This window comes from Melopsittacus undulatus, chromosome 13 (assembly GCF_012275295.1).
Source record: "Melopsittacus undulatus isolate bMelUnd1 chromosome 13, bMelUnd1.mat.Z, whole genome shotgun sequence".
Lineage (NCBI taxonomy): Eukaryota > Metazoa > Chordata > Aves > Psittaciformes > Psittaculidae > Melopsittacus > Melopsittacus undulatus.
Window position 1 is genome coordinate 10,581,331 of NC_047539.1, and position 65,038 is coordinate 10,646,368.

Below are 65,038 nucleotides of genomic sequence, written 5' to 3' on the forward strand. Positions count from 1 at the left end.
GGTGTGGGGCAGCTGGGCCCTTTCTCCAGCCCCACACCCTCCCTGCTGCTGCTGCCGGGAAAGGAAACCCTGGTGTTTCCTCTTGTGCAATGGGGCCGGGGCCGGAGGGAAGCGAGAGGAGAGGCCAGCGGGTCCATTACTGCAGCGAGCACCGGGAACACTGCACGCACTGGTGGCACTGCAAGCACCGGGAGCGTTCAGGACACCTTGAGTGGGGCAAGGAAAGGCTCAGGCCACCTGGGGAAGGGGCAGGCAGGCAATACAGACTGGGACTATCCTGCCCTGAGCAGCAGGACCTGCCCCAGCACCTGTGAAGCACCCCAGAACCCATGCAAGGTCACCATCACACCCGGGGGAACTGAGCACCCTTCCCACAGCTCTCCAGTGCTCCCACTGCAATGAGTGCTGCAGACCGTGTGCTGTGGGACCCCTGACACAGCCCTGCTCCTCTCCAAGGAGATGCCACATCACAGCAGAGCCATCAACAGCTCTGCACCAGGGCCTCTTGCTGAGACCATCACCGGAGAGGTTACCACAGGTACCAGACAGGGACCAAGGAGTCCAGAACTGCAGGGAGGGAGCTGGACAGAGCCCGGGGCTCTCTGAGCACTGAGGAACACTTCACTCTTTCACATGCACATCTTCACATCTTCATCTCCCCAAATTACACCTCAGCTTCCTCTGAATGGCACATCTCCTGCTGCTCTGAGAGCTCTCCTCAGGAGCTGCACAGAACCTTCCTGCTTCTCCTTTCAGTTCCAAAAGGAAATGAGTGTTGATTAAAGAATCCACAGCAAATTACTCGGAGAAAGTGAGTAAGTCGCAGTGTAAATCCTCTTAGTAACACTCCCTCATTTCTCCTTAATTCCTTTCTATAAATGGAGAGCTGGGATGGAGCATACCTCTGGAAAACGCCTGCAACCAAGCCCTGCAGATGCAGGGGCTCCAGGGGAAGTGAGCAGCAGAGACCTGACTGCAACCAGCGGGGAAAAACATCCATCAGCTTCATTAAAGTGCAAACCCCAGCACAGCCACACTGCACCCTGGCCCTGAAGGGGGCACAAGCCTTGAACATCCCTCACCAACAGAGGTTAAAAGCAAACCACAGCCCCACCGCCAGCGCCCATCGGCAGCAGCCACATGGGGCCACATGGATGTGTTTCTGTATAAAGAGTATGCTCAGCACAAACGAACCCCCCTGCTCAGTCTTAAATGCTTCCCTTGAGCAGGGAGTGAGAGATGCTACAAATACCCTCCCATGGTTTAATCTGGGTTATCCAGCTGCACCCACTGCTGGATCCGTGAGCTCAGAAGGAAAGCACTCCTGTCCTCACCGCTCCAGGGATGAAGTGCCTTGATCAGGGCTGTGTGAGCACCTTCCAGGTGCTGCTGCTCTCTTGCCTCCTGATCCCACTGGATGAGAAACATTCCACAAATGACATGTCTGGTATTTCCTTTTGCTTGGGCCATTAGAAGAACCCAAAGTAACTTCCCCAAAGTAACGCTGGTCTCCAGTGTTAGAGACCCCGAAGCATCCATTGGGTCTGCTCCCAGTGGGGATGGCTTGGGGTGTACCTGCCTCGGAGATGCTGACACCACCAGCTTGGATACCGGCAGGAGGAGGACCAAGGTGTACCAGAACATCCCTGAATCCCAAGGAGCACCAGCATGGGGGGTTTGGGGGGTGTCTGGAGACACCTTGCCCTATGGCACATGTGACACACCAAACCAGTCCCTGGGAGGACAGCCATGGGCTCCACAAGCCATGCTTGAAAAAGCATTGCCTTGAGGATCATCTTAGTAGAGACCTGGCCTGGTGTCAGTGACTCCAGTTCCGTGTTGGGAAGATGATGATTTCACATCCATGTCGTGCTTGCTCCATCCACCATCAGCACTCTTGGGCACACGGCATAGCCCAGTGTTGGTGTTATGGAGGAGTTCTTGTAGCAGAGGAATTCCTTCCAATGGAGAAATGACTTGGGCCAGGCCAGGGAGGGGTGATGTGATGTTCGGAGGCCTTCACACCACAAAGGTCTCCACACACACAAAACGATGACAGTCGCTGTCTGCCTCCCCCCAACACTATTACTCTGTGAGCTGTAGTACCATTATCATGGTAGGAAGATGACAATAGGTGAAGGATACACACTTTGAGTGTACCTGCACAGACCACCCCACCAGCTCCTCCTGAGGGCAGCAGGGTGACATTAACGCAGAGGCTGGGACCCAAGGGGTGATGCACATGTGAGGACTCCACCACTTCGCCTGGCCCTTCCAGAGCCTCCAGTGAAAATAAGGGGTGCAGAACCATCCTGAGAGCTGGGGCAGCAGAGACACCATGATCTGATCGCTCCTCCACCTCTGAGGCCAGCAAAGAACAAAGACAACCCCAGACAACTTGCGGTGGGTCCCAAGGACTCAAGTGAGATGTCTGATGCCAGCAGGGGAGGGCAGGATGGTCATCAGCAGCTGGAAGGGTTCCACCAACACCAGAGAGGAGAACCTGCTACATTGAACACAGCATTGGGAGCACCAGCACCCAAAGAGTTGATTGGGCCATTGGGTTTCTCCAGTGTCCTAAGCAATTTAGGCAGATTAATTACTTGCCATGTGTTTGTTCAATCCAGTTTAAGGAATATGCACTTTTCCAATACACCAATAACCCCTTGGGAAAGAGAATGGACAGGGTGAAAAGTGGTTTGAGGCAGAAGAGCTTGGTCACCGCTTTGGTCACTGCCACCGGGCACCTCCGACCCACCACAACCACAGGTCCCATGGCACGGGTGGCTGGATACGAGGAAAGGCAGAAAACCTTTCTGGAGGTGCCACAGGAACACTTGTTCCTGGTCTTGATGATGATCCATGTGGGCACTCCTGCCCTGTGCTGCGCAGCTGCTTGGCCATGGGGCAGAGCTGCCCCACAGGCAGACGTTCAATTGTAAGCAAGGATTTTATATGAAGTTGATCCCTTCTAGCACCAGTGATCTCCATAGGGGAAGGGAGGATACTCTGTTTTCCAGGAAGGATGTCCACCACCTTCAACTATTCCAGAAGCTGACCCAAAGGTCCTGATTGGAGTCTTCTGCATCCCAGCAAATGCAAGTATTTGGGGTTTTTTTTTGGAATGGGAGGAAATAAAGGAGTGAGGCTGGAGGATGCACGGGGCAGATGCCACAGCTCATCTCCAGACATGCACATTGGTGTCCAGCTGCCAGCCGAGGATTGACCTTCCTTGGGAAGCTTCACCCCCACAGAATACCCATGCTAGCCCTGGAGGGATGCTCCTGCATGGACCAAAGTCAGGATGCGCTGGGGATGCAGACCCAGCAGTGCCATGGCAGCCATGGTGGAAACCCTTCCCTGCAACAGCTCCTGCTGAGCCACTGCTTCCATTTCTCACCCAGTATCCCACCGGGATGTCTGGATCCTGCCATGGAGCCATGAACAGCTCCCACGTGGGCTCCATGCTGCACAGAGAGACCTTCCCTCGCCCTCACCGGGACCAGGAGCACAGGGAAAAGCCAAACCCCTCATCCCAGGTGAGCAGTGCAGATGATGCGGGCACGGACCCACAACCCCCACTTCTCCCCCCAAACCCGAGTCCATCCCGCATGCCTGGTGATGGGCAGTGCCAGCAGCGGGGACGCGGGTGTGCGGGGGGACACGCGCGTGCCCGCGCCACCGCCCGGACCGCGGCCCGGGGCATGCGGCTCGGACCGAACCCGGACCCGGGTGCATCATCCCGGGACCGGGGGGGGGGGAGGCTCAGCCCTACCGGTGACCGCGCGGCTCCCGCTGCCCCCCCCCCCCGCCCCTCCTCCGGGATCCGGGCGCTCCCCAACGCCCCGGGAGGGAGCTCCTCGGGATGCTCCCCACGGACGCGCGCACGGGGCCGCGCACTCACCACCTTGCCCAGCTCCATGGCGCTGCGGCCGGGCCGGGGCTCAGCGCGGCTCGGGGCTGCCCATGGCGGCGGAGCCGGCGGCGGCGGCGCTGGAAGCTTCTGCCGAGCGGCGGAGCCGAGCGGGGGAGGGGGGGGGGGAGGCGCGCTCCGGAGCCAGGCGCGCTCCCGAGAGGGGCGGCACGACCCGAGCCGGGGGGGGGGGGGGGGGGGGGATAACAAAGGAGCCCCGCGGGGGGCGCGGGGCTGAACCGCGGCTCCGGGAGCGGGGAGGGAGCGGGGGGGGGGGGGCGGGGGGCGATCCTTACAGAGCAGTGACACAAACCCTGTCCCATCACCTGCCCCATCCCCTGCCCATCCCCTGCCCAACCCCTGCCCCATCCCCTGCCCATCCCCTGCCCCAACCCCTGACCCATCCCCTGCCCCATCCCCTGCCCCATCCCCTGCCCAACCCCTGCCCCAACCCCTGCCCCATCCCCTGCCCCATCCCCTGCCCTATCCCCTGCCCCATCCCCTGCCCCATCCCCTGCCCATCCCCTGCCCCATCCCCTGCCCATCCCCTGCCCCATCCCCTGTCCCATCCCCTGCCCATCCCCTGCCTGACCCCCTGCCCAACCCCTGCCCCATCCCCTGCCCCATCCCCTGCCCAACCCCTGCCCAACCCCTGCCCCATCCCCTGCCCCATCCCCTGCCCATCCCCTGCCCCATCCCCTGCCCCATCCCCTGCCCCATCCCCTGCCCATCCCCTGCCCCATCCCCTGCCCCATCCCCTGCCCCATCCCCTTGCCAGGCTCCTGACCCCCTGCCCCATCCCCACTGCATCCTCTTGCCCCACCTGTGCCACCTCTGTCCCTGGGCAGGGGGAAGGTGCACCTGAGGAAGGTCTGCAGTGACCCCCGTACCCAGCACCCCTCTTGCTCTAGCAACAAAAGCAATTAAACTGGTGCAGTATCAAGCCCTCTGGCCTCAGTCTGTGGTTCCCAGGCTGGCACGGCCACTGCCTGCCTGCATTGCCTGCTGTGGGGCAGGCCAGCTCCCAGGACCCAGCAGCTTGAGTTTTAACCCAGGTTCTACCAGTGCTCAAGAAGCACTTTTGGCATCTCTGATGGAAGGCACAAAAGAAACACAAACGATTCTCCTGCTATTGTGCAAGCCCCTCAAAGCAACCCCACAGCATGGGGGAGAAGCCTCACCCCATTCATCCCAGCCTGGGAGGGATGGAGCAGCTTTCAGGGCTGAGACCTAGGTTGTGTTTTGTGTGGTTGTTACAGCCTGTGCTGCAGTTCCTGGGGCAGACGGGTGGATGTGGTGCTCGGCAGCACTGTGGGATGCAGCTCTTTGGGGTTTTGCTGGACCAGATGGTTTCTGTGAAACCCAGAGCCCAGCAGCCCAGCCATGGGGAGCAGCAGGGCTTGTGCTCTCCATGGCAAAGCCCCTTAGTAAGTGATTTCCAGCCATGCTCTTGGCATGGAAACTGGTAGTTTGGGTTCTCAGTAGGCAGCCCAGCCCCCACCGGGTTCCCCCTAACTTAACGGGATCCTGGAATTCACCAATTCACCGTTATCTGGGCTTAACATTGCCCCGGGCCCATCTCACAATCACTGCTGCCTTGCTGCCAGATGTTCTGTCCTGCCTGGCAAGGCTGCAGCCCTGCAAACAGCGCTTGGCCATCAGGTTTAGTGTCTCATTCACATGAAGAGACCTGCAGATGGGTCTGCAAAGAACAGCCAGGACCAAGGAGCATCCTCTGGAGAAAGCCCCAGCCCCAGGGCAGGATGGATGGGACTTTCTCTACAATGCCACCTGCATGGGAGTTGGGTGACTTGTGAAATAAGAGGCAGGACCCATCCTGTAGCTGTATTTACTTGTGACACTGCAACACCATCAAACAGCCATGCCAACCAAGCTGCTCTCCTGCCACATACAGGCTTTTCGTTCCCAACATCCCTCCTTCATCCCACAAATTAAGTCATCATTAACTTACATTTCAAAACCAAGATTTCACACACGCTCACCCCCAAACTAAGCACCCCAACTGATGCTAACGCCAGCTCAGAGAGACAACAGTTATTGACATATTACTGATTGTCTCCTATGTGGATGCTGCAGAGCTGGGACATTCAAGTGTCTCACTGCTGTGTAGGTCCCCATGCTCCAGCTGGCAAAGCCTGGATGTTGGAGGCCACCAGGAAGTCCACCAGTGTCCAAGTCCACCAGTGTCGAAGTGAAGGGGTCTTCAGCTGAAGGGCAAACCCAAGAGCCACAGCAGCTCTGGAATAAAACCTGACAATGAATCTGAAGGCAATTTAGAGGAGCAAAGAGAGCCCCATATTTCCTCAGTGGCAACGAAAGCTGCACTCTGAGCTGAAGGCACTGAGGGGGCAGTGGTGCACAGGACCCTGGTGGTGCAGAGGACCATGCCAGTGCTCCAGAGGGGCCACTGTTTGCCAGGAGAAGCAGGGGGGAGGCAGCTCCTCGCTTCCCCTTGTCCCCTGAGTGCCTTCATCCTCCCCCTGGATGGATTTAACCTCCTCCAGTGCTTGCATCTCGGACCTTCACACCACCCAGGAACCACTCTCCTGCAGCCCCTTTAAGTGCTGGGATGCTATGTGTAGTCCAGACCACGACGGTCCCTTCACCTCTCTCCCTCCCCACAGTGTTCATTTTACCAGGTCTAAAAATACTCCAAAGCCTTTTAAACCCTCTTCCCCTGCAGCTGCCTCCTTCCTGGATGACTAATAATACCTGTGCTCCCTTTTGTCTTCTCTGTGTTCCCCAAGTCTTCCCCAAGGGAAGGAACCAAACAGGAGCCCTGCTCTAAAACCATTGCTTGCATTCAATCTCTTCAATTCATTTTCCTTGGGGGATGGCATTTTTTTCCAGCTGCTGCTGTGTAGGAGCAGTTTAAACCCACGTCCCAAGAGCAGCTCTCTTAGCTCATAATAAATTAGTCCTGCCCTATGCCTTAACCATGCAGGATGCTGCTGGAGCATCCTTCTTATACGGGATCCCCAGGATCCTGGGGTTTTCAGAGCTCTAGGTATAAAGCAGAATAGCAGGTTCATTGGGAAAACCACCGAGCACTTAGAAAACTATTTTATATCCAATGACAGAATCACAGATTGGTTTGGGTTGGAAGGGACCTCAAAGCTCCTCCAGCCCCAACCCCTCCCATGGGCAGGGACCCCTTCCCCTGGAGCAGCTGCTCCAAGCCCCTGTGTCCAACCTGGCCTTGAGCACTGCCAGGGATGGGGCAGCCACAGCTCCTCTGGGCAAATTTAGAGAACAAACCCACCTCCCCATTGCTGTCTGTGGCAATGGCTTTTTCCTTCTGCTGCCCTGGGATGTTGAATCATCCTTTCCTAACCGATCCTCTGCACTGCTCCATGTCCTTCCAAAACAGAGCCCGCATCACCCCACAGGTTACTGCAGACACAGGGATGGAGCAGCTGCATAGGCAGAAGCTGAAGAAGGATGCTGAGTTTCTCCAGACTCATATGAAATGTAGCAAAACCCCTCTGGGCTGATCCCACACCACTGCATCCTTCAGAAGGGATCCAGCATTGAACAACCTTCGGAAACCCCTTACACTGACACTGGTGAGGGAAGAAAACATCCCCAAAATCATCAGTCTTGGTGAATCAGCTACTTTTCAGCACCAAATCTGCACTCATATGAGGCAGGTTTAATGGGTATTTGGGAGCTCTGCTACTTCTGGAAATCCCCCTGGCTGACTAATGCCCAAATACCTTTGCAAATCTTGATTTAGGAAAAATATCGGCTCTGGAGCAGTGCTTAAAAAGCTCAAGGCCACGTTCAAATCCTTGTAATGCCAGAGTTTCCTGAGCGTGTGAAAGAGAGAGGAAAAAGCAGATCAGAACGTGGGCATGGGTCCAGGGCTGGAGGCCACACTACAGCCTTGTGTCAGCATGGAGCTGGCAGTGCAGGCAGCAGCAGGCAGCAAGGGCTGGCAGTGAGGGGCTGTGACTTCCCCCAGCCTTCACTGCACTGGACCAGCATGGGGTGCTGGGAGGAGAGCAGCCCTCCCACATCACTGTGCTCCAGAACATAGAGGATGAGCTCCCAGGGCGCAGAACTGTGCTATCCCTGCGGGATGGAGGGAGGTGGACAGACAGACACAGATGAAGCTGGTGCTACTGGCAGCCCAAGGGCATGGGCAGGAGGTCTGGCTCTGTCATCTCTGCTGTCTGCACAGGAAGCTGCTTTGTTGTGTTGTCAATATATAGATTTTCTTTCAAACCCAACCAAGCTGGGTTCAAGCTGCCGTGATCAATCGTTAGTTATCTTTAGCTGTGTTCAGTCTCCAGTGTTGGTGTTACAGCAGCTGCACAAGCCTTGTGTAACGTGGCTCAGACAGTGCCTGTGGATGGGGCTGGTCCGAGGTTGGCAGGAGTTCTGTGAGCAGCTCTGCAAAGCCAATGAGATTAAAAATGCAAGAGGGAAAGAGAGAGGCAGGGAAAGCAGCATCCGCCCTGCTCACTCCTGTTACAGGGAGCCAAGCAGATCCTCCCATCCAAACCTGGTGCACAAGAAACTCTTGTTCCCCACCTGGCATGGAGGGCAAGGAAGCCATAGAAAGGATGCCAGGGAGCAGTGGTGCAGTCGATAGTCTGGAGGGAAGGGTGGCATCAGAGGGACCTGGGCAGGATGGAGGAGTGGGTCTGTGTGACCCTCATGAAGTTCAACCAGGCCAAGGGCAAGGTCCAGTGCTTGGATCAGGGCAATCCCCAGTACCAGCATTGACTGGGGATGGATGGATGGATGGATGGATGGATGGATGGATGGGTGGATGGATGGATGGATGGATTGGATGGATGGATGGATGGATGGATTGGATGGATGGATGGATGGATGGATTGGATGGATGGATGGATGGATGGAGAGCAGCCCTGTGGAGAAGGACTCAGGGATGCTGGTGGGTGACAAACAGGACATGGCCCAGCACTGTGTGTTTGCAGCCCAGAAAGCCAAGTGTCTCCTGGGCTGATCACCAGCAGTGGGACCGGCAGGGCCAGGCAGGGGATGCTGCTCCTCTGCTCTGCTCTCCTGACACCCCCTGGAGCTCTGCGTCCACCTCAGGGTCCCCAGCACAAGACATGCATGGACCTGCTGGGTCCAGAGGAGCTTTCAAAGCAGCCCAAGGGCTGGGACAGCTGCTGTGGAGAAAGGGGAGAGGGTTGGGGCTGTGCAGCCCAGAGAAGGGACAGCTCCAGGGAGACCTTCCTGTGGCTGCTCAGGACTTCAGGGGGCTCAGAGGAAAGATGGAGACTTTCAATCAGGGCCTGCAGGGAAAGGACAAGGGGCAATGGGTTTGAACTGGACATAGGGGAGAAACGTGGTACCATGAGGGTGCTGAGGCACTGGCACAGGGTGCCCAGAGAAGCTGTGGCTGCCCCATCCCTGCAGTGTTCAAGGGCAGGTTGGACACAGGGTCTTGGAGCAAGCTGCCCTAGTGGGAGGTGTCCCTGATGGTCCCTTCCAACCCAAAGCATCCTGTGAGTCCATGATCCTATGACAGATGGGGAAGGCACTACGCACAGCCCTCAAGTCAAAAGGACAGTCTTCAGCAGCCACATAAGTGAATCATAGCAGTGGGATGTAAACCTGCACGCTTAACCTCCGCTAGTAAGTACATGACCACATGCTCATCACTTGCAGATCTCTTCTGTGTCCCCTGTGGCCCCATTTGTCTTCCTTTACACATGCCCAGTGCACTGCTGTAGATGGTCATTTCCTGTTTGTAAGACTGATGCTGACACTATCAACCTAAGTAAAACACCCAGCAGAAGGACACAGGGTTAGCAAAGGTCACAACCTTGCTACCCAACTGTCAGCACTGTGCTCACCACTCCCACGTCTGCCACCTTGTGATCCCTGGGCTGCCAGAGCTCCTCCATCACCCACCTCCCTGCAAGCCCCAGAGGTCTATGGGCATAGATGCCCCAGCATCCTCCTGCATCAATGGGGCCATTTGCCTCCATCAGTGGCCCCCAATTTTGTCTACACTTCCACTTTGCAGCCTCTATCTGGATCAGTGCCATCAGCGGTTCAGAGGATGGTCAATAAAACACAGCTCCCACCCATTTCCTATTCAAGCCCCTAAATTCTGCCCTGGAAACTTCATGTGGAGCATGTCTGGTGCCCGTGGGGCTGGAGACAAAGGATGCCAAAATACCTTCAGTATCTGAAATTCCTGCCTCCCCCAGTGCACACGGAGCCCTTTGTGGGGGGTTTGGTCCCCAAAACTAACTTCAGGGATCTTCAAACTGCCCTATCAGAGGAGTAATTGTAATTACCTGCTTTTGTTTGCCACTTGAATTGAGACCCACAGACCTGGTGACAGTGTCATGTGTGTGATACTTCAACTCAATGCCCAGCCAGGGCTTGCACACCTACCTCCCAGGACCTTCTTACACCTTCTCTTAAGCTTTATTTCCACCCAAACCCAAAAGACAGAGAAGAAGGGAGATGAGGGGATGCTCCTGGCAGGCTTGCCATGCAGACACACACCTCAGCACCTACAGCAAGCCCCACATACCGATGGCTTTGGCACATCTGCATAATGAATAGAGAACAAGCTCAGCTGAAACGAAACCACCTGATGCAATAGGTTGGGAAATGCCACAACAAACGTTCTCCCTGCGGCTGGAACCCACCCTGTGGGTCCAGGCGCTGCCCAAGCCCTGCCAGACCCTACCTGCAGCCTGCAGGGCGATGCTGGAGGGATGCAGAGGGCTGCAGGCTCCCACTGATGGGCAGCAGCACAAGTATTTATGGAATTAGGCAATGGATTTACAGCCCCGGGCACGTTTCCAGCTCGGGGCATGCTCATACTCACAGATTGCAGAAGGCTGCCCCACGTTCTTCCGCTTTCTTTGGCATCCCAGGTCCCTTCCCAGCTCTCTCACCCCCAGCCCAGCTGCTGAGACCTCTTCCACCTCCCATCTTCTGGAGAGCCTCTTCCCAGCACCACTGGTGGGCTGCGGGCTCTGGTTTGCAGCCCATGGTCTTGTGAAGGGCACCAGGCTCATCCCCTCCCACAGACCCAACAAAGTGCCCATTTCAGACCGGGGGGGAACTGGTGGAGGAAAAGAGCTGATGTCCAAGTGACATTGTTCATTCAGTGGTCAGCATCTCCTCACAGGTGAGCAGTGCCAGGATGATACCCCAGGGCTGAGCCTGCTCCCCTCTCCCCCAGCAAGGAAACAGCTCACCCCCAGCCTCCAGATCTCTGCTGCTGGGAAGGTTTAACCTTCATAATTAATAAATACTGGCTTAAGAAATACACAGGACCTAAGCCTATGTATACTTAATACATAGGACCTAACCCTGACGCAACAGAGGGTTGTCTGTGCTGGAGAAGAATGGAGCTCTACATCCATCCCCTGGGGATCTCTGGCTCTGTAGCTGGAGCTCAGGTGTCCATTCCTTATGCAGAGGAGCAGAATGGGACAGAGGAGGAACGAGGGATGTTCTCTGATGGATGTATAACTGAAAAATCATAGAAACAGAATCTTGGGATGGTTTGTGTTGGAAGAGACCTTGAAAGCTCATCCAGTTCCAACCTCCTGCCACAGGAAGGGACACCTGCCAGGGTTCTATGACTGGTCTGATATTGACTGACATTACCAGAAACATGCCAGAGCCCTGAACACAGCCCAGCTGCCGTGACCGTTCCCCTGTGCCATACCCACCAGTGAACACTGAGAAAGCCACACGGTGAGAACTAGTGAGAGCTTGCACGATGCTGTGACCTGCAAGAAGAGCATAGTGCAACTGAACACCTGGTCCAGGAAACACTGCAGTGAAAAGCATGTGCAGGAGCACCCAGGCTGCTGGGAGCATCCAGCCACCACAACCTCCAGTACTGTAGTCATAAGGAAGGAGCTGAGCACAAGTCCTTCCTACCCTCCAGGGCTGGAAAAGATGCAAATAGCTAGGGCAAGAATAAGCTCTCGCCATGGTGCTCACAGGTGTTCCTACCCTGGCTTTGTATGACAGCCAAAATCCCAGCTAATGTTAAGGGTCTGAAAGCCACAGGCTTTGTCAAACAAATTGTCCTCTTCTGTCCCTGTCTATTGGCATCTGTGCAGCAGACGAAGCTTCGCCTCCCTCCCAGTGGGCAGACATCACTGAACATCTTGTGTGAGCTCTTTGCTCACCACCCAGCAGCTTCAGCAAACACCAAGCACTGCTCCACCTCCCAGACATGATTAATGGTGCAGCTCTGGCCAGTGCTGAGTTTCCATGGGGTGCCAGACCTCATTCCTTGGGAAAGCCATCCTATGGAGGTACAACGGCTGCTGTGAGGGTGCTGGGAATAAGGCAAAGGAGAAAGGAGACCTGAACTGAGTGGAAGAAATGCAGGCCATGGTTCCCAGCTCCTCGCTTGCAGCAATGGGACTCGTCAAACTTGGACATCCCAGCTAAAAAATAATAAAGCTGGAATGCAGCAGCCCTATTTCTAGCTGTGCCTCCTCCCTGTGTGCTTGGCCTCCCAGACGACTCAGAAACTCAAGGCACTTGTTTCCGACCTATAAAAAGAGCTGGAGTTGGACTGCAGTAGCCAGGAAGACAAACAAGAGAGGAGAGTGTTCTCCTCCTGAGGCCAAGAGCATCTCACCAAGAGATGAGAGAAGCCTGGAGATGGGTCTTGCTCAACCCAGTCCTCAGCTAACATCACCTTCTGAGGTGCCCACACAAGCAGGGAGTGCTGTGGGCCATGGAAAGAACTCCAGGCTGGATCCCACCCACTGCAATGTTGGCTGTGCCACCTTCCAAGTCATCCCACCATCCCTCACCCCTCCTGCACAAGGAGGTGAAGGTCCAGCTTCCTGCCATGCTCTGCGTGACCCTCCCTACCTGCTACTCCAACACGAGCCCAACATAAGCAACAAGATGCTCTGTGCTTGGGAGAGGCATGAGTACATCCGTGGTGGGTACCAGAGTGAGCAGAGACAGAGCACAAAGTGAGCCCTGGGACCAAAGCCACACCAAAATGCAGCTTCCTGCTGTTCAGGCTGGCTGCTGAAGGGGCTGACTCACCCAATCCAACATCTTAGGAGGACAGCCTGGATCATGGAAGTTCCAGGTAACAGAATGAGGCCATAAAATTCAGCCAACTCAGAAATCCCTACCCTAGCCCTCTCCAGATAAGGGCAGAAGCAGCCAAACCTTGCTGACAGTCAGAACATTACATTCCCATTTGTGAAGTGCACAGTCTTTCTGGCTGGGAAAACCAGCCAAACAAGGTCTCCAACAGGTAACAGTCTGTGAATGCCTCTGCTAGAAAAGATCACTTCTGGAATGGCTTCATTGACTTAGTGCAGAAGTCATCATCTCTTCTGGGGGAGCCATTCCTCATCACACTGAACAGGAGGCAATCCCCGTCTCTGTTTCACCAGTGCCTTAAGACCATTCACTCATAGTGTGAGATTTGCTGTGAGCAGCTCTGAGCACTGCAGGTCTGGAAGGGTGGCCCACAAGGAGCAACCTGAAGACAGCACACTTGGTGCATGCAGTAACCATGGACTCGGGAGGGAAGAACCAACCGTGATGCCCACAGACCAGCAAGGGTGGACTGCAGAGATGCAGTTAGCCGATGCCTGGATGAGCAGTGACCGTCACCAGCAGATGATGGGGCACCTGAGAGACACATCTCTCTTTGTGAAGAAATGGCAAATGGCTCTTTGTAATCATAGCCAGAACCTTCTCCCGCCTGGATGCCTGATCCTGAAGGAATGCTGCCTGGTGAGGGCTCTGTCTCAGGACACACATCACTACATCAGTGAGGTTACTGGTGAGGTCTCAGCACTACCTCTTTTCTGGGCTCTCCAGAGGAGGAGGGTCAATTCCTGGCTGTCCCTGATGCTCTGGCACAAGCACCTTGCAACACTATTTGTGCTTAAGAAACCCTGTGTCCTTGTTTACTTCCATGTGAACACAATGATTGGAAAACACCATTTTCCAGGCAGCATCTGCTAATTAAAATAAAACACGATGCCATGAACTGCTCACATGGAACAAAAGAGACAAATGGGAACGATAACCAGCAAGTCTCCAGCCTGGCCCTGGCACAAGAAGCCCATTCTCCCCAAGGCTTCCTTTGTTCACTGCAACTTGCCTCTTTCTGCACAGTCAGTATTTAACCTGCCCCCCTCAGCAGCAGCAAAGCAGCACAGCTCACACAGGAACTGGCTGCTGGGTAAAGGGTGAACATGCTACAAAGCTGGGTGGTGAACGTGGGACTGCAGCAGATACCCAAGGAAGCAGAAACCCAGCTGCCAGCAGCCTTTGGGGCAGCGCTTGGGGCAGCAGGACCTGGGAAGGGCACAGGATGCTATCAAATTGGGATTTATTGTAAACACACTAGGTAAAAGCAGCGTATAAGATGATGAAAACCCTGGAATAAAGTAACCACAGCTTCAGCAAACTGATCTGTATCATGCTCAGCAGAGTTTTGTTAGATCAATCAACAGCCAAGTAACAAAGAACCTCCTTCACCCCAAGACTCACGTATGGCACATCTGGGCAGCTCTGGTCACCTCACAACCTGAGTTTCATGAGCAAGCCATAGAAAATACTGGTAACTTCATTCTGAGCTGCATAAACCTGAATGAGCTCTAGAGCCACCTGATTTCTCAGTTACACAGCTTTTTGCATCCACCACATTGATGCTCTTTACATTGGCAGGAACAGAGATGCAATGGCACCTGCTTGTCTGAGCATCAAACCAGCACAGCTGGCCAGGGCAGGGCAAGAAGGGATCAGCAAGGGAGCACCAAGCCCTGTGAAATGACACAGTGAAGGATGTATCCACCTCAGACCCTGCTATGGGGATGGGGATCACCCAGGAGCACTTCTGTGCTGGTCTAAAGATGTAGCAAGCCATGGCCAGGGTTATAACCTGCAGCAGCCACAAAGCTAAGCCCATGCTTGTGGTAAAGCACCAACCATGACCACAACCAACCCACATGATGCGCTCTCCATCAGCATGATGTCAAGCTGCGAAGATATCCCACCAAAGAAGGAACTGAAATTCTGTGGTTAGAAAAGGAACCCCCGTGTACTAAAAACAGTTTTAAATGGAACATGGGTGTGAAACTGGACATAGGCAAGAAACATTTTACAGTGAGGGTGGTGAGACACTGGCACAGGTTGCCCAAAGAAGTGCTGAATGCTCCATCCCTGGCAGTGTTCAAGGCCAGGTTGGACAGAGCCTTGGGTGATATGGTTTAGTGAGAGGTGTCCCTGCCCATGGCAGGAGGTTGGAACTGGATGGTCTTAAGGTACTTTCCAACCCAAACCATCCTATGATTGTATGATTACTTCCAACGAAACCACCGTGAGCCCATCATACAATATTAAACGTCTGTGTATCCCTTTGAGTAAGTAACTTCACCTTTCGCATGTGGACCAGGATCACTTTCCCTCCGCTGTGATTAGCCTGGAACAACACGCAATGTGTAATTAGTCCAGGCAGGGGCTGGGACTTGCATCCAGGCTCGCACTGCCTGCGGTGCTGGTGCTGTCACCGGGAACAGCCTGTCCCCAGGAAGTTTGGTGACGGCATCAAATGAATCAGCCAAGCTGGTGGCAGAGATTGGGGCCAGGATCCAGCCCTTCCTCCAGCCCCCATGCTGCTCTGTGGCTCTCTGGATGCTGCTTTCCGGTCCCAAATGCCTCAGCATGGGTCACCCCAGGGGAAAGCAGAGGGATTGAATCTCTTCAAGACAGAGGGGATTTAAGTCAGTTCTCTGCACCCCCATGCCAGCACCAGTCCAAGGCTGAGCCATGGCACTGCCTGCAAAGCTGCTGCCTGCACCGGGATGTCCCTGAGCCATCCTCACCAGCCCTCCCAGCAGAGCATGTGTCAGTTCTGTGCAAGAACAAGCCTCAAAGATGCAGCATTGTCTGCCTTTACCCACTGCTCTTGGTCTTTCCTGCTTCGAGTTACAAATACATTCAGTTTTCTGGCTCTCTGAGGAGCTGGGTGCCTGTCGAGCTCAGCACCTGTGCATGGGCTGGGGCAGCGGTTCCAGTCCTGCAGCCACAACAGCACTGGGGTGATGCAGGCGATGGGGTATTGATGCGCAGGCACTGGGGTACCTGCGTGCTGGATGGTGCCGCAGCAGATGATGCTCAGCCTGGCCCCATGTCACACCCATGTGCTGTGAGCTGCAACAGGCACCTTCTCCACATCCTTGGTTCTCAATCTTCAGCCAAAATTTCAGACCCTTGTCCCAAGCCCCTCTGCAGGTTTCCTGCAGCCCCTTTAGGCACTGGAGCTGCTCTCAGGTCTCTCCTCAAGGAACCTTCTCTTCTCCAGGCTGAAGCAGCCCAGCTCTCTCAGCTGCATCTATTTAAAAAGCCCCCAAACCCTTCCACCCCACACTGCACTGAAAAGAAAAGCAGCCCCTAATCTGGTAAAAGAAGAACTATTTTCTTTCCCTGGAGATGGAAATAGGTTCCTAAAAGGGACCTGCAGAAAAGAGATGAGGTGACTCATTTCTTTGCTGCTGAAGCTGCTTTCAATCCCAGGCACCTCTAATTCCAATTAAAAGACAGGAGACTGAAAGCACGGGGGTTCACACAGCACAGGGCACAGGAGCTCATGAAAGAGCTGTGAATTAATCCACTATTATCACCCACTCCCCCAGGGTGGGCTCAGCTGCCTGCAGCCCTCACTCCCCACAGCCAGGAGCTATTTTTTCCTGTTCTTGCTAGTGTCAATATGTTGCTTTAAATATCTTTTCAGAGAAGCTCTCTCTATATATATAGCCCCACTCTGGTGCTTTCAAAGGAGCCTCATTTCCTGTGTAAGAACTGAAGTTCTTGGCAAAGCTGCTGGTGGCTGCAGGATCTGAACCACAAAAATTGTTGTTTTCAGTAGGAAAATGGTATTTCCTCTGTGACTGCCAGCTGGAGCCGGAGCGGGTCTGAACCCAACGGGGCTGCTGTGCAGGGCAGACCGCCTGCCATATTCCCCATTAGGATTAACTGCATTGATGGTGGCAATCAGGTTGCAACTGTGCCTTGAAGGGGGCCCAGCCCATTGCAGGGACCAGGATGGGCTCAAAGCTGCTTTCAACCTGTATTTAGTTGTGAAAAATGCTGGTTCCCACATCAAAAGGATTCACTAACCACACTGGGGAAGACAGAAAACCCAACAGCCCATTTCATTTGACATCACTTTGTGCCAGATACATTCTTTTTCTTCTGCATGGTGTCTGCATGCTTGGGTTTTGTGAGGGCACCTCCAGCAGCAGAACAAGAAGGAAAACAGCTTTCCAGCCCATGCAATATAGTGGTGAGAGGGCTCAAGGAGGAGTACCTTAAAAACCTTCTGCTACAAATATGTCTTTCAGGGTACTTTGTGAGTCATAAATTGCCTTTATTACTCGTCCAGCAATAACACGAAGTTTAAGAACCCAGTGTGCAAACATGCAAGAGAAGGTGGTGGCCATGGACAGGGGTTGGGACTGGAGGAGCTTGAAGGTCCCTTCCAAGACAAAGTCTGTGGCTCTGTGAACACCTCCTGAGCATAGTCTCACATTCACCCTTAAATCCTGATGGTTTTGGTTCTGCAAAGGAGGCCTCAGATTGGTCTCATTTATGTTCATTACCAAGCCATCACGCATGTGCCATTCTCACTCTGGTCTCATCTGGGTCTTGCCCCCTTACTGTGCTGCTCCCAGAGCATCTGATCCTGCTGGCCACCACCTCTGCCCCTCTCCTGCCTCAGTTTCTGTTCCCTTCCTGCAGTTCAGGCCAGCACCACTTCACCTTGGACACAAAACAGGGCTGAGCTGTCCCCAGCTTCTTCTGCTGCCATCCATCCCTCCTCACCCTCGCTGGGGCTTGCCCAGCTTCCCAGCTGCTTCCAAGCACATTCATTCCCTAAATCTCTAGGTATTACCCTAAAACTCCCCTGCTGCTCCCCCAGCTCTGCCACCTCGAGCCACCACTGAAAACACAAGTGAAAGGCAGAAGGGCCCCATGCAGACACTCCGGATGCTGCTAAGGAGCAAACTGGACGTGCTTTCCCACACCTCGGTACCACTGCCCCATAGCCATGGGCAGGGCACGCACAGAACCGCCCCACGAAGCCAGCGGAGGCAGAGGCTGTCCGGGTGGCTCTGAGAAGACGCAAAATGGATCCCAGGCCTGAGCTCCATGTTCCATGGCTCCAGGCCGAGCCCCAGCACCAACCCCCGCCCGTTGCCGTGCTCGCCACCGTCCGGCCAGCGATAGCCCTCCCTGGGAGCCATGGCAGAGGCCCCGGGACCGCGAGGGGGCGGAGCCAAGCAGCCCCGCCCCCAGCACCTCCCTTACCTGGCCAGCCCCGCCCACTGCAGCGAACCCCGCGCACCTGAGCGGCCCCGCCCACCAGCTAAGCCCCGCCCACCGGTGACAACACCTTCCCGGCGGCCGGTTCTCGCTAAGCCCCGCCCCTTGCGGCGCACCGAACCGCGCCCGGTTGAACCGGCCCCGGTCACCTGCCGCGCTCGGCCCCGCCCCGTACCTGCGCACGCTCGAAGCCGTCCCGCTCCGCCTCCATGCCGCCCGCCCGCCGGCCCAGCACCTTGGGCAGCGGGTTGGACACCTGCCTCATGGAGCTGCTCACGCGGTCCATGGCCCCGGCCGCGCCCTCACCGCCGGCCCCCGGCTCCGCTGCGCTCGGCGCCGCCGCCGGCCGGGCCCCGCGCCATTGGCCCGCCCACCTGTCACTCACGTGCGGGCGCGCCCTGCCGACACCGCCTCCGCCCCGTGGCTCCGCCCCCTGTCCCGCCCTCTCGCTGTCATTGGTCAAGGGCGCCGCCACTCGGGGGTGAGCCCCCGGGAGAGCCAGCCCGCAGACAGATCACGTGACCTCTACCGAGCTCACTGCCGCGGTCAGGCGCCGCTCAAGGCCAGATCCTGCCCGTTAAGGGCAGTCCCGGCCTGGGGCCCCGCCCGGGGCTCGGCTCCGTCCGGTCCGGTCCATCCCATCCCCACCCCATCCCATCCCCCCCCATCCCATCCCCCCCATCCCATCCCCCCCCATCCCATCGCCCCCATCCCATCCCGGTCCGGTCCATCCCATCCCATCCCCACCCCATCCCATCCCATCCCCCCCCATCCCATCCCCCCCATCCCATCCCGGTCCGGTCCATCCCACCCCATCCCATCCCACCCCACCCCATCCCATCCCCACCCCACCCCATCCCATCCCATTCCCCCCCATCCCATCCCGGTCCGGTCCATCCCACCCCACCCCACCCCATCTCACCCCATCCCATCCCATCCCGCCCTGTCCCATCCCACCCCACCCCACTCCACCCCACCCCATCCCACCCCACCCATCCCATCCCCCCCCCATCCCACCCCACCCCATCCCACCCATGCCCAGGGCAGCCCATCCGGGCTCAGGAGCCCGGGTGCACCGTGTGGGCTGAGCTGTGCTCCTGGCATCCTGTGTGGCATTATTTGCCCAGGCTCCGCTTCACATATGGGTGGATTCATGGAACCATGGCACCATGACCGGTTCGGGTTGGAAAGGACCTTAAAGCTTATCTGGTTCCAGCCCCTTGTCACGGGCAGGGCACCTTCCACTACAGCAGGTTTCTGCAAGCTGCGTCCAACCTGGGGCTTTGCCTGGGCCAGGCAGTAGGTGAGCAGGAGGTCTTCCTGGCCTCTTGGCGTGGATGATGTGGAGAGGCACGTGGGCCTTCCTCTTTCATGTCATCCTGGCTGCGGATGAGATGCTCTGGTGTGGTGTGCGCTCGGGCAGACGCAGCAAGGAGTATGGGGCATTTCTCTGGTGCCACTAGCAGAGGTGAAAATTGGTTCCACATGTTTGAAAAACAAGGGAAGAGAAGCAGGAGAAGGTTTTTGCTTCCCCTGAGCAGCTGGCAGATCAATGCTAAGCTGTGCTTTTGCATAAGCTGATTCTCTGGTTCCTTCACTCAGCAGAGCTCTGGGCTGGGACCTGATCTCTGCCTTCTTTCGACTCAGTGAATTGCTATCTGTGCCAGCTCCTGTAGTTGTGACCAGGAATCCCATCCAGCTCTGGGGGTTGATTTCTCACTGGGACCTTTGCCAGAACTTGGAATATTTCTGCAATATTCAGACAAATCAGTGTCTTTGCAAAGAGACAGAAAACTCTGGGTCTGCTCCTGGTGAGTGATGGCAGAAGGGCTGTGCCGTGCTCCCGCATCCTTAAAGCAGGTCATACAAACCCAGTGGCCTTGCCAACACCGGTGGGGAACATCTGTGCAGAACCAGCCTCCCTGCTGCTGCTGATGGGGCAACCTGGGAATGGTTGCTGAGGATGTGGGCTGTCAGGAGCTCTTGTGCAAGCCATTAAACCATTCTCTGTACATAACTCACTTCTGTGGCTTATTTTTCAGTCAGAACATTTGCCACGCCAGCCTCGCTTATTGCTGTGCTGGGGTTATCAGGTGCATGGCTGATGGAAAACAGGCTCCACTGTGCAGTGAGGCCGCCTCCAGCTTGTCTTGTCTCCCTGTCTGCCTTCTCTCTAATGTACTTTCTGGAAACCTGCCTCCCCCATTGGGGCTGGTCCCAGAGGAGGTTTAATGGATTTAATCCAGCCACTATTGCAGCAAGGTGATTAATAATTGAAAAAGAAAAATGAAGTCATTGCCAAATGGAGATGGAGGTGAGAAAGAACAGAGGAGGGCATTTGATGCAGGACAGGAAGGTCCTTGTCATCTGCCTCCCACACCTCTACCTGGCTCAAAGCCTCCTGCTCCTGCAGAGGGATGGAGCAGGGATGCTCAAAGCCTCCCTCATCAGGGCACAGGCCTGGATCCAGGAGGGCTGGACCTCTGCCCCAGGGCAAGGGACCACTGGGCTGTGACTTGTGTTGGCTTTCTCCCCCTTCCTGAAGAGCAGAGGCACATCCTCTGCCTCCACAGCCAGGGCATTTTGAGCCTCCTCTTGCCTGGGCAGGAGTGGAGGAAGGCAGCTGGTTGTGGAGCAGCTGTTTCTACACAGGGTCTGTGACAGGATGGAGCTGGGATGCAGCCCACAAGTCACAGCACCCTGGGCTGGCCCAAGCCCTGCAGTGGCTCTGTGGGGCTGTGCCTTGGGGCTCTGGCCCAGGCTCAGCTGCTCTGCAGGGATTTGGGGGGCTGCTTTCCCATGGAAGAGGTGGTCTTGTTTTGAGGCAGGTTGAGATATGCTCTGGGAGAGGAGAAGGTACCAGGCTGCCCCTCTACATCAGGTCCCATGCGGAGATAATGGGGAAGGGCTGGCAGCGAGCAGGGTGAAGGCAAAGCAGGTTGGGCACAGCTCCTCTCACTCTGCAGGTCCTTTCTGGAAGCCATGGCTGGCTTTGCCCCCACAAAAAGGGCCAACTTTTGGCATTCAGCTGCACTATGGGAGCAGGTGTTGCCTTCCCTTCCACTGCTGCAGCCTCACCCCCGAGGGAGGCAGGGCCTCCCAGGAAGGATGCACCTTCAGACCTGCTCATTGTGCCAAGGGGTCTTGTTTAAGAAGGATCAAAATCACCAACAGATCCAAGTCCGTTTCTGTCTATTGGCAGCAGTATGTGTAACTTTCCTCTGCTCAGGTGCTCTGTCCTTGCTCCTGTCGAGGAGGCTGGACTGCAAGCTGGAAGCAAAGGGTGAGGGGAGAGCCTGTCATGGGGATGTCACTGTCCTTCCCAGTGCCACCCACCTGGTGCAGATGCTGTCCCATTCTGGGGGCAGGAGTCCTTGGCTTGGGCCATGGAGCATGGTCACCTTCCTTGCTTTCAGTAGCAACCTGGGTGTCTGCACCTGAGTTATCTTCTGCAGGACGGAGACCACAGGTGTGGTGTCTGCTGGGACATGGAGAGGGTGCTGTGACCCCTCTCTCCTTCCCTTTGGGATACCAAGTGATACCCATCAGGCACTGTCTCCGGCTGGGCTGGGCTGTCCCCAGCTCTGCAGGGCAGCCTTCCCCTGCTGCTCACTCCCATCCTCCCTCTCTGCCAGGAGGTTGTGTCTCAGCTCAAAGGAGCTGCCAGCAGAGGGGAAGAGGTGGGAGGGCTGAATGGGCAGCAGGGCCTGTGGGTCACAGTGGAGGGATGCTCTGTTCCCGGGATGGGGGCTGGAGACCCCCTCTGCAACCCCTATCCCCAAGCAGAGCTGGGAGAGTCCCAGGGTGCTGCTGCAGCCCTCCTTACCCTGCCATTGCCTGGCTCGGGCTCAGGGCGAGCACAGATCCCCCTTGTTTCAGCAAGAAAATAGAGGCACAGAGAGTGCCACAGTCTTCCTCTGTTACCCAGCTGGCTGCTCCGAGCAGGCGGGCACAGGGCTCTGTGCAAAGGTCTTGCTCCCTTTTACCACTGGGAGGTGAGCTCCCAAGTGGATCCCCCCCAGTCACCCTTTAGGGCACCCCAGGGCATAATCATCTGAGCCCATTCAAGCAGATGAGGTGCCCATGGAGGACAGGTCTCCTGGAGAGCCACAGAGGTGGAGGGCAGGGTGAAGCCCTCCTCAGCTGCAGTCCTGCAGCCACTAATACAACCCTGTGCTGGTGACAGGGCCGTTTGCCCAGACCCTGAAACAATGAATGAACCACAATGCCCCCCTGGTGCTGGGGGCAGGCAGGGCCTGGGGTACATGGGGTGGCCCGGACCCTCTGGCAAAGCAAAGAGCAGCTGGGGCAGCAGGTTGCACTGGGAGTAGTGTGCATGGGGTGGGGTGTGTGTGTGTGGGGGGTTGTTCATCGTTGGATCCCAGTTTTTTGAGTGTTCTGACAAACCAGATGCTGTTGCTGAGTCCTTGTCTGCTTCTGCTGCTGAAGAGCCCCAGGGCTGCTCCATGGAGCAAAGGGAAGGGGCAGGAGCACCAGCTTCCATGCAGGAGAGCTTTGGAGGCAAAGCAGCTGCTTGACAAGGGGCTGGGAGTGGGTCCTGGAGGGGACTGCTTAGTGAAGGAGCATGAGGGTCCATGGGGCCCTTGTCTCTGCCCTGGGAGAGGTCTCCTGCTTGCAGGGTTTACAAGGAGGGATGTAACTACAACATCACCACTAAAGCCTCAGCAACTGCCTCTGCTTGTCCAAGAATTCAAACGCCAAGCTGAGCACGGCTTGGTGCCAGTTCTACAGGAGAAGAGCTGAGCCCAACGGGACCTTGGGCTGTGCAGGGCAGAAGCTCGCTCCCGAGCGCTGTTTGGAGGTGGGAAGTGTTTGCCATCTGCTGGAGAGGTTCCCCATGCGCTGGCAGCAGGTCCAGCCCAAGCACTGCCCCATCGCTGCTCACAGCTGCCTGCACCAGGAGCACCTTTCCAGGTGGGAAAGCTGCTCTCTCCCCAGCTTGCTGTGCTTTGTGGTATGAGGCAGCCTTGGGCTGCCAGGATGTGATGGTCACTGAGGAAAGGTGTTCTGTGTATGACTTGGGGTGTGGGATGCCTGTGCTTGCTGTGGAAGAGCGTGGGCAGGGAATGAGCAGGGGCTGCAGGAAGGGCTGTGGATCATAGAATAGTTGGAAAGGACCTTAGGATCATCCAGTTCTAACCCCCTGCCATGGGCAGACACACCTCCCATTAGACCTTATCACCCAAGGCTCTGTCCAACCCGGCCTTGAACACTGCCAGGGATGGAGCATTCACAACTCCCTTGGGCAATCTGTTCCAGTGCCTCAGCACCCTCACAGGAAAGAACTTATTCCTTATACCTAACCTGAACTTCCTCTGTTTAAGTTTGAACCCATCACCCCTTGTCCTATTGCTACAGTCCCTGATGAAGAGTCCTTCTCCAGCATCCTTGTAGGCCCCCTTCAGACATTAAAAGGATCTGGATGGCCAGTCTACCCCTGTCCAGCCTTTACACTGTGGGCATCGCACAACACTGACCAGTGCTCTGTGAACCGTTTTCTTTGCTTTCTTGATTCCTAACATCCCATGGCCTGACCTGCCGGCACCATGTGTCCCTCCAGCAGAAGCCAAGAGGAGGCAGACTTCTCAAGTGCAATGTACCACACAGCACCAAGCACTCAGCAGTGTCTGGCCCTGGGCATCTCCAAGCCAACACCCATGTTCCCTTTGTTCCTCTGAACCAGTCACACAGTGCACAGCTGCTGGGAAGTGCTGCTCAGCTCCAGGCAGGTTGGTGCTCAGGACTAAGGGCACCTTCAGGGAAGCCTGTGTCTGACCCTGGGGGTACTAACCACGTCCCTGTGAGGGCCACATCCTGACATGGCAGCTGGCCACTTCTGCAGGCTCTTGTCCAAAAGTGAGGCTTTTCTAGGCACCCGAGATTAGTCTTGGGAATGGCACAAACTGCAGCAGTGTATTTCTGCCTTGCTGTGTGCTTAGAAACTGTTGGTGTCTTTCTGCTGACATTTACTAAAAATATCCATCTGGAGGCAAATTATGGTACATAAGTTTCAGTCCAGGGATTTCAATGCGATTTCACAAACTGCTCTATAGACCTCACAGTTCTGTAGGACCAGTCGTTCTGGGGAGTCAAACACGAACAGTCCCAGAGGATGCAGACCCAGAGGGTCCTTTTTGCCCAGACTTAGTACCTCCAGATGTGGCTACATACAACAGACCCCTTGAAGAAAGAGCAAGTATTTGTGCTGCCCCCCTCAAGTGCTCTCCCAGCCTCCAACCATTCTCATTTCACACATCTTGAGCTTATCACTATGAAATCCAAGCCTCGGGTCAGACACATGGAGATTTCCTTGCGATCACCACATCCCTTGGCAAGGAGCTCCTCGCATGAAGAGCTGTTGTCTTCTGTTCATTTTGGACCAGGCCCTTGCCAGCTTCATTTGGTGGTGCATGGTTCTCTGTGAGAAACAGTGTGTAATCAATCATTATGTGCCACTCTTTCCATTTTGCAGACTTCAGTTCCCTTCCTGAGAAGTCTTGATCCCTCTGGAAAACACCTCTTTTCATCTGAGATCTTGCTTGTCTTTCTTGGAGCCTCAGCACGCTATGATTGCTGACTTCCCCCAGTCATTCTCTTTCTATTTCCAGCTGATTCGGGCCCAGTTAAAACCAGCGTTTCCCCATCAGTGATCTGGCAGCTCCCAGGGCACTGTGACAATGTGATCCCCCAGCCATGACTCAGGGCTGGTTGGTGGAGCTGGCTGCCTTCAGGGCTAAAAAAAGATGTCCTCCTGCATCCCAAATGTGTTCTGGTGATGGATTTAAAGATACCATGTGTGGTTTCTATCAAAAGCTGAAACACACCATAAGGCAGAGGTTTGAGAGACTCCATAAATAGCTCCTGTTTAGGGTGTAGGATATGGAGGAGGTTTCAGAAATCAAAATATTTAGAGATTTGAATTATTTGTCTTAGCTAAGACTGAAATAAAAAATCTTCCTTCAAGGAAAACAGTGAACAGGGGGAATAACAGAGGTGTCAAAACCTCCAAGAATTCCTTTTGCAATGAATGGAAGCAGAAAACACAGCCCAGTATATCTCAAAGGAGAAAGAATTCATTGAAAATGTTTAGGCACATTCATATTCCTGATAGGAAATATTGATTTTTCAGAATGAATCTTGACATTTCCATCAAACCCATATTTGAATATTGCAAGAACATCCAGAACATTCAGCTAAAAGCAGCTCCGAGCTGGGTTGTGTTGGTGTGAGCTGCATCAGTGAGGGTGTCCCAAGCCTGTTCTCCTCCTCGCAGTTTTATTCTGGTCTCTGTGTGGAGATGTGTAACAGGGATGCTAAGATTGGTCTGAGCAGGGGATGTGTGCAAATATTGGGTCTGAAGGCACTGGGAGGAATGGCAGGAGCAGAGGAATGACAGTGGTGGACATTGGTGGTGCCTCAGGTAGCAGGTTACCAAGTACACTGCGATTATCTTGATCTCAAGCTCATCTCTTTCCATGTGGTTTCCCAGTCTGGCAATGGGATCTGTCTCAAAGCCTGTTTCTAGCACCCCAAGCCTTAGTCTGCCTTTTGTTGCCTCAGGCAGGGTGTTGATCTGTTACCTTGGCCATCAAGCTGCCATGTGCCTTGTCTCAGGCAGCACAGCGGTGGCTGGGACAGCCCATGGGGACAGGGGTGTGCATGGATGCAGGGAGAGGGGAACTGCTTGTGGTGCATGGCTGAACTGGGCATGGGGTTGGAATGGAGTGGCTGCATCTGCCCCCTCACATCCTGGAAGCACAAATGCACACATGTTGCAGGAAGAGCTGGAGCAAGGAGGCAGAGCGCAGAGGTGCCGTGGATTTGGGATCATGGCCCAGGGGGCTGGAACTGGGTGAGCTTTAAGATCCCTTCCAACACAAACCAGTCTGGGGTTCTATGATTATAGAGCAATCAGGATCCCAGATAAGTCTGAAGAGCCCCAGCTGTTCAGAGTGGGGTGCCATAAGTTATCTCTGTCACAGACAAGTAAAGCCTCAGCCTTGATTCAGTCTGAGTTTAACCCCTATGTACGATCTGGGATAGCAGCAATCCCATCAGCAGGGAAGGAGAGATGCCGAAAAGCTATGCTAAATCCTTCCCCAGTGCAATGGCAAAGCTGGGGACTGTGCAACGATGGCTGCAGAGGATGTGGGAGGCTGCCTGCTTGCTCTGTGATAGGAGGTGCCTGTTCCTGCTAAAGAAGCATCTTTTCCAAAGCCCTGCAGGCTCATCCAGGCTCCCAGTTCCGTGGCAGCAAGGCACCCACATGTGTGTGGTCTCAGCCTGGCTCAGTTTTGCTTATGCATAGTAACAGTGTTATAGTGAAACAAAAGGCTCTGTGTAGAACAGATCCTGCCGTGCCACCTGGGCCACACTTCATGTCAAGTCTGGCTCACTTTGTCCATCAGTCTGCTGAGCCATGGTGATGGTATGTCCTGGAATCAGCTCTCCTTCAGCTGCTCCAGGGAATCTCTCCATTCCTCTTCTACCTCCTCTGGGTTCCTACAAGGCCACCACTTTTGGCAGTGGTTTCTCTTTTGTAATCATGCTCCTCCATAGAGGAGCTAGATCCCTTTCTTCATTGGACCATCATGAAAGGCAGCCGGCTTGTGTGGCTTTCTGTGGTTGCCCAGGCCTGGACACGTTCACTAGCACCATGAAGATCTTGCTCTGAGGCTTCATCCACCAGCCCTTGCCCAGAAGCCAGCAGAGCCCTTCTTTAGGGATGCAGCATTTGATAAGAGTTTCTTCTGCCAGTGCAGTGACACCATTCCCATCCCAAACATGAGCTAAACAAGCAAATCTCTTCTCTGTGTGTCTGTGGCTGCTGGGGAAATGACAAAGTAGAGTCAGGAGAGCATCAATTCTACACTGCTGGAACCAAATAATCATCTAAGCCAACTCTGCTGTGCCAGCATGGTCATGGGCTTCTAGAGCTCTTTATAAACACTAATGGCTGATTCTCATGTCCATGGGTAACAAAGTGCTGTTTTAGCTGTGACTGATGTTTGTGAAGCTGCAATGTAGCAACAGAACCAGTTTCCTAATGACTCACTGCAACTGATAGTCAAGGACCGAAGATGAGCCCAGACCTGGGATGGCACCATGCTGTACCCTCTGCTCTGCATGGTTACATACTGATGGCCTTCCGAATCCCATGGAGAAAGCCCACATCTCCTTGGGGCAGACCCATGCACTCTCCCAGCTCCAGTTGCTGTGGGAGAAGTGAATTACCCTAAGTTTCTCTGTGATGCAGATATTCTAGGAAACACAGTGTGTAGCAGCCGCAGCCATCCTCCACCCATTGTCACCATGTCACTTCTGGTCATCTACTGATCTTCTGAATCGTTCCTTCTAGGTTCTCGACAGAGTCCTTTGGTCAGGAGTAACAGGAAAAGAAGAGAGGTCATAAGCTGTTCTCTGCCGTTTCGTGGTATCATATCATTATATGATATGACACATCAGGGCGCTGCTCTTATTGGGGCTCTGGGTATTTCGCAAGAACCTCTAACACAGCACTGTTTCCATTGTGTCATGTCTTTCAGGAGGGTTTCTCGTGTGCTTCCGTCCTTTCTTACTGTGTCTCCCTATAAATGAGCTGAACCCAGGAATCCCCCATCAGGCACAGCAAGACCTGCAGCAGTCTGGCCTGACTCCTATAATTTATCTACTCCTACAGTTCATCTGCACCCAACAGGAGCATGAAGACCTCCACAGCTGCCCTTGCTATACTCCTTGTGGCTGTCCTCTGCTATCAGGCCTCCTCTTCCCCATGTGAGTCCAAGTTCTCTTCTCCAAGGAGCTCTCTTTTCTACTCTTTCTGTGCTGTATAAAGCTTAGTAATGCTTGGCAGCTTTCTCTTCCAAGCATGTGCTGCAGGCAAGGACAGGTCTGTCTCGCTATTCCTTGTCTTCCTGAGGGAAGGGTGGCTGTGATGGGAACAGCACTGCCTGCAGCAGGGACCCTCTGGTCTTCTGCCCCTGCTTCTCCCCACCGGCACTTTTCCCTGTCTGGTTTCATCACAAAGCTTAACTTCTCTTCCAGGGGGTGTCAGGTTTGGTTCCTGCTGCTACAAGTATGCAACCAAAGAAGTTCCCTTGCACCGCATAGTGAAGTATGAATACACAGGCAGCCACTGCCACCAGCCAGCCGTGATGTGAGTAGTTCTCCTGCCCAAATACGGCCCATCCTGCTCCACTGAAGGGTGTCAGTGCCAGGAACCCGCTCAAGTCCTAGCAAGGGCAAACACCAGGCTGGGCTCTCCCATGTTAGAACAGCCTGGAGATACCTCAGAGACCAGTCCCACATCCCAGGCAGCCAGTTTCTGGACCTCCCAATTGGATTTGAGTCGAAAGAGCTTTTGCTGACCACCCCTGTCATGCCCAGATAGCAGGACCCAGCCAGGTTGGTGTCCTGACTGGAGTAGGCAGGCGAGGACAAACTGGCTTAAGCAGCAGGGAGCTGATTCCCTGTAATGACATGAAGCCAACCCTCTATCCCATATTTCCCTGGGATTCTGCAGCTATAGAAGTGTCTGGTTTGCTGGAGTTCATGGGTGGCAAGGAGCAGGCGGTTCCCTCTTCACCTTCTCCCCTGCCCTATCCTTTCCTCTCACTGGATTTCCTTCTGCAGATTTACCACAGTCCAAAGAAAGAGGGTCTGTGGCAGACCTGGTGATAAGTGGGTCCAGGACATCCTGAATCACCACAACAACGCAGGCAGTGGATAAGCAACACCGTGCTTCCTCCAAGCATCACCTCTGCAAGGACCTACTTGCATGGGCACCTCTGAAACACATCACTGGTTTCTTATTACTCATGAAATTTGCAGACTATTTAATACAGTGATCAGCTCTTTTATTTAACTTTATGCAAAGGCAATTTTAATTTATTTGGCATTTCTGTGGAACTTTTCGTTCTAATGTATTGACTGTGTTGAAGCTATTTTTGTATAATAAAAAGGAACAAACCCTCCAGCTTCTCCCAGTGGCTCTCAGGATGCTTCACAGTGCCTGTGGTGGGCAGTGGAGGCTGGGAGCAGGTACAGGCTGACACTAGGTGGGTCTGTGGGGCGGTGGGATGGCTCCTGCCCTATGTCCAAACCGGGAGTGGGTGGGTGTTGTGAGAGATGCTTTGGTGTTGTGCACTGAGCTCAGCTGGTGCCTTTAGACAGCTTGTGAGTATGCAGTGAGCAGGCAGCAGTGAGAGCAGTGAGCAGGCAGCAGTAAGGGCAGCGTGCAGGCAGCAGTGAGAGCAGTGAGCAGGCAGCAGTAAGGGCAGTGAGCAGGCAGCAGTAAGGGCAGCGGGCAGGCAGCAGTGAGAGCAGTGAGCAGGCAGCAGTGAGGGCAGTGAGCAGGCAGCAGTAAGGGCAGTGAGCAGGCAGCAGTGAGGGCAGCGGGCAGGCAGCAGTAAGGGCAGCGTGCAGGCAGCAGTAAGGGCAGTGAGCAGACAGCAGTAAGGGCAGTGAGCTGGCAGCAGTAAGGGCAGCGTGCAGGCAGCAGTAAGGGCAGTGAGCAGGCAGCAGTGAGGGCAGCGGGCAGGCAGCAGTAAGGGCAGCGGGCAGGCAGCAGTGAGGGCAGTGAGCAGGCAGCAGTGAGGGCAGTGAGCAGGCAGCAGTAAGGGCAGTGAGCAGGCAGCAGTGAGGGCAGTGAGCAGGCAGCAGTAAGGGCAGCGGGCAGGCAGCAGTAAGGGCAGCGGGCAGGCAGCAGTGAGGGCAGTGAGCAGGCAGCAGTGAGGGCAGTGAGCAGGCAGCAGTAAGGGCAGTGAGCAGGCAGCAGTGAGGGCAGTGAGCAGGCAGCAGTAAGGGCAGCGTGCAGGCAGCAGTAAGGGCAGCGTGCAGGCAGCAGTGAGGGCAGTGAGCAGGCAGCAGTAAGGGCAGCGGGCAGGCAGCAGTAAGGGCAGTGAGCAGGCAGCAGGCAGGTGACAACGGGGCTCTCATTTGGCACCATGGGTGCTTGGCTCAGCACCCAGTGAACACTGTCCCCTCTGCCGCCCAGTGCCTGCGCACGGGTTATTTCTGGCGTCCTCTCCCGCTTGGTTTCCCTTCCCCTCGGCCGGAGGAGCCCCAGCGCTCCGGGCCGGCTGCAGCTGTCGCTGCCATGCTCCTCCCCCAGCCACGGCCACTGCTCCTCGGCTCTGCCGACGCTGCCGGTGCTGCCTCACCCACCGACCGTGGCAAGGAGGAAGCGCCTGGCAAGGCCACGATGGCCCTGGCCGGTGCCCTGGAGCGGCTGCAGGAGGAGGCCATCTGCCCCATCTGCCTGGAGTACATGAGCGAGCCCGTCAGCATTGACTGCGGGCACAACTTCTGCCGGGGCTGCATCGCCAAGCACTGCCAGGAGAAGGGGCTCTGGGCTGACGGGCCCTTCTCCTGCCCTCAGTGCCGGGCCTCCTGCCACCGCAGCGGCTTCCGACCCAACAGGCAGCTGGCCAACATCGTGGAGAGCATCCGGCAGCTGGGGCTGCGGGGAGGGCAGGGGACGGAGCGGGCAGCGGGGACCCCGCTCTGCCCCCAGCACGACGAGCGCCTCAAGTTGTTCTGCGAGGAGGATGAGGAGCCCATCTGCGTGGTGTGCCGGGAGTCCCTGCACCACCGCCCGCACACCGTCTACCCCATTGAGGAGGCTGCGCAGGTCTACAAGGTAGGGGAGGTTGGGGATCCCCATCGTGCTCCGATGCAAGCTGGGCACAGGGGGATCAGCCACCAGGACCACACTGCCCCATTCCCAACAGCCCTGGCAGCACTGCCAGGACAGCAGAGGAGGGGTGGCAGAGATGGACACCTCGGTGGAGTGGTGCAGAGCTACCAGCACCCCAGTAACACCCCAGTAACACTCCAGCACCGTGTCCGAGCATCCCAGTAACACTCCTTGCACTGAGGGGGCAGTCACTTTGCTCTCCAAAACCTAAACAGTATGGGGCAAACCCGAGGAGTGCAGAGGTTAATGCTGGGAACGGAGTGAGGAGCACAGCTGCTGGGTTTGGGTGCCAGGGCCCGGCTGGCACCAGGACAGGAGCCAGCCTGTGGGTGCTGCTGGGGCTGAGCCCATCTCTTCGCTTTCCAGGTCAAACTCCAGCAATCCTTGGAGCATCTTTCAAAGGAAGTGGAGGACGTTAGGAAGCGTGAATTGGCAGAAAGGATGAAGACTCAGGAGTGCAAGGCACGTGTTTGGCTTAATTCTTAGAGCAGTGAGCGTGGGCAAGTGTAATAAAATCAAGAGGAAAGAAGTGCTGTGTGAAGGGCAGCTCCCCCCAAACCACAGGCTTAAACAAACAGACACTGGCTATTTGGTATTTGCCCTTTGTTTTGCAATGTGTGCATGAGTTAGAAGCCAGTCAGGAGCCACAAAGTGAGCTTTGCTCCACAGCAATAGGAACTATTTGCGTTAAGCTGAATTACTGCACCTCTGCCTGACTCCAAAGCAGCCCAGGGAGAGCAGACACCAGCAAAACAGCTGCATTCCACATCCCTCCCGAAGCAGGGAAGTGAAAGTAAGTGCAGAGAAGGACGCACGGGACCAAGTTACCCAGCTCTGAGCTGGAACTGATGATGAATCAGCTTTGGCAGAGGAAACTGGTTTCTCCAGTTATCTGCTCAGCTCCGCTGCCTGCCCACAGCCCAGCCAAGCCCTGCAGTGTCCCCCTTGGGTCTGACATGGGGACAAGGATGGAGGCGGTGGATGAGCCATGGCACTGTCCCCTGTTCACCTGAGCCGGGGAGTCCCTTGTGAGCGGTGGGGGAAGTGGCTGTGACCATCCTTGCTTAGCAAACTTCCGTGACTCAGGTCCAAGGAATCATGTGCTTGGACAGAAAAATAGATGCAGTTCAGTTTCCTTCCACTTATCCCCTGCAGTCTGAGCTTCCATGACCCTATCTGCAGCATGTTTTCCTGGTGCTCTGGGTTTTGAGCCAATTTATAGGGCTGAGAAGAATATCCCTAACGCACCAGCAGACCATGCCTGTTGCTGTCTCCTCATCCTGGGCTGTACTGAGACACTCTGGCTCCCCCTTTTCATCCCTCCCCAGCCCTGGGGCTTCTTCCACCTCTTTCCCTTTGGAAAGCAGTTAACAACCCTTGGTTACCTTGTTTCCCTTGGTTAGCAACCAGGTCTTTTTCCAGCCTTTCTTCTGGGCTGCCCAAGCAGTGACTGAATCTGGATCTATGTAGAGGCACAGGTTGTACCACATCTAATACAAACCAGCCCTGATAGCATCCCCTTGCAGCCCAATAGACGCCAGTGCTGCACCAAGTCATCATTACACATCTGATGTCCAGCTGAGCAGAAATGCCCTGAGCAGTCCCACTGCTGATAAACTGAGTCTGTGGAGTGTGAGCTTAGCACTTGGCCTCTGGCTGGCTTTTTAACTAAAAGCCCTTAACAGAAAAATGTGGTGGTTTCCCAGGGCCTGATGCTGGCTGATGGAGCATCCGGCCCCATCCTGTCTGCTGGCTAATACTGCCTGTCTTCATTCCATGTTTCTTCCTATCACAAGGAGACAGTGAAGAAGAAGCGAGAGAGGATTGTGAGTGAGTTCGGGAAGCTGCATCGGCTGCTGGTGGATGAGGAGAAGCTGCTGCTCCAGAAGCTGGAGGAGGAGGAGAAGAGGATTCTGCTGTTGATCAATAAAAACCTGGCCATGCTGGTGGAGCAGAAGTACTTGCTGGAGGACCTGATCCTGGATATAAAGGAGAAGATCCATCAGCCAGATGATGGGCTGCTCAAGGTCAGGCTATGCCACCAGCCCCATTAACTCAACCCCAGTGCCTTTGCTGTCTGGGTGGGTGGCCAGGGCCAGACTGACCGGGGGGGACAAGGCTCTGGAGTCACACACCCAGAATGGTTTTCTCTTCTTCTAGGACATTAAGAACATCCTGTGCAGGTTGGTACCCATGCTCCTACTGTCCTGGCTGCCTCCAGCCTCTGAGATGCTTGTGTCTGGTCCACGTCAGCCTCTCCCCAGAGCCAAAGGTCTCTGACCTTGTGTTGTGTGAGATGTGTCCCCTCCTAAGGGATGTACTGCCCAGCTGGCCTTGCTCCTTCCTTCCCAGAGCCTGGCACAGCCACTCACGGTATTTATAACTCTGGTCCCATCATGGAATCCCAGTCTGGTTTGTGTTGGAAGGAACCTTCAAAGATGACCAACTCCAACCCCTGCCACTGGAGCAGCTGCTCTAAGCCCCTGTGTCCAACCTGGCCTTGAGCACTGCCAGGGATGGGGCAGCCACAGCTTCTCTGGGCACCCTGTGCCAGCGCCTCAGCACCCTCACAGGGAACAGCTTCTGCCTCAGAGCTCAGCTCAGTCTCCCCTCGGGCAGGTTCAAGCCATTCCCTTTGTCCTGTCCCTACATCCCTTGTCCCAAGCCCCTCTCCAGGTTTCCTGCAGCCCCTTTAGGCACTGGAAGCTGCTCAACCTGCTGGTCACACTCATCAGCCTTGCTGATTAACAAGCAGTTACCCTTAGTGCTCACAGTCAAATAGCTCAAGGGAAAGATGCGTCTGTGCAACAGAAAGGCATTAATCCCCCAGCAGGAGACAGGCAGTGATGTGGGCTCTGGATACAGCCCATGGGCTTCACTCTCCTTTCAGGTGTGAGGGGGTACCATTCCCATCCCCCAAGGCTGTGTCTGTGACCCTGAAGGAGGACTACAGCATCCCAGAGCACTGCCTGGGCATGAGGGACATGCTGAAGAAGTTCAAAGGTAAAGTGGCTGCTTTTGTGCCCACTCCGGGCACACCTGGGTCCTGGTTCACCCCCTTTCCCACCCACACCCTGGGGCTGGGGGAGTTTTTGTCAACAAGCTTTGTCCGGCTGGTCCCTGTTTATTTACTGGGGAGTTCCAGCTGGTGTCATGGAGGGGAGACCTTCATCCTTCTGCTCTTGGATGGGTTGTGAGGTCCCTCAAGTCTAGGAGGTCACTCGGGAGTTTCAGGCTCTGCATTGCCCACAAGCTCCTGCTGTCAGTGTCGGTTGTTTCTGAAGCTGTGCTGGGGGCAGTGGAACCATCCTCATTCTATTCCTGCTCTGCAGCTAGATGCCAAATGCTTTGATGTGCTTCATGCTTAGCATGATCTTGTGTGTTGCACTTCTCTGCTGCTGGGCAGCACTAGGAGCTGTGCAAAACCATGGGCACAGACAAATAAATGTGGGAGGTGGGAAGATCTGGAAGAGCCCCTCATGTCCAAGTGTCAGGTGCATGCCTCCAGACCTCTGAAGCCACATTTCCCTTCCACCCTTCTCTCGCTCCAGTGGATGTGATTCTGGACCCCGAGACAGCGCACCCTGACCTCACCCTGTCTGAGGACTGCAAGAGTGTGAGGCAAGGGAGCAAGAAGCTTCTCCTGTCCCTCTTTGACAACCCCAAGAGGTTCAGCACGGCTCCAGTGGTGCTGGGGTGTCAGGTCTTCCTCTCAGGCCGCAGCTACTGGGAGGTACAGGTGGGAGACAAGCCAGAGTGGGGCTTGGGGCTGTGCAGGGAGTCTGCCAGCCGGAAGGGCAACATCCTTTTCTCCCCTAACAATGGCTACTGGGTGCTGCGGCTGCGAAATGGGGGCAACTACGAGGCCCTCACCTCGCCTGTCTCCCCTCTGACGCTGGCTGTGAGACCCCGGCGCATCGGGATCTTCCTGGACTACGAGGCAGGAGAACTCTCCTTTTACAACGTGAACGACCGCTCCCACATTTACACCTTCACTGACAGGTTTTCGGGACACCTCCGGCCTCTCTTCTTCCTGGGTGCCTTTTTGGGGGGCATGAATGCAGAGCCCTTGGTGATCTCTTGGGTCAGGGACACACAGGGGACCGGGTGCATCCTCCTGTGACAGCAGCTGCTCTGGTTTCTCACTTTGGGGCAGGGAGCTGGGAGCTCAACCAGCTCCTGTGAGAGGGGCAGCACCAGGGGAATACCTTTGTGCCTTGGTGTGTGTCCGGCAGAGCCCTGTGTGCTCCTGGCTGCTGGGGGTGACCTGACAAGTGTGACACCTGCCATGTGCCTTGCCTGTGCTGGGGCCATGCCACAGTCCTTGGTGATGCCGATGGGGACAGGGGAACCCCCTGACACCCTGCTGCTCGTGCCATGGGCTGCTGGGAAAGGTATGCAAGCAGCCTAATGTGTAGTGCTGATCTTTAGTGTGAATTATTCTGGAGCAAGGCAATAAAGGGTTGATGTGGAGAGCCTCCGCAATGAGCAGTGTGGTTTTGTGGCACTTCCATCCCTGGTTGTTACCCCCAGTTAATCTGCAACATCTTGGAGGGCAAAGGGTGCTGCTGGATCTGGTCCTGCCCAGCCTAAAGAGGGTCCTTGGGAGATCCTGCTGTGGCATCAGTGAGACACTGCACTAAGCCGGGCACCCACGCAGCAAGAGTTTGGTAGGAGCAGCTGCCTGTGCAGGTGGCTGTGCCTCAGCATCAAAGAGTCATAGAACCATGGAATGATTTGTGTTGGAAGGGACCCTAAAGCTCACCCAGTTCCACCATCCTGCCACAGGCAGGGGCACCTTCCACCAGAGTAGGTTGCTTCAAGCCCTGTCCAGCCTGGCCTTGAACACTACCAGGGATGGGCTGAAGCCCTTGGTGAAGGTGAGGGGACATCTGTGTGGGTGCGGGTGGTTGCTGGGCTGCTCTCTTGTCCCACAGTGGGGTGATAACCTCCAGGTCTGGTAAGTCCAACTCACAAGCCACAAGGGTGGCAAATCTCTCGGTGTGGGAAGTGGTGTGTTATGACCCCAGGACAGGGACACTACAGGGGCTGCAAAACTGGGAAAGGAAAGTAACCCAGTCCCTGCTGATGTCTCCAAATTCACCTTTGATCTCTCCTTCTCCTCAGACACCCCCTGGACCATCCTTTCTGCTCCAGGCTGAACATCCTCCTGCTGCTGTTGCCCCAGCCTCTTGCCTCAGTCTGACACTGTATTGCTGGAGGAAAAGCTCTCAGGTTCTCAAGCTCCACTGTTGTAGTCACCTGAACCAAAGTGTTGTGGTGCACAGGGCCAGGAGACAGGAGGCACTGCCTGGAGGCAGGGGGGATGCAGGCAATGCCAGCAGCTGTGTGCTGCCAGCTGGAGCTCACCCTTCAGACAGAAGTAATGAATCTGCTTAATGTAAAGATGGATTCAATTCAAAGGAAATGAGACCTGATAAAGCATGGTCTTAAATGCTCAGCAGGATTTCTCTGGGGATGTCCTGGATGGTGCTTTATGAGTCACCCAGTGAGAAATGATGCTGGACATGAGAAAGCAGCTCCTCTCACCTTGAGTTCCATTGCATTTTGCAGTCTCACCCTCCACCTTTAGCTGCAGGCTCTATTTTGGAGGCTGTGTGGCAGGGAGAAGAGACCTGCTAGAATCCCAGGTTTGCCATGTCCTGGGAAGGAGAAAGGCAATGGGTCTTGGTGGGCTCTGCAGCTCATTGATCTCCATGGAGATCTTACTGAGAGAGTTTATGGAGCCTGGGGAGGTGAGAAAGGGCATGAACCTGGAGATCTTGTCAGAGGGCTGGAATCAGAGACAGGGGAGGGGGGGGAGTGTGAGGACAGCCAGAGAACCTGTTGTGCAGGGTGACAGTTGGGAAGGGACAGCCTAAATGTCACCAGGAGCAGGAGGAAGTGGTAGGATGGAAACTTTCCAGAAAGCATGAGCAATCTGACTGTGGTAAGCTGACAGATGAGTGACTTCTGCTGGGCCACCAGAGGGATGAAGAATGTTTCCAGAGGTGTGAGGAAGTGCAATATTTCAGTGCTCTTACAAATAGGGGGAAGAAATGAAAGAGCAGGAAGGATATGAAATCACCCAGTGCAGCATCCAAGGCGTTCCTAGAAATCATGAATCTGCCTCTCTCAGGGAGAGTAAAGGCTGAAAGCTGAATAGGCTATGAAAGTATCTGTCTTGCTCTTCACATCATCTGCAACTGAGACACTGCTCAGGGCTGGTACCAGTCTGCTCTGAGATACCCAGTCTGAGTGGTAATGGGCATCTAGAGAAAAGCCAGCAGCTGGCTTTTAGAGCTCCCTGGTGACTTAAAGGCAAGTTGCTCCTAAAGCTGTTTGCAAACTGGTGTTCTGTTTAAGTCAGGACAAGTTGAGCTGAACCCTGTCCTTGGTGGAAGTGCATTGATTGCCTGGCTCTGGCTTCTATGCAGATCCTACCCAGGAAGGACCAGGTCCTGCTTGGACCACTCATCTCTGCCATGAGGGAGATCTGCATGGCACAGCATGGTCTGACCCAAGCATGTGGATCTGCAAGTGCTCCTGCTCCCCACATACCCCGCAAGCTGGTGACGCTCACACAGCCTCATAAGATTATTTATTGCCAAATGGGCTGACCTGTATGTGCCAGGATAATCCCAGTCGCACCATGTCCATTTGGTTTCTATATGCTGAAAGGAGATGGACACATATAGATGCATATACATATATTTGACAGCAGCATTTTTTGTTGATAGTCTCTTGCTCTGATGAATCCCAAACTGATCTGCTCAAGATGTCTTACTGAAGGCAACAGTCCCTTGGGATACCACATCTGGCAGAACAGCCATGGACAGGGTGATCAGGGGACTGCTTTTCTGAGCCATCAGTAGATTGATGTCACGTTTTTGGGCTGGGGCAGTTTGGTCACCCAGAGGCATGGACAGTGTCCCCTGCAGCAGAAGTCACAGACCTAAGGCTTTAGAAATGCACTTTCTCAACAAATATTAGCTTCTTTCTTTCTCTTTTAGTGCAGTGAAAAATGCTTCGTCATCCTGGGGGGATGTGAGTAGTCATCTCTGTCTTTCTAAGAACTGAGCAGAAGTGTTCTCGGTTGCCATTTCTTCCTTCTGCTTGCTGTTATGTGGAAGGTGACTCACTTGTGAGCTGGGCTGATGCCAACCTCATGAAGTTTAACCATGCCAAGTGCAAGGTCCTACACCTGGGTGGGAGCAATCCCAGGCACAGTTACAGGTTGGGCAGAGAAGAGATTCAGAGCAGCCCTGTGGAGAAGGACTTGGGGGTGTTGGTCAATGAGAAAATGAACATGAGCAGCTTCAGTGTGCACTTACAGCCCAGAAACCAACCGTATCCTGGGCTGCATCAAGAGCAGTGTGACCAGCAGGTCAAAGGAGGTGATCCTGCCCCTCTGCTCTGCTCTCGTGAGACCTCACTTGGAGCATTGTGTGCAGTTCTGGTGTCCTCAACATAAACAGGACATGGAACTGTTGGAACAAGTCCAGAGGAGGCCACGAGGATGCTCAGGGACTGGAGCACCTCCTGTATGGAGACAGGCTGAGAAAGTTGGGGCTGTTCAGCCTGGAGAAGAGAAGCTGCGTGGAGACCTCAGAGCAGCTTCCAGTGTCTGAAGGGGCCTACAGGGATGCTGGGGAGGGACTGTTCATTAGGGACTGTAGTGACAGGACAAGGGGTAATGGGTTCAAATTTAAACAGCAGAGGTTTAGATTGGATATAAGGAATAAAATCTTTACTGTGAGGGTGCTGAGGCACTGGAATGGGTTGCCCAGGGAGGTTGTGAATGCTCCATCCCTGGCAGTGCTCAAGGCCAGGTTGGATGAAGCCTTGGGTGATATGGTTTAGTGTGAGGTGTCCCTGCCCATGGCAGGGGGGTTGGATCTGGATGATCTTGAGGTCCTTTCCAATCCTAACTATTCTATGATTCTATGAACACAGGCACTATTTCTAACAATACTTCGGTGTCTTCCCCATCCCTGGAAGTCTGGAACATATCACTGTTTTGGAAAATACTACTTTTGTATGCAGCATGCAAACCCATCCCCTTTTACATGCCTTTTTTTTGGGTGCTGGCCTCCCAAAAGAGTATTCCTCATCTCGGTGTCACTGGGAAGAGCTGGTTTGTGTGGAGGACTGAGCCTCACTCCCTATAGCAAGCCAGGGCCCTGGTCCCTGAGATGGTGGGGAAGGCACAGAGCTGGAACTGCTGAGTGTGCTGGCATTCAGAGGAGCTGAAAAAGCCATCAGCCCATGATCTTTGATTGCCACTGATCCCCACCTCACTGAGGCCAGCCCAGCTCCTCCTTCTATGCAAAGCCAGACTCACCTCCAACCCTCCTGGCTGTCGGTATACCTCAAAAAGCCTACAGACACACCAGGGTGATACAGACAACAAATACATAGAAATATGCATGTCTATGATAATAATGGTGTTGTTCTTATCATAGTAATGATTTATTTTTGCTCACTGCTTTGCTTTCTCAGGGTTTCATTAAAATTACTTTTATTTAGTAAATGCCACACTCTAGTTTCAGGATGACATTCAGTAGTTTACAAATTCTGAAACCCTTGATACCATCATTCTTATCTTGGTCTGAATCAAGAGGAAACTTCCTGTGCACCTCCCTCCTCTTGGGTCCCAGTATCCCCAGTATGTGCAGAGCAATCGCTGGGTGCCGATTTGAGCTCATGGTGACATGGGTACTGCAGGCTCTGCCTGCCTGTCCATACTCCTCACCCTTTCCTGCATTCCTTCTCCTTTGCAGAACGTGGTGGCTCTGAAGCTCTCTAGGGATGCTTTCCCCATGCACCCACTGCTTGCTGGCTGGCCTCGGAGGCAGCTGTTAGCTTGCTCAAGGCTGCTCTCTGCCTTTGCCTTGCTCGTGCAGGCTTCATTCACACCTCGGTGCTGGGGGTGTGGGTTAACAAGAGCACTGTGTTCCTCACATGCACTTCTCTGAGCTGTCACATGTAGGCGGGTGTAAGATCAAGAAAGACATGAGCAATTCAGGACTCCCTGCAGGCTCCCTGAATAGCAGTGAGGAGTTAGCTGAGGTACCCAGGGTGGGTGTCTGCTGTGGGTGGCTTGAATGTGACCTGGGTTCTTAAGGACGTTGGTTCATGGGGTTGTTTGCTGCAGGCTCCAACAGTGCATGGGCTGGATTGTGATCCTTGGATGACTGCACTGTGTATCCTTCAACAAGAACCAAGGCTGCTCCCACAGGGACAGATAGAGCTTGTACCCAGGAAGGGCTGTAGAGGCTCAAGCTGTTTTGGGATGACCGTGTTGCAGGTCTTCCACATCCTCTCCTCTGCTCCAGCTGTCCCTGGAGTGAGGACAGCCCTGAGCACTCAGCTTTGTGCCAATCCCAGTCTCTCCAGGGTGAAGCTACATGGCTCTGGCACTCAGATATGGGGCAGGCTGGTACCCAAAACCCAAGGTGTCCTTGGTCTCCCGCATGGCCATGATTAGCCTGGCATCCAGGGCAGGCCATGGGGCACGCGGTGCCTGGGGAGTCAGGGCTGTGACCAAACCTACTGCCCTCCTGCAGAAGCAGCTCCTTGTCACCAAGGCACAGCTGCCTTCATGGCGATGTCCACCTGAACCTCCTGGCCATCAGCATCTCAGGGAAGGGAGCTCTGGCCCTGCTCACTGGCACAGTTCTCCTTCTAACCTCCTCCTCCCCAGGTGCTATTTTAGGCTGGGTGCAGTCAGTGCTGCATTGGGATGACTGATGGAGTGCTCATCACCCTGTGGGCTGAGGAGCTGGAGGCTGCAGTTCCTGACTTGACAAGGTGCCCGACATAACCAATATGCTCCTTGCTCCCTCATCTGCCTGGTCCCTTCCAGCCACACCTGAGGCTCTGCTCTCTGGATGGCTCCCACCCAGCCTCTACCCTGTGCCTGCTCATCTTCATCCCCTCCCAGGAGCCTCCTTCCTTCAGCTCTGTACCCCTAACATATGAAAGATGTGGAGCTGCTGGAGTGAGGCCAGAGGAGGCCATGGAGCTGCTGCGAGGGCTGGAGCAGCTCTGCTCTGGAGCCAGGGGACAGAGCTGGGCTGGGGCAGCCTGGACAAGAGAAGAGGAGACCTGAGAGCAGCTCCAGTGCCTGAAGGGGCTGCAGGAAACCTGGAGAGGGGCTTGGGACAAGGGCCTGTAGGGACAGGCCAAGGGGAATGGCTTGAACCTGCCCGAGGGGAGACTGAGCTGAGCTCTGAGGCAGAAGCTGTTCCCTGTGAGGGTGCTGAGGCGCTGGCACAGGGTGCCCAGAGAAGCTGTGGCTGCCCCATCCCTGGCAGTGCTCAAGGCCAGGTTGGACACAGGGGCTTGGAGCAGCTGCTCCAGTGGAAGGGGTCCCTGCCCATGGCAGAGGGTTGGAACTGGATGAGCTTTAAGGTCCCTTACAGCTCCAGTCATTCTATCCTTCTATGATTCCTGCTCCATTCCCATGTGTTTCACTGATGTTCATGTCTGTCATCCCAAACTCAGTGTGTGAACACTGGAGGGTGAGCTGAGGGCAGGCAGGTCTCTGATTTGAGTCTTCCATTGGGCTGCCCTAAAGGTACCAGAAGTCCAGGCAGAGGGAACTCAAACCCTTGTTCACTCAATAGCATTTGTCCAGAGCTGGTCAGAGGAACTCAAATGCCATCAGTGGTGTGCTCCATCCCCTTTGGCTCTGGTGGGAGACCAGCCTCAGGGCTGTGGTGGAGATGTCTCCTTGAAGGGGCAGCTGGGGTCTGGCAGGGTGATTGCAGAGGGATGCTGCACCTGTGGACAGGCAATGCCAGGGGTGGGCAGGTTCCTGAGGCACTGAGACAAAGCACCTGTCCTCACATCTGCTATAAGTGAGACTTTAATGGAACACAATTACATCTTGTAGTGAAACTTACGTTTTCCATCCTCGGCTGATCCATTTTAGCTGAAGGTCTCAGAAAACTTCTGAAACAGCCGGTACATTAATCTCATCCCCTAAAGGTAAATTATAATTAGCTATAATGGGGCCAGCAATGAAATGCAACCAGTTGCCAGTAGTTATAATGAGGTAAACACCTTATAAAAGGAATGAACCAAGCTACTTGCATGTAATCTATGCCCTTCTCACACCTACTCCTTCATGGTTTTTCTCTTCCTTTTTTGCAAAACATGTTCAGACAGTGAAATCCTGTGGGGGTTTCGGCAGCATAGGAAAGGGAATAAAGAACATGTTGCCACTAGAGGAATTCCAGCTATTGTCATTGCAAAGAGTTTAGACAGAGGCAAAGACAGAAATTTCTTAGAAAAATATTTCTTTATTGACATTTTAATTAAATATCACATCAAAAATTCAATTCATTAAATAGAGAAAATATAACTTGTGTGTGAGTCTGCATTTAAAAAAATATACCTTTTAAATAATATTCTTGTTTGTCTGCAATGGAGTTATTGCACTTATCTCTTCCCTATAAAGAAAATAAATAGCAAAACACTAAAGTCAGATTCTGGACCATTTTCAGTTTCTCAGCTCTCTTTAAATGCCATGCAAGTGTTTCTGATGGAGCCCACAGATGGATGAGGCTCTCTCGTCCCAGCAATGGAAGATGTGGGTGGCAGGATCTCACTGCAGCTCCAGGTCACTCCTGTACTGCTGGACCCAGTCCTCATCGGGGTCAGCACAGACTTGGCGACCCTTCTTTGTGATAAACCTGTGGGGTGCAGAGAGGGAAGGTTTTGGTGGGAGGGCTCTGCACGCGGACAAGCCCTGCCCCAAACCTCGGCCCTCCCAAGTCAGCAGGATTTGGGCATGCAGGATGCTGTGCCTATCACATCAGGCTGCCACCAGCTTGCAAAGCAGCAGAGCAGGACTGGCCTGAGCCCATGGACATCCCCTTGTACCCTTGTCCCCCATCCCTGGGGCCTGCCGCCATCCGCTCTCCTGTGAATAGGGTCTTTTCCTGGTTGGATCCTCATCCCACCACAGCCCCGGAGGAGAGGACTTACACGACTGCTGGCTGGGGGCACTGGCTGCTGGTCTCATAGTACTCCATCACGAAGCTGCGGGGCAGCTGCCTGGACGTGTAGGTGAAGCAGCAGGAGGTTGGTGGGTCGGAGCCAACTGTGAAGGGCAAAGATGGTTCTTGTCAGTGGCAAGGTCTGGGGAGCATGTGGGTTCTTTCCTTTCCTGGGCTCACCCTGAACTGGCACTGACAGAACCCATGCCATGATTTGAGCGGTGCCTTTCCCATGGCAGGAGAGCCCCAATGGCCCTGAAGCACCTGCCAGAGGATGCTCTGACACAGGAAGGGACTCAGGGATGGAAACACTGGCAGAAGACACCCTGTCCCAGCAGTGACATCTCTCCTGTCCCCCAGAGAAAGGGGAGAGCTGGACTTACGTGGTGCAGCAGAGGTCTGGTAGCAGAAGGCAGCAATGAGAATGGCAAGGGCAGCCACGGAGACCTTCATGTCAGCTGAGAAGTGGTGGCTGGAGCTGAAGCAGGCAAGTGGAGCGTGTCGGCCTCTTCTCTGATGCTGGGACAGTCAGCAGCTCCTCTATTTATGGAGTGAGGAGGTCCATGCTGTGGCTTGCGTAGGCATGGTGGAATTTCCACCAGAGGAGAGCTGCTTGTGGTGCAAGTCTCGTGGTGGAACAAAGCTGTAGCCCCAGCCCCGGAAGGGTGAAGCTACCCCCTCGATTCAGTGCCTTCCCAGTGACAGGATATGAAACAATTACCACTGCTATTTGTGCTGCTTTCATGCATGTTCCTTGGTAAGAAGTTCCCCTATGGAGGTTCCTGCATTTGCCAACAGGCTGCTGTTACCCAACTTGCCCAAGCAGCTTGGAGGTGAGAGTGCATCCTTGCAAGGACTGAAGGGTATGAATGAGATGAGGCCCATCAGGGAGAAAGGGGCTGGGGTGTCTTCTGCTGTGGACTGTTTCCCTCCCACATCTGCACAGCCCGTGCTGCCCCAGTAGCAGGAGGTTGGAGCTGTCATCAGTGGGGTCCATGGCCTGTCTGTGCTTCACATGGTTTGAAGGGGCTCAGGGCACGTCCTGCAGCTGTGGCAGTACTGCAGGCACCAGCACGGATGGAGATGGGCATGAAATAAGACTTCCAGAAACTGGAGCACCAGGTAGTGTTCATTGGAAAGGAGCTACCAGTCTACACACAGACTAGCATGGAGGTCTATGGAACTCCTCCCTGTCCCTAAGGAGGAGAGTGAAGGCCTGGCAGGGAAATGACGAATGCTCAGGGAAGAGCTGAAGGCTGTCCGGCTGTGAGATGTTCCTAGGAGAACATCTCAACAGGAAGCAGATGCATTTCTTGGACATGTCTCCATGTCACCATTTTCAACACTCCCATCCATCCAGTAAATAACCCTGTGGTTTCCAAATATAACCCTGGAGCTGCATGGTGTGCACAGCCCACCACCAGCCAGGGCACGTTACCCCCATACAGGTGTTCTGTGCAGGCAGAGGAGTCTGGAGGAGAACACAGTCCTGGACTTGCACAGAAGAAGTCCCAGAGGTGGCTCATCTTCAAAGAGTCTCCTGTTGGGAGCCATTGTGGTCTCTGCCCCTCATCCTGCTGGAGCAAATGCCAAGCTGAGCATCACCTTCCTTCCTGGCTCCCCCATGGCCCTGTCCATCCTCCACTTTGACACTTGCAGACCTGGCAGGCTCACTCATCACTTCAGACCTCACTCTCCCCTCTGCTTGTCAGCTTCCTTGTCCCCAGATATCCTGGAAGGATGAGGAGAGAGCTGCCTCCGCAGACAGGGAGCCCAGCCAAGCAGGGACCCCAGGATCCAGCTGGATCAGGAGCCGGCTCTGAGCTTGTGTCAGCTTACTTGGCTCGTCTGCCTGTTTGCTCAGGGAATATAGCTTGTAGCTGTACGTAAGAGCGTGGTTTGTCTCTGAGCTGTTCCCTGTGATTGTGCCTTCAAGCATTCATGGGTCATGTCTTGACATCTGCCACCTACAGCCATCTGGCCCTGTCCTGCTCCCAAGGCACACGGTGTGGGTAGGGCAGGCAGGCAGAATTCCATTTATGGCACAGAAATGTTCTGATAACAAATGAGTTTCATTAAACCAGAAAATTTGTTGGAAATCTTATTCAAATGTTTTCAATGAGGTAATTTTCCATTTCAGGCCGCTGAAAACCTCAGTGCCTTTATACCTCTGTCAATAAGCAGATGCCAGATGCCAGGAGCATCTGAGCTGGGGGGTGCTCTGAGATGGAGAGACAGCCATGGAGAAGTGGCCAAATGGGCTGGAGCATCTCAGGGGGAGTTTGGTTCACAGCACAGCAAAATGCTGGTCTAAGATGGAAGTTTTCCCACTGCGGCTCCAGGTGGTTTCATGGAATGGTAGAATCCATCTCCAACCCCAGGGACCCCTTCCACTGGAGCAGCTGCTCCAAGCCCCTGTGTCCAACCTGGCCTTGAGCACTGCCAGGGATGGGAGCCATTGTAGTGTCTCTGGGATGATATCTGGATGATATCACATCAATTTACATAGAGGAATATGATGAAGCTTTTCTGCAAACCCCCAAAAAGTCCCAGGAGAAAGTGCTAAGTAAAGCGAATACCCAAAATAACTTTGGTGATAGCAGAAATGGGGAAATTCTTGATCTTGAATGAACGGGGAACACTGACAAAAATGGTGAGGCTGATGTAAGTTGCTATTGATAGCTGTGTTTAATGAGGAGGAGTCAGCATTCACTTGGAAGAGGAAGTGCTTAATAATGTCCTGAGTTCAGAAACTTCATCTAGGCCAAGCTCCACTTCCCCCTGTGCCGTCCTGCTCTGAGTGTGGGCACTGCTGACTTCCCATCAAAGCACCCAAGTTTTGCCCCCACCATTCCTGATGTTTCTGGAGAAATGTTGGGATTCTGCAGATGATGTCACATCCCAGAACTGGCTCCAGTGGCACCAGTCCTGTGGCAGTGGTTGGGAAGCACAGGTCCACACAGTGCAGGGTGAAGGGGGGTGCATGGCCATCATGACAGGGTGTGAGGGGGTGCTGCATGGGAGACCCCTTCATGCTCCCTGAAATCATGTCATGCCAGGGAGATGTTTGTGGCCAATAAGGAAAATGGGATCTTGTTAAAGGTTTCATCTGTCTCCAGCTTGTTCTGAAAACCAAACAAAACAGCTATAAAACATGAGTGAGCAGTGAGGTCTCTTCCAACCCAAACCAGCCAGAGATTCCCTGATTCCATGATTCTATCAAAAAAAGCCTCCTTGCTTGCTCTGTTAGGATAAAAAAGAGAACCAGGTTTTAAATCATCCCAGTGGAGCTTGTTTGCTGGTCATAATCCAGCAAAAAAAGGGAAAGAAGCCATCCAGAACTAAATGGCTTTCACTGTCGCTGCTGCTGCTGGAGCCCAGCTCTCCAGGAGGCTTGAGAGGGTTTGTGGGTGGCCTCCAGAGCACAGGGTGAGTGCCTGCACCCCACGGGTGCTTTGGGGATCTTAGAGCATCTCAGCCTTCCCTGATCACAGAGGGGGCTGAGATCAGGGTTGTTGGCCTTTAACTTGTGTCAGGGCTATTGCCACAGCTGGGGGCTCCCCTGTGCATGGCCCTTAGAGCTCCGGAAGACACATGTCAGGTGTCAGTCCCCCAGCCCAGCACTGAGAGGAGAGGTGTGAGCTTTCCACATGCCATGGTCATGCATGGAGACCAGCAGTGATGCTCAGATGTTTACTGTGGTTTATTTTGGGCTCGCTGCAAGGCTGCAAACCACTTCCCATGTGTGGGGCTGTTTGTAGGTTAGGGCAGGTCCTGCTCCCCGTGATGCTGAGGGTTTTGCTACCCCAGATGGGCTTGTGCCCTTTAAAAGGGCCATTGTCCGGCTGCCTGGGCAGCTCTGGCTCTGCCTGGCACAAGCATTCCCTGGAGCAGAATGGAGGGCTCAGGGAGTTCTGCCATGACCCCACAGCCTCCCCATGCAGCCTCCTGCATCCCTCTGGACTGTGCTGGGATGTGCAGCCACGGGAAGGACTTGACGGGGATGGTTTGCTGGTGAGAGCAGGGAGAAAGAGGGAATCTTGGCTCTGTCTGGGATCACCTTTGCCCCAGGCTGCAAGTGGAGGGACAAGGCTGTTGTCCCCAGGGCACCCCACACCCCAGAGCTCCCATCTGCTTGTGGGCTTCTGGGAAGAGGAGAAAATGGTCAACAGGAGTGACTGGAATGGGATAAGAGCCCTTTACATGTCCCAAGGTCCTTCTCCAAGGTGCAGCCATCATGGGTGAGTGGTACCCCCAGGGGAAGGCACATGAGGCTTCTCCATCACCCTGGGCAGAGCCCTCACCAACTGCCCTGCTTCCCCCTGCCCTGGGGTGTGTGCTTTGTGGCTCTTGGAGAGAGCAGGATTTCAGGGGGGAGCTGGAGGAGCCCCAGAGCCTCTGGGCTAATCCTTGTCGCTATCTATCAGAGGACAAAGACTCAACACCCACTATGACATCCTTCCCTAAAGTCTTCCTGTTTGAGTAATTTAAGCTTTCTTTTTCTACCCTGCTTGCACCAAAACAAACCTCATGCCCCAGTCTGGGTGAGGCTAAAACGATAAGAATGGCTCATTTCCAGGAGTAATAAAGGAAGCTTGACAGTGATCAGCTCACCCAGATGAACTGTGGAACTGTGACAGCAGAGGGCTCGGATTTGACAGAGAAGCAAAAAGCAGTGTACAGAAACAGAAGGATGAAAGCAGAAGCTGACCTCAGAGTGTGCATGGAGGGAGAGAGGTGCCCCCATCCCAGTGCTCCTCAGCACTGCAGGGGAAACAACATCCCTGACAAAGAGCAGTTTGTCAGCACTAAGCAGCCTGTGCTGATGACACAACCAAGCAACTGCAGCTGCAGCAGCTCCTTGCAGATGCTCCTCCGGCTCTGTCACATTCATTAGCGGTAAATGACGTCTCCTTTCCTTCCATTGACCATCTCAGGGCTGCCAGATGGAGGACGGAGCTGTCTGATGCAGATTACATCGCACACCCCATCACACCTCCCCTCCACACAGTGCTTCGTGTGCCGCTGGCCCTGTGGTTGCTCCTCGCAGGCAGCAGGCTGGGGAGCAGAACCTGTGAAGTTCCCATCAGCAAAGCCACCCCTGGCTGGTGTTAGCCACAAAGCTGTTGTTCCGCAGCCACAAACCTTCTCACCCAGAAAGGCATCTTGCATTTGTCATTTCCCTGTGCACACGCCAGCACAGAGGAACATGAAACTGCCGCTGTTGGTTTCTGAATGGTTTATTTCCATGGCAAAAAGCCACAGTTTGGTTTTGCTTGCCAGCAATTCACCAAGAGCTGGAGGCACTTCTTGTTCTGCCATACACCTCTGCCCAGAGCTGCTCAGACAAACCCAGGGAAGGCAGAGCTGGCTCTGCCAGGGCTTGAAACCAATCCAACAGAACCCAACGCTTGTCCCCATCCCCGTGTCAGGACTCAGGGAGTCTTTGACCCAAATAAAAGCACACACTCTGGTGATGTCTCTGCCCGTTTGCATGGTGAGCTGCCACAGCCAACAGCACCAGTGTCCTGGGGTGTAACGCAGGGTGAGACCATGCAGGGAAGCAGGAGCGCAGAACAGATCCTCCCAGGGAGGGCAAGCGTGGGGAGGAGCAGAGCATCACCTCTCTCAGGGGCTTTGGAGCTTCCTTCTGTCCCTGCCAGAGACAAGCCCCTTGGTGAAGGATGGTGACCCCCCTGCTCTCCCTTGCTGAGCTGAGCTGCAGTTTGTACCTCTAGAGAGGAGCTCACCTGCTGGCCTTGGCATCCTCTCTGCAGTGGAGGGGGCTTTGACTCCAGCTGCATCCCCAGGCTGGTGCAGGATGTCAGGAAGCCCCAGGTCATCCTCTCTCTGATTTGCCCTGCTTCCTAGATTGGAGCTGTCCTGATCTGATGACCTGCTGAGGCTTGAAAGCCTCCCCCATGCCAGGCAGGTTCTCCACCATTTGTTTCTCACTTTTTTAGCCAGAAAATCCATCTTGTACTCAAGGAAAGTTTTGAAGGGATCGGTTCAGGCTGGCAAAATATCTCAGGTGTGGGAAACCCCCTCTTGCAGTGAACTCCATGCTTCCCTGGGGGCTGAGGTGGCAAAAGACCTTCCTGCCTGCAAAGACCCTCCAGAGCAGAGTGAGACCCTGTCATTTGGTTGTATATGGAGCCCTGTGACTGTTAAGGTGACTATGAGTAGTCAGATGCCTCACCAGCCTGGTGAGCCTGTGAAGATGGCAAGATGGATGAGGGTAGAGGGGTAAGGGGATGTTGGTTATTTTGACTGTAGTAAGGCTCCAATAATATCCGCATTAGCAGACTGATAAAGTATCACAGAATCACAGGCTGGTTGGAGTGGAAGGGACTTCAGATCTCATAGAGCTCCAACCCCTGCCACAGGCAGGGACCCCTTCCACTGGAGCAGCTGCTCCAAGCCCCTGTGTCCAACCTGGCCTTGAGCACTGCCAGGGATGGGGCAGCCACAGCTTCTCTGGGCACCCTGTGCCAGCGCCTCAGCACCCTCACAGGGAACAGCTTCTGCCTCAGAGCTCAGCTCAGTCTCCCCTGGGGCAGGTTCAAGCCATTCCCCTTGGCCTGTCCCTACATCCCTTGTCCCAAGCCCCTCTGCAGGTTTCTTGTAGGCTCTAATCCAAGAGATGGCTGAGAACTATCTGAACAGCTGGGCTTGGAAGGTTGTGATGCATAGTACAGAGTCCAGCTGGAGGCTACTTGCCAGTGGTGGGGTCAGTACTCTTTAATATCTAAATGATGTGGATGTTGGGACAAAGCTCACCCTCACCAGATCTGCAGGTGATGCAGAGCTGGAAGGAGAGGCTGGTGCACTGGAGGAACATGCTGCCATCCAGAGGGACCTTCTCAGGCTGGATTAAAGATATCATGAAGCTCAACAAAGTCCTGTCCCTGGTGCAGGACACTCCTAGGCACCAGCATATGCTGGTGCTGACCAGCCGGAAAGCAGTTTGACACAACAGGACCCAGGAGTCCTGGTGGACACCAAATTAGACAGGAGCAGCAACTTGCCCTTGTCACAGAGGAGGCCAACAGGCTCCTAGGGTGCATTAGGAGCATTGCCAGCACATTGAGGGATGTGGTCCTTCCCCTCTGCTCAGCACTGGTGAAGCTGCTCTTAGAGTGCTGGGTCCAGTTCTGGGCTCCCCACCATGAGACACATATGGACATACTGGAGAGAGTTCAGGAAAGGGCCATGGAAATTACCAAGGGGCAGGAGCATCGCTCCTAGGAGGAAGGCTGTGGGAGTTGGGATTGTTCATCCCGGACAGCAGAGACCTCCGGGAGGTCTCATCAGCACGTGTGTGGGAAGCAGAGTAGACAGAGCTCAACTCTTCTCAGCAGTGTGCAATGACAGGACAAGAGGCAACAAGAAATTCCATTTAAACACCAGAAAACCTTTATTACTGAGCACCGAAACCCAGAGAGGCTGTGGAGTCCTGGAGATACTCAAAGCTCATCGGGACACGATCCTGGGCAGCCTTCCCACTAACCCTGCTTGGAGCAGGGGCTGGACTGGAAGATCCTCAGGGTGCCTCCAGCCCCACCTCCTCACTGCTCCTCATTAAGCCCAGCACTGCAGGATGGGTAGGAGCAAAGCACCCGCAGCCCTTCCACCTCTCAGCCCCACATGCTGCAGCTTGGCAACCTCTGATAAGCACGAGCTCGTTTTGAAGCCTGCTCCTCTGGGGACTGTTTTCCAGAGTTGCATAATCCAAGGCAAGAGCTGTGTCTTTTTGCCATAAGAGACTCACAGGGAAAACCCCTCCTCCAGCTCAGATCAGATAAACAGTGCCATGCCACTTGCCACATTTTAGTTTCCTTTTGATTTCATGGAACCGAAAATGAACACTGGGTCAGAGCTCAACAGACTTGGCTCCAATGTGAGCCAGATCCCATTCTTTATGAGTTTTTTTAACCTAATTCCATTTGTCTGTTTCACTTTCATTACATCCTCTCTCATCGTCCTGGAATTTCCACTTGGGATTCTCCCGGCTACCTCCACAACTCCCTGATAAAAAGGGGCTGAATCCAACTGCTGCAGTCTGAGCCTCATCCTTCAGAGCTTCTGGTCCTGCTCCGAGTGCCCTCACCTAGGGGAAGATGAAGGTCTCTGCAGCTGTTTTTGCTCTTCTCCTCATTGCAGCTTCTTGCTCCTCTGGTCCAGGTGAGTCCTGGTTTTTCATTTGTGAAGAACAGATCGGAGCTTTTGGTGTCGCTCTCAATTGAGCTCCCCTGGCAGGGGACTGGGGATTTTTCAGCCTATGTACCAGTCTCCACTCTGCACTGAGCTCAGCTGCATGTAGGAGCCCCAGAATTAGAAAGTCATCCATCCATCCATCCATCCATCCATCCATCCATCCATCCATCCTTCCATCCATCCATCCTTCCATCCATCCATCCATCCATCCTTCCATCCATCCATCCAACCATCCATCCTTCCATCCTTCCATCCATCCATCCTTCCATCCATCCATCCATCCATCCATCCATCCTTCCATCCATCCATCCTTCCATCCATCCATCCATCCATCCATCCATCCTTCCATCCATCCATCCATCCATCCTTCCATCCATCCATTCTTCCATCCATCCATCCATCCATCCATCCATTCTTCCATCCATCCATCCATCCTTCCATCCATTCATCTATTCATCCATCCATTCTGGACTCAGGGTACTGGTTCCTGGTTGTAGTTTGGAGACTTCAGTCTCTTCCCTGGGCCTGGAAGAGGTGGAGAAATGAAGTTCTGAGCAATGATTGCATGGGAATCTCCCCCAGTACTCAACAGTACTGTTCCTGGCATTGGACCAGATGATCCCCAATGTCCATTTCGACTTTGATTTTCTCTAATTCCTCACTCCCTTCCCTACCAGCACAGCTCCATGAGCTGATGGGCTGGCTGCTCCTGATGCACAGCCCAACACAGGCTCACATCATCTCTCCTTGCCTCTTGCAGTTGGATCTGATGTCCCAGTCTGCTGCTTCTCCTACACAGCAGACAAGCTCCCACATAAGCGCATCCTGCGTTATTACAGGACCAGCACCAGCTGCATGCTGCCAGCCATTGTGTAAGTACCAGTGTTGACTCCTGGGTGTGGAAGAGCTGGGGCAGCGCAGGAACAGTCCCTATGGAGCGTGTGTGCGTGAATGACCAGGGCAGCTGTGGGCACAGGGGTCCATAGAAACAGAGCAGGGTGAGGGGAAACCCAAGGGGAAAGAGCTTGGACAGTGACTGCCAGGGATGCACAAGGATGTTTCTGCAGGAGCTGAGGAGGCAGGGTAGGAAAAGGGATAAAGTGGGAGAAACCATAGAATCTCAGTCTGGTTTGGATTGGAAGGGACCTTAAACCTCAACTAGTTCCACCCTGCCACAGACAGGACCCCTTCCACTGGAGCAGCTGCTCCAAGCCCCTGTGTCCAACCTGGCCTTGAGCACTGCCAGGGATGGGGCAGCCACAGCTGCTCTGGGCACCCTGTGCCAACGCCTCAGCACCCTCACAGGGAACAGCTTCTGCCTGAAATCACAGTGTCATAGTTTAAGCCCAGCTGGCAACCCAGAACCATGCAGATGGTCACTGACTCCCCCTGCTTCCTCCCCCTGCTTCCGGAGGGATGGGCAGGAGAACTGAAAGAGTGTAACTCCCACGGGTTGAGATAAGAGCAGTCCAGTAACTAAGGTATAACACAAACCACTGCTGCTGCCACCAATAATGATAATGATAAGGGAAATAACAAGGGAAGAGAATACAACCGCTCACCACATGTCTAAAGATATGCAGCCTGACCCGAGCAGTGATCCCACCCTGCCAGGTAACTGCCCCCAGTTCCTATACTGGGCATAACGTGCTGTGGTATGGAATACCTCTTTGGCTAGTTGGGGTCAGGTGTCCTGTCTCTGCTTCCTCCCGGCTTCCCCTCCTCCCTGGCAGAGCATGAGACTCACAAAGTCCTTGGTCACACTAAACATTACTGAGCAGTAACTAAAACCATTGGTGTTATCAGCTCTGTTCCCAGGCCCAAAGTCAAAACCACAGCACTGCACCAGCTACTGAGAAGGAGAAAAATGGCTGCTCCTGCTGGGCCCAGGACACACAGACAGCCATTGGCTTCAGCACCAGTTTAGGGCATGGGGAAGAACCTCTTGCAGTGCCCCAAAGCTGGGATCCAGGCTCTCCTAGGATGCAAGTTTGAGCTGAGATCTAATGTCTCATCCCTCTTCCACAGGTTCATCACAAAGAAAGGCCACCAGGTCTGTGCCAATCCCAGTCACACCTGGGTTCAAGCTTACCTGAAAAAACTTGAACTGAGCAAAGCAAGATGGCAAGCATAGCTGCTGTCATGCAGGAGTTCCATTTCCTGAGCTCCTGCGGTGGAGCAGGATGCTGGGGCAACAGGAGCTGCTGAGCCCATGTTACCTGCAGGCTACTACAGGGGACCACTGGAAGGGCACCACAGGATGCCTTGTGTTGGGGTGCTGCTGCTTGCCCTTGGCTTGTGTGGACTAGTGTTCAACCTCATCCGTCTGCCTTGACACCTCCGCCTGTGGCCTGGAATGGCCCATGGGACTGCATCTCTGTTGTGACATTTAAAGTTATTTAAGAAGTTATCATATGGGATAGGCAGTACTTTCCTCTGTGGGTAATGATGCTATTTATGGGAGAGTGGCAGGGAGGGTATTTGAGGGAGGGTGGCTCAGGGTCTCAGCATTGGATGATGGGTAGCCCTGACTTATATGTATGAAATCATGATTCTGGAGAATAAAGAATTTAGACAAACCCTCTGTTTTTTTCCCTTTATATGCCTTTGCGTGGTGTTCATCAGTAGAGAGCCAGAACCTCAGCCTAAGCCTGTCTGTGCATTCGATATGGCATGTGATGATGGGAAATGGTTTGAGGCAAACCCATGAAGTTTCCATGCTGCAGACAAATGAACATCCTCTGACATCTTGTTCCCCACCACATACACCCCAGCCTCCCACATCCTCTGCAGAATTAGACATGTTTCTATGCACCAATGAGCCTCTTACATACATGAACGTGCTGTCCACACACCCCAGGCATGTCCCGTATGCTTGCATGCTGCTCCCAGCCCCATGCCCTGCACCCCAAACTGGTTCCTGGGCACAGTGTGTATGCAAGGGAGCAGAGACAGGGCATGCTGCTCTGACTGGTAAAATCCTGCCAGAAACTGGGGGGAGCAGAGAGAGCAGCTGCTGGTTGGGTGGGGGGAAGCAGAGGGCATGGAGCTGCCACAGTGCTGGGCTGCCCTGGAGCTGGTGGGTACCAGGGCTCAGGAGCTGCTTTGTCCACCTTTGTCTGAGGGTGCTGGGGTACAGAGCAGGGCCAAATCCCTGCCCTTACCAACCCTGCCTGCTGCTTCTGCCACCTAAGCATCAGTGTTCCCCAGCACAGAGCCCACAGGCACCCTCATACACACTATCCTGCCTAGTGGTGCTAGGAGAGGGGCAGCGACCCCAGTTTCTTTCTGACCACTCTGAGGTGGCTGCTCCTGTAAAACAAAGGGAAGGGGTCAGCTCTGCTGCGGGAGTGAAACAGCCACCAGCAAACCTGCTGCAGGCATTCCCAGGACACAGCTTTGCATGGGAACATGAATGGGAGGGAGCAGGTCCAAAGGGTAAAAGCACAGTGCGGAGCACAGCTTTCCCATTGCAAATGTGGTCAGCACCCCTGTGCTTCTGCAGACTGAGAAGACATCCCCCGACAGCACGATCACCCAGAGCTGTCCTGGCCTTGCAGCCATCCTTTTCTCCTCCTAATGCAAACAAAAGCCTTTCTCTTATTGCTTTCTTGTTCCCAGTAGCTATAGATGAGACTTGGCCACACTGAGGCTGGGAAAGCACTTTCATGTTGTCTTGTGATTTCCTTCTAGTCTCGCCTTTTCCAGGATGGAAAGCTGGCTGCAGGCAGGAGGATTTACAGGGCTTCCTGTTCTGACCAGTTTGCCTTCCCAGCAAAGGGCAAACCCAGCCCAGGGCCCAGTGCTGTGTCCCAGGACATGATGCAGGTGAAGGCTCACCTCTTCCATGGGATGGCTCTGCTGGGAGGGTGGCTTGGGAAAGACACACTGCCCACCATGCAGGGTCCCCTGGAAAAGCAGGATCCCAGCAGAAAAGGTCAGGTCATGCCCAAGCAGGGACAAGGTGGGTCAGTGTATCTGAACACAGCTTGTATTGCTCTGTGGCCGGGGCTTTACCATCCTGGGGCAGAGACTGAAACTGCAGAGCTGGATCCTGAGCAGGCTTCCCCACTGCGCTGGGAAACAAGGGAGCAGCCACTGCTGCTGTGGGGTGGCTGGGTGGGCAGCAGGGAGCCCAGGAATGGGGTGCAGGGGTTCCCTCTACCCCAAGAGCATCCCGTCCCCTCCATGCCTGCTGTGCATTGTGTGTGCTGAGAAGCACAGCTTGATGCTGAGGAGCCAAAAACTGGCCCTGATCCCGGGTTCTGTGAGCTGTGAGGGGACAGAGGATGGATGTTGTGGTGGATGGGATCGCTACAGGGGTCTGAGGCCCCAGGTGCAGGGTCAGCCTGGAGATGCTGGAGGACTCAGCACTGCCTTGGGGCAGTCCCTGGCCAGGAGCCCAGGCACATGTGGGGAAATCTCTTTTCCAGGCTTTCTGGTTTCGGTTTCCATCCTGAAGCTCCAGGAGCAGCAGCCAAGCCAGCCTGCCCTAGAGACCCTGCTTCCCCTGCTCCGGACCCACCTCCCCTGGCAGGAGCCCACCACTGCTTCTGTTTGGAACCAGCCCCAGGACTTGTAGGGATGTTACCTGGGATCGGCCATCACCCTGTCCTGGCAGGGAGAGAGGCTTTCTAGGTGTTAGGAGGTGGTTGAGAAGGACCTGCCTGTGCTAACGCTGGGATGGGACTGGAGGGAGAAGGGGAGGCTGCAGCTGCCCCAGCCCCACTGAGGAAATGCCCCAGGTGAGGTGCTTGGTGTGCAGCAGGGAAATACCCCGAAGGAGACCCCAACCACACGCTCTGCAGTGCCCACTGGGGTCTGTGGTCCTCAGTCCTCCCTGCCTGCCCATGCCAGCAGCAAGTTGAGGCAGAGCCAGGATCCTGACCCAGGGCCCGTCTCTGGTTTCCCAGCTCATCCCCTTGGCCAGCACCCCTCACACAAGACAACGGTCACACAAGGGTATTCCCCAGCCCTGCTGTGACAACAAAGCTGTCCTGGTCCTTCCCGCTTCTGAGCTTCACACCAGGAAGAAACACCAGGTCTGCACTGCCCCTGATGCCATCCGGGTGAAGGCATCTGGGAGCTTCCTGGGGATACTGGGATGGCACCATCAGCAGTGCTCCAGCTCTGCCCCCAGCACCTGCTGCTCCTCCTGCAAAGGAATGATTCTGGTGTCGTGAACTGCTCACCTCTCTCTTTATAGTCCTGTGGCCCCAACAAGGACACCAGCCCCATCAGTCCACCTCACCCAGCTTGACTCCACAATGACAAGCTTGTGCCTCAGTCTCCCAGTTGCAAGTGAGGGATAGCAATGCTTAAAAGCTCTCTGAGAAGTGCTCAAGCAGCCACTGTCTGGAAGCAAACCAACATGAGTACTGCTTGAGTATTATGTTTGGGAACACCTGGCTGATTTTATATCCCTTCCCTGCTTCCCTTGAGATCCAGGCTTATCCCAGGGTCCCCCTTGTCTCCTGCTCTGTGTCAGAGCTGCTTTGCAAGGTTGCAAACCGGAACCTTGTACCTCTCTTCTCCTGCTGAGCTACCTGCCCAGCCTGCAGAGCATTGAGGCTCCTTTGAGAGCTGCTTCGGGGTGTTTCAGGTGTGCTGTTAATTGGTGATTGTCACCCTTTTAAAAGTAAGCCATAGGCTGGGAATTGCTTTTGTTGGTTTTAATCAGTGCAAAAGATCTTTTGTGCTTTTTCAAACAAAACTTGGGTTTCCTTCCCCAAACAGCTGAAGAACAGCAGATCCTTGATGTCTTTTCCAGTTAAACACTGACAAGAGTGTACCCAGAGCTGGGCACAGCTCAGGCTGCATCCCCAGGAGAGCCTGTGCTGGGGACGTGGTTCTGGCTCTCCCTTGAGCAGAGATGCTGCTCTATCCCCTCCATCTGACTTCCAGACATCCCTTTGCCAAACTCACAGTGGCAAATCCAGTGGGTTCGGCTCCACCAGCCCCTGGCCTTGGCTGTTGATATGATGGGAGGTGGGTCTGCAGCAGCATGGAAGCTGGGAGGAAACAGCCCTGAGGTGCTGGTGTGGTGCTGGGGCTGCTGCTGCTGTGGTGCTGGGAGCAGATATGGTGCAGAAGGGAAAGTTTCCATGGATAAGGTGGCTGAGGTTTTGCCTCTCTCCAAATGGTTGTAGTTGGGTCTATTACCCCTTTCCCCAGGCAGGAGGGGAACATCATCTTCGAGAGCTGACACACAGAGAGAAAAACATCTTTATTCTTTGTCACCAGCAAGAGACATCTTGAAACGAGGCTGAACAGTGTGGTTCCACAGTAAGCATCCTGTAAGTAACCAGCATTCCATTTCCTCTGCTAGGGAGACAGATCTTGCTCACAGCATCTACCCTACCATGGCAAAGCTCAGCCAGCTGACTTGGAAGTCAGCCTAGGTTTACATGACAGCACTCACACTTCATTTCAACTGACTGCTTCTCACAAGCAGCTCTAGGGGTAAACCCCCCTTCCATTCTAGCAGTGGAGACACAAGGAAGGGACAGTTTAGCCACATTACACAGCAAGCTATGCAAGATGGGTCTGCAAGGCCAGAAGGTCCCCAGCATCACAGATGCCCATGAGGGTGGCTGAATTATCATGGGTAAATGGCACCTTTGCAAGACAAACTGAACTTCAGGGGCCCCAGGATGGCTCCACAGGTCCTGGTGCTCAGCAGCAGCATTTCTAGGTCTGTGCCAGGACTCTGCTGGACCGTGTTGCAGGGCTCATCCAAGGCAGAGACCTCTCAGCTGCCGGTGCTCACTGCAGCTCCAGGGCATTCACGTATTCCTTCACCCACCTGGCATCAGGGTTAGCACAGACCTCCCGGTCCTTCCTGGTGACGAACCTGTCAGGTGAAGCAGGGAAGTCTTAGAGCCCTGGAGGGGGAATGGAACAAGGGGGCCTTGGGTCACCCCTTCCCTTACACCAGGTATGGCTCCTCACACCACTGTGATCTAGGCACCAGTGGATCCACAGCAAAGACCCCAAGGGCTGGCAGAACCTTCCCCCAGAGCCCAGAGCAGGAGCGGGTACATACACAACTGCTGGCTGTGAGCACTTGCTGCTGGTGTAGAAATAATCCTTCACATGCTTCTGGGGCAGCTTTCGGGATGCGTAGCTGAAGCAGCACACGGTTGTGTCAGCCCCGACTGGAAGGGACCAGAAAAGCCAGCATGAGTCTCCCACTTGCTAACCTGCACATTCACCAGCTGGAAGCATGGGCAGCAATCCCTTAATCAGCTCTGGAGCCCTCTTCCTTTCCTGTGTCCTCAGAAAGCACAGAATTGCTGTGAACACCAAAGTTAATTCAAGTAGTTGCTAGGATTGTGTGTAAAATGCCTGGCACTCACTTCCAATGATAAAGATCCTTTCAGTCGCCCTGGGACCACTCATAAAACCCAACAACAAAATCAGGGGAGATGAAACCTGAAAGCTTCAGCACTTAGCAGTAAAATTCATCCCTAGGATAAAGGGGTGTTGGAAAGCAGGACCAGTCCCAAGAGCGCAGGAGAAGCTGTTCTCACAGGTTTCCAGCTTTTGCAGCTAACTCTTTCCACTTCTGCTTCAGAATTACTGCCAGCCATAGCAAAAACCCACCCAAGAGAGCAGAGGGAGATGCTGCATGTACTCACTTGGAATAGGAGAGGCCTGAGAAAAGAGAGCAACAACGAGGATGATGGAGAGGCACACTGCAGAGATGCTCATTATGGACACAGATGAGCTGCAAGGGCAGATGCAGGACCAGAACAGATTCCCCCTGTATCTGATGTGAGATGCTGGCTCAGTCCCTGCTTTTTATATAGGGACAGTGGCCAGCTCCATCCGCCAGATTTCAAGACAAGCACTTGGAATTTCCAAAGCATAAAAGAGCTGATGTCATGGCACCTTTGCCTCAAAAATGCAGAAAAAAGGAAGCAGCAAGTCCAGGATATACGAAAATAGCCTCTGTGTGAGGTGAGCTAAGCCTGAGCTAACTGACACTCACATGAAGGCTGCCCTGACCATGACAGGATATGAAACCACATTTGAGCAGCAGGTTCATGCTAGATTCATCAACACCACAGCAGAACGTACCAAACTCATCTCAGCATCCTCCTTGGAGGACCAGGAGGACCTCAACTCAGCCTCCGTTTGAAGGACCCAGGCCTTGAGGACAAAGGTTCTCAGACCCTTGAAATGGCCTGGGGACAGTGCAGGTCCAGCTGGGTGGTGGGTCCAGCTCCTGTGGTGGGGCTGCAGCATGTATGAGCTGGATGCAGGGGGTCAGGGCAGGCAGCATGGGCAGCAGGCATGCTCGGAGCAATGGTGCCTGTGAGGGAGCAAGGGTGGCTGTCACCCTGGAGACTGGCTGTAGATCTGGGTTGGCAGCCTTGTCACCATAACCAAAGCATCCTGAATGCTATGGTTCCAGTATGCAGCTCAGGACCTCCAAACCTCAGCATCAGCCAGGAGTGCTTGCCTGCAAAGCCTGGCTCAGTGCCCTGACTCTACAAACATCATCTCCTCCCAGGGACCTGGGGCAAATGCAAGTGCTTGTGGGGATTTTCCTCAAGGTGGATGCAGAAATCAGGACATCCCCCTGAGTGTGGAAGGGAGAGGAGCCAGGTCTTGTGCAAACAGGTACCCCCATCGCCCTCTGCACACCCAGTCACGGGATCCCCATGCACTGCCCCTGCCATGGGGTGATGTGGTCCCTGGGATGCCCCAGAGAGCATTTCCCCTTTTACCATCTCCCTCTCCTCTGCAACAGGCACCAAATTTGCCAGCTCACAGCTTGTGGTTTCTCATGAGCTGCTGTTCACAAGACTCCATGAGTTCATCTTCCTGTAGCCCCAGCAATGAAGCAGGGACCACAGGGCAGTGTCTGGGTGTATTGGGGCTTCCTCCCCACTGAATCCCCTTCACTGCACGGTCTGCAGTGCTGCAGGAGGGTCCCCATGGGCTGTGCCAGGGACTGTGCTGGGGTAGGCAAGAGTCCATGGCTTTCCCATCTCATCCTCCTAGCAGCCATCTTCATGGGGTTGGGGGTGTCCTGGGGACTCTGAAGACTCTTGCTTCAAAAGTATGTAACGGACCTGGGGTGAGCCCCTGCAGCCCTGATCCAGCCCTGGGGCAGCAGCACCAGAGGGACCTGGAGCTGTTGGAGGGAGGCCAGAGGAGGCCATGGAGCTGCTGCGAGGGCTGGAGCAGCTCTGCTCTGGAGCCAGGGGACAGAGCTGGGCTGGGGCAGCCTGGACAAGAGAAGGGGAGACCTGAGAGCAGCTCCAGTGCCTGAAGGGGCTGCAGGAAACCTGGAGAGGGGCTGGGGACAAGGGATGTAGGGACAGGCCAAGGGGAATGGCTTGAACCTGCCCGAGGGGAGACTGAGCTGAGCTCTGAGGCAGAAGCTGTTCCCTGTGAGGGTGCTGAGGCGCTGGCACAGGGTGCCCAGAGAAGCTGTGGCTGCCCCATCCCTGGCAGTGCTCAAGGCCAGGTTGGACACAGGGGCTTGGAGCAGCTGCTCCAGTGGAAGGGGTCCCTGCCTGTGGCAGGGGTTGGAGCTGGAGGAGCTTTAAGGTCCCCTCCAACCCAAACCAATCTGTGACTTAAACAGCAGAGGTTTAGATTGGATATAAGGAAGAAATTCATTACTATTAGGGTGCTGAGGCACTGGAATGGGTTGCCCAGGGAGGTTGTGAATGCTCCATCCCTGGCAGTGTTCAAGGCTGGGTTGGACAGACCTTGGGTGATATGGTTTAGTGTGAGGTGTCCCTGCCCATGGCAGGGGGGTTGGAACTGGATGATCTTAAGGTCCTTTCCAACCCAAACTATTGTATGATTCTGTGTCTGTCACAGACATGCAGCGGTGGCATTTTGGAGCAGCACAGCAGCATGCCAGCTCAGGCTCTGCAGACAACAAAAAGCTCAGCTGGAATTTGCCAAGAGACCGTTTGCTGGTACTGCTATATTGCATGATTTCCAGTATTGCGATTAGCTATTGTTCTGGCTCATTTGTGTATATATTTCTCATGCCCCAGATCCAGGTAGGGATGCAAAGCAAAGTGATGTGTCTCACACTCATCTCCTCACTACAGTAACAACTGCATTTTGTATTGAGCCTTGACCTGTCCCTGCTGTCCCAAGCCTGACCCTGGGGTTGAATGAGTGCCCGCCTGCCTCACCCCTTGGCCCCATGCACTGCTGGGGTCCAACAGGCAGCTCCTGGGCTGCATCACATCCCTGCTGCCCTTGGTGTGTGGCCGTCACTCATGTCCCTTTCCTCTGCAGTTACTGTCCTGCTGTGTGACACGCAAGTGAACCTGTTCTGGTGTGCCCGGACCTGCTGTCTGCAGGAAGGAACTGTTGTGTGACAAACTATCTGACAGGGCCAGATAGAGATCTAAGAAACCACAGACAGACACTGAGGCTCCGTCAACCGCAAGGCTGCCAGAGCTCACACCCTGTTACGGCTTGTAAAGGCAACCGAAACCATGACATCTGCATATCTTCTGAAAGCACAGGGTGGCTGTGCCTCAGCCTGGCTGGGGAGCTGGAAACAGATGATCTTTAAGGTCTCCTCCAACCTTAATCATTGTGTAATTTGATGATAATCCCATGTGGTCATTGCATGGCCCAGCCTTGCTCCTCACTCTGCAGGTCTTTGGAGCTGTATTCTGCAGCTCTGACCACACAGCAGAGATGCCAGAGTGCTGGAAAGACGGCAGATCATTCCTCATGTCTCCATCCTTGCTCTGGGTCAGCTTTAGGGGAGGGTGATGCTCCTCCCTGCTCCCTGCAGTGTAGGTCCTCAGGGAAGAGGTGGTGGCAAAGCCAGCGACAGAGATCCACCAGGCATTGCAGAGGAACCTGAGCAGAGACTGGGGCACCATGGGGACAGGGGACCTGGATGCCAAGTGTCCCACTGCATCCCCAGGCCGTGTCGTAGACGAGCTGCAGGGTTCATAGGGACCATGCTGAGATTTGGCCTCAGCTGGAGAGAGGAGCTGCCCTGGCCATTATAGAGAGCTGCATGGTTCGAGGCAAGCCCCAGTGAAGTTTCTCCACCGTCCATTTACTTCCCCCTTCCCAACAAACCAGAGCATCCAAGGAGCACCGAGCCCTCTGCCGTCTCCTGTGGGAAACGTTCTGGAGCCCTTCCCTGCATCTGCATCGCAGCCACAGCTCATCCATCCTTCAGGGACCCTGCAGTGCTACCCCCGGGGTCACCCTCTGTGCTGGTACTGCAGGGGCAGGGGACAGTTATCCTGGCACCTGGGGTCTGTGCCCTGTGTGCTGCCCATGCTGGCAGCAGCCACCTGGGGAATGGGGAGCCCATTTCAAACCCTCTCCATGTTCCTGCTCAGCAGGAAATCTCTTTTCTAGGAGGTGAGCTGCTGTGGTTGAACACAGCCAGCAGCTAAATATGACTTTCTCAGCCCCTCTTGCCCCCTGGGAGGGATGGGAGGAGAACCAGGAAAAGGTAAAACCCGTGGGTTGAGATAAGAATGGTTTAAAAATATTATAATATAGATAATAATTACTAATAATACAATTAAGAATAATATATAAAATAATACTATAAATATAATAATATATAGAATATACAATAATAAATATATAATAAATAGTTATATGATCATATAATTATTATATACTGTTATAATTATTATGTGATTCTATAATTATTATATAATAAAGTTATATATACTAATAATATTTAAAATATTAATAACTAATATAATACTACTACTAACAAAAAGGAAACTAACAAGGACATACATATGAAACTAAAGGAGGCAAAGAAAAGAACCCAACAAGAAACAGCAGTGCTGCACAATACAACTGCTCACCACCAGCTGACCGGTGACCAGCCTGTCCTGGAGCAGCAATCGGTCCCTTCTGGATAACTCCCCCTGGTTTCTATCCTGGACATGACGTGCTGTGGGCACGGAATATGCCTTCGGTTAGTTCGGGTCAGATGTCCCGTTCCTGCTCTCTCTTGGCTCCTTGTCCCCCACCTCACTGGCAGAGCATGAGAGACAGCAAAAGGGTGAAGCTCTGCCTGTAGGAATGGGCCCTAAAAGCCAAAACACAGCACTGCACCAGTTATTAGGAAGAGAATGAACCCTATCCCAGCTGAGCCAGGCAATGAGTGCAGGTGATGGAGAAGTCTGGTTTTGGTTTTGCCCCATTCTGACTTCATTTTGTCTTTTTTTTTTCCTTAAGTGAAGTGTATTCTCAAGTCTTATTTTCTGAAGTGAAATGTATGGGGCTAAGGAAGCAGGCTGTGTGTGACCTGCAGGACAGGGATGGGGGATCACCAGCAGCACTGCTGCAGGATGTCCAGGCAATGCTACTGCCCATGACCCCCATCAGCACAGTTCCCCAGGCACTGCCTGATGAGAGCCCATATCCTTCTGTGGAGTAAATGAAGCTCCCTTTGTGAGCCAGGATCACCCATTGCAAAGGCAGCTCCAGGTGAAGTCCCAGACGATGGCCCCATCCAGCTGTTTTCCCCCCCATCCAGCTGTTTTCCCCTAGAAACACATGATGCAAACATTGCTGTAAAACCATCAGGAATGGGGACTCCAGACACGCTCCCTCTGTCAGCATGAGGGCTCAGACTCCCCAGAACAGAGAAGACTCTGCTGACAACAACCAGCTTGCACTGACACTTTTGTTTCACCTGGTTTGTTTCACCTGGCCGTGCACTGAGAGTCAGGGTTGTTGTGTCCATGAAGCTGGGTCACCTGTGGCCAGTGGGATGTCTGTCACGCAAGCCTGGCAATGGGGTCCATGCTCTATCATCAGCAGGTCTGAACCTCCCTGGTAAACCCTCATGGGACTGCTAAATCTTTTCTTGAACCATTGGCTATCATTGCCTTCCCCAAACCTGCCTCTGGATGTGATCAGAGATCTGGCATAGCCACAATCACCACCTCATCCCTGCTGCTCAGGACTTGGCACTCTCATTCCTGCAGCCTTGGTTCAATTCCCAGCTGAGAAAGGGAGTTCTGCAGCAACTGCAGCTCCCAACCTTTCCTTGGGTGGCTGCACTGCCCTTGAGTGTTTCCTAGGGTTCAGCACAGGCTTCAGGAGCATCCATGTGTACTCATGGAGTTGGGTCCTGACCCATTGGATGAATTTGGGGGTGGCAGCAGCCTCCTGTCCCCCCACTGGCATCAGGCTGCACCTCCAGCAGAAAAATAGCACTGGAGGGCAGCCACAAGCCTGTGATGGATTACAGGGTAACACAGCTGTAGAGATCAGGGTGGACATGCTATTGTAGGGTTTGTTCTTGAGGTAAGCAGAGGTGCAGGGCTGCTGCCCTGAGCACTGCTGTGACTGTTGTCACCTCTCCTGAGCAGTGATTGTTGCCTGCAAGCTGAGGGACAGGGTGGGATTGCAGGACCCTTGATGAGAGGTGACAGACCTGTGCCTGTACCCCCTGGGAGCAAGAGAGCAGGGGCTGCCTGTAAAAGCTCCGCTGTGAGCAGGATTTGAACCTGCGCAGGGAAACCCCATTGGATTTCAAGTCCAACGCCTTCACCACTCGGCCATCACAGCAGCTTGTACTGGAGGGCTCCTCACCAGCACAGGGTTCTCACTATGCCTCAGGGGATGGAACAAGACCCGATCCCACTCTGGACATGGGTTCTGTCATCCTGGCCCCCATGCACACCCAGCATGGGTACCACTGTTACTGCCACCACTGGCCCTGCACAGAGCATCCCAGCAGTGCTAGGAATGGGAACCGAGCATCAGTCACAGCATCAGTGGTGGTGTCATGGGGGATGGACATGGTGGGACCTCTGTGCCTCATCTTGTTTCCTTGTA

The 65,038-nt window shown here is 54.3% G+C and overlaps 6 protein-coding genes and 1 non-coding gene across 12 annotated transcripts in view; 3 read left to right on the top strand and 4 right to left on the bottom strand.

The window, feature by feature from the left end:
- The window catches only part of LOC101871320 (huntingtin-interacting protein 1), a 36,258-nt gene extending 17,660 nt beyond the window's left edge, over positions 1-18,598 (bottom strand). For 3 of the 6 annotated variants that reach the window (XM_013131050.3, XM_031043103.2, XM_031043102.2), the window contains exon 1: positions 18,447-18,598. In XM_013131050.3, coding sequence (XP_012986504.2) covers positions 18,447-18,557 — 111 coding nt within the window. In that variant the 5' untranslated portion in view covers positions 18,558-18,598. Of the gene's footprint in view, positions 1-3,904; positions 3,978-18,446 lie in introns of those variants that run through there. The other 3 variants (XM_034068695.1, XM_034068694.1, XM_034068696.1) reach the window with 2 other exon arrangements.
- A 9,395-nt stretch (positions 18,599-27,993) lies between these two features.
- LOC115945378 (C-C motif chemokine 5-like) lies at positions 27,994-29,044 on the top strand. Its single transcript, XM_031043106.2, has 3 exons — positions 27,994-28,066; positions 28,337-28,448; positions 28,925-29,044. The coding sequence occupies exons 1-3, from the start codon at positions 27,994-27,996 to the stop codon at positions 29,019-29,021; spliced, it is 282 nt and encodes a 93-aa protein (XP_030898966.2). The 3' UTR covers positions 29,022-29,044.
- A 1,390-nt stretch (positions 29,045-30,434) lies between these two features.
- Positions 30,435-35,465, top strand: LOC101871155 (E3 ubiquitin-protein ligase TRIM39-like). Its single transcript, XM_005142390.3, has 6 exons — positions 30,435-30,932; positions 31,356-31,451; positions 32,786-33,016; positions 33,150-33,172; positions 33,880-33,992; positions 34,541-35,465. The coding sequence occupies exons 1-6, from the start codon at positions 30,495-30,497 to the stop codon at positions 35,110-35,112; spliced, it is 1,473 nt and encodes a 490-aa protein (XP_005142447.2). The 5' UTR covers positions 30,435-30,494; the 3' UTR covers positions 35,113-35,465.
- Positions 35,466-42,368: 6,903 nt separating this feature from the next.
- LOC101870987 (C-C motif chemokine 4 homolog) lies at positions 42,369-43,498 on the bottom strand. The gene is made up of 3 exons (XM_005142389.4): positions 43,381-43,498; positions 42,987-43,101; positions 42,369-42,691 (listed from the first exon to the last, which is right to left on the bottom strand). The coding sequence occupies exons 1-3, from the start codon at positions 43,448-43,450 to the stop codon at positions 42,604-42,606; spliced, it is 273 nt and encodes a 90-aa protein (XP_005142446.1). The 5' UTR covers positions 43,451-43,498; the 3' UTR covers positions 42,369-42,603.
- A 7,580-nt stretch (positions 43,499-51,078) lies between these two features.
- On the top strand, positions 51,079-53,610 carry LOC101870811 (C-C motif chemokine 4-like). The gene is made up of 3 exons (XM_005142388.3): positions 51,079-51,181; positions 51,975-52,086; positions 53,243-53,610. Exons 1-3 carry the CDS (start codon positions 51,118-51,120, stop codon positions 53,346-53,348), a joined length of 282 nt encoding a protein of 93 aa, XP_005142445.2. The 5' UTR covers positions 51,079-51,117; the 3' UTR covers positions 53,349-53,610.
- A 3,845-nt stretch (positions 53,611-57,455) lies between these two features.
- On the bottom strand, positions 57,456-58,986 carry LOC101870472 (C-C motif chemokine 5-like). Its single transcript, XM_005142386.3, has 3 exons — positions 58,855-58,986; positions 58,260-58,371; positions 57,456-58,067 (listed from the first exon to the last, which is right to left on the bottom strand). The coding sequence occupies exons 1-3, from the start codon at positions 58,925-58,927 to the stop codon at positions 57,980-57,982; spliced, it is 273 nt and encodes a 90-aa protein (XP_005142443.1). The 5' UTR covers positions 58,928-58,986; the 3' UTR covers positions 57,456-57,979.
- A 5,700-nt stretch (positions 58,987-64,686) lies between these two features.
- On the bottom strand, positions 64,687-64,768 carry TRNAS-UGA (transfer RNA serine (anticodon UGA)). The gene has a single exon. It is a non-coding gene; the product is annotated as a tRNA-Ser (tRNA).
- Positions 64,769-65,038: the final 270 nt, after the last annotated feature.

Bases quoted from the DNA above. Each gene is read 5' to 3' on its own strand.
- LOC101870472 (XM_005142386.3), bottom strand. From the start codon at position 58,927: ATGAGCATCTCTGCAGTGTGCCTCTCCATCATCCTCGTTGTTGCTCTC. The intron at 58,372-58,854 runs GTGAGTACATGC...GGTCCCTTCCAG, and splicing joins TCAGGCCTCTCCTATTCCAA to TCGGGGCTGACACAACCGTG. The intron at 58,068-58,259 runs GTATGTACCCGC...TTCACCTGACAG, and splicing joins TGCTCACAGCCAGCAGTTGT to GTTCGTCACCAGGAAGGACC.
- LOC115945378 (XM_031043106.2), top strand. From the start codon at position 27,994: ATGAAGACCTCCACAGCTGCCCTTGCTATACTCCTTGTGGCTGTCCTC. The intron at 28,067-28,336 runs GTGAGTCCAAGT...CTTCTCTTCCAG, and splicing joins TCAGGCCTCCTCTTCCCCAT to GGGGTGTCAGGTTTGGTTCC. The intron at 28,449-28,924 runs GTGAGTAGTTCT...TTCCTTCTGCAG, and splicing joins TGCCACCAGCCAGCCGTGAT to ATTTACCACAGTCCAAAGAA.
- LOC101870987 (XM_005142389.4), bottom strand. From the start codon at position 43,450: ATGAAGGTCTCCGTGGCTGCCCTTGCCATTCTCATTGCTGCCTTCTGC. The intron at 43,102-43,380 runs GTAAGTCCAGCT...TGCCCTTCACAG, and splicing joins CCAGACCTCTGCTGCACCAC to TTGGCTCCGACCCACCAACC. The intron at 42,692-42,986 runs GTAAGTCCTCTC...TGCACCCCACAG, and splicing joins TGCCCCCAGCCAGCAGTCGT to GTTTATCACAAAGAAGGGTC.
- LOC101870811 (XM_005142388.3), top strand. From the start codon at position 51,118: ATGAAGGTCTCTGCAGCTGTTTTTGCTCTTCTCCTCATTGCAGCTTCT. The intron at 51,182-51,974 runs GTGAGTCCTGGT...TGCCTCTTGCAG, and splicing joins TTCTTGCTCCTCTGGTCCAG to TTGGATCTGATGTCCCAGTC. The intron at 52,087-53,242 runs GTAAGTACCAGT...CCTCTTCCACAG, and splicing joins TGCATGCTGCCAGCCATTGT to GTTCATCACAAAGAAAGGCC.
- LOC101871155 (XM_005142390.3), top strand. From the start codon at position 30,495: ATGGCCCTGGCCGGTGCCCTGGAGCGGCTGCAGGAGGAGGCCATCTGC. The intron at 33,017-33,149 runs GTCAGGCTATGC...CTCTTCTTCTAG, and splicing joins CAGATGATGGGCTGCTCAAG to GACATTAAGAACATCCTGTG. The intron at 33,993-34,540 runs GTAAAGTGGCTG...CTCTCGCTCCAG, and splicing joins CATGCTGAAGAAGTTCAAAG to TGGATGTGATTCTGGACCCC.